Source organism: Tachypleus tridentatus, chromosome 10 (assembly GCF_004210375.1).
Source record: "Tachypleus tridentatus isolate NWPU-2018 chromosome 10, ASM421037v1, whole genome shotgun sequence".
NCBI classification, from domain to species: domain Eukaryota; kingdom Metazoa; phylum Arthropoda; class Merostomata; order Xiphosura; family Limulidae; genus Tachypleus; species Tachypleus tridentatus.
In genome coordinates this window covers 26,435,999-26,503,601 of record NC_134834.1, presented here as the reverse complement: position 1 = coordinate 26,503,601, position 67,603 = coordinate 26,435,999, and the positions used below count along the sequence as shown (strand labels likewise).

At 33.4% G+C, this 67,603-nt stretch overlaps 1 protein-coding gene across 2 annotated transcripts; it reads left to right on the top strand.

Annotated features, from left to right (window-relative positions):
• Nucleotides 1–7,001: 7,001 nt before the first annotated feature.
• LOC143228917 (prolyl 4-hydroxylase subunit alpha-1-like) lies at nt 7,002–42,010 on the top strand. 2 transcript variants are annotated; one of them, XM_076460370.1, is made up of 14 exons: nt 7,002–7,316; nt 16,723–16,920; nt 17,661–17,827; nt 19,755–19,919; nt 21,170–21,330; nt 22,851–22,884; nt 25,079–25,236; nt 25,994–26,167; nt 29,774–29,956; nt 33,480–33,554; nt 34,825–34,887; nt 35,453–35,521; nt 39,743–39,839; nt 41,409–42,010. In XM_076460370.1, exons 2-14 carry the CDS (start codon nt 16,745–16,747, stop codon nt 41,477–41,479), a joined length of 1,593 nt encoding a protein of 530 aa, XP_076316485.1. In that variant the 5' UTR covers nt 7,002–7,316; nt 16,723–16,744; the 3' UTR covers nt 41,480–42,010. The 2 variants fall into 2 exon arrangements, with proteins under 2 accessions (XP_076316485.1, XP_076316484.1); XM_076460369.1 differs by having other exon boundaries at nt 7,006–7,201.
• Nucleotides 42,011–67,603: the final 25,593 nt, after the last annotated feature.

Genomic DNA, 67,603 nt, shown 5'->3' with positions numbered 1-67,603 from the left:
AGATCTCAAGGCATGGTGTTATAAAGTTATTTTCTCATATTACAGATCTGAAGACATGGTGTTATAAAGTTATGTTCTCATATTACAGATCTCAAGACATGGTGTTATAAAGTTATGTTCTCATATTACAGATCTCAAGACAGGGATTTGATGATAAATTTTTTTAAATTTGAAATCAAGGATTGATTTTTTTATTTATTTTTCAGGATTCCAGGATATGATCTTATGGACGAATGTTTTCTTTATACGTGATCCTAAGAATGGAACTTGAAATTATATATTTTATTCATTTGAAATCCAAAAACTAGATCTGATAGAGACATGTTTCCTTCGTTTGTGATTCTAGGACAGTGGCTTCATGAAGCATTTTCATAGTTCGAGATCTCAGAACTTAGGCGTTCAAGTGTATATTTTCTCCATTCAGAATCTCAAAACTGATTATGATAACACGTAAAGATGTGAATACGCCAACAGACTATTCGACACTAGCTCTTAGAGATGAGAAAATGTGCAGTTATATGTTTTTTAAATTTCCTAATTCTACGACACAAAAAAGCTCTAAATATTGAACATTCTGTTTTCATAAATTGCCTAACTTGTAATGAATTATTGTCATTATTCAATAAATTATTTCTTCTGAATTATAATAAGAAACATAATATGTTCTTCCTCTAAATTACACAAAATATTTGATCTCTAATAGTAACAATTAAAGTTTAAGAAACATTTTTATTTAAAAAGTGTAAATGAAGAACTGCCATATTAGGCGTCAAACATTTGATTTTATAGCAGTTGTTGCTGAGAGTATGCAAAAGAAAAAATTAAGGATTTTTTTTATAGTGTTTAGAACGTTGGAAACAGAAACGCATAAACAGCTATGAATAAATGATCTCTAACACTAAAGTGTTAAACATATAGTACTTGTATGTTTACCAAGTTATCCTGTAGTTCTAGGCCACAATACCTTTATAGGCTTGAAGATACTAAATATATCGTGACCATATCACACATATAGCATTAATTAATTTGAAGAAATCTAACTTAAACCACTTAAGACATTTGTTTAAATTATTTTGCTAGTATAATAACATTTCTTCGAGGTTGACGGATTATTTTTTATATTATTTTAAACAATCATGTTCCACAAAGAAGAACACTCCTGTTCATGGAACGCCAATCCAACAGAAATAACCTCTTTCACCGCCAGATGGGGATGGTGTGCATTTCTTGAAGTCACTTTTGGCCAATTTATTTTCAGGTCAGGGTCAAAACGCTGTAGGTTATTTAATGGTTTGGTTTGAATTTCGCGCAAAGCTACACGAGGGCTGTCTGATTCAGTCGTCTCTAATTTTGCAGTGTAAGATTAGAGGGAAGGCAACTAGTCATCACCACCCACCGCCAACTCTTGGGCTACTCTTTTACCAACGAATAGTGAGATTGACCCTTACTTATAACGCCTCCACGGCTGAAAGGGCGAGCATGTTTAGTGTGACAGGGATTCGAACCCGCGACCCTCGGATTACGAGTTGAGTTCCTTAGCCACCTGGCCATGCCGGTCCGTTTACTTAATGACCGAAGTGTTTAGAGAATTATAAATTTCAAGTGTTATTGTTCAACTCTTGTTACTACAACACAATTTTTAGCCTACATTGGGACTTTCACACAAGGTTTGTAGGTGTTGTTTGTGATGGCGAGTTCAGCTAAAAGTAGTGATCTATCGGCTAAAAATATATATTGTAGTTTGAGGAAGGAATAACAAGATAGGAAATTTTAAAATTTAATCAGCGTTTAGAATATTGGAAAATATTATAATACGACAGGTGGCGTTTCAGCCATATGCCCTTGTAAACACATAGCAAAAATGCATTCAATCGACTTCTTCAAAATGTTTTCTTATTTGGTTATGCATTTTTTATACGATCCTTCTCTTAAAAAATGCTGTGCAATATTTGTCCATCCATATGCCATCGTCTCCAGTCGTTATAAAGTTATTGATACATTTTATGAGTCTGGTCAGGTAAGATATACGGGGAACAAGTGTAACTCTAGAATCATCACGATAGGCACGAGGAACCGCTAGCTAGATTACGTTGACGTTTTCCGTTCCATTCAATATGAAATGATAAAGATGATCAAAACTATTGTTACTGAAAATTAGAAGCTGTTGAGCAGTCGAACACTTATAGTATATTTAAATTTGTTGTTACTGTGAACATGTAACTCACAATGTAACATAAACGAGATGTGAACACAAGTGCGGCAGTGATTAAAATATAACAAACAAATGGACATGAAATCATGCGGAACTGGAGTGTGTAAGTACAAGTAAGCTGCTAAGAACAAGAGGCATGAAGTCATTTATTAAAAGTGAGGACTTTATGTTGTTTCTAAGGTGTAACCATGACGAAAGTTATGTTTATTAAAACTGTAAAAAACAACAATTTGTTTTCCTCTCGTTCATAGAACATCAGGTCAAGTGGTTAGGGCTCTCGACTCGTAAATTGAGGGTCGTGGATTCCAATCCCCGTCACACCAAACATGCTTGTCTTTTCAGCCGTGGGAGCGTTATAACGTGACGGTCAATCCCATTATTCGTTAGATAAAGAGTAGTCCAAGAGTTGGCGGTGGATGTTGATGACTAACTGACTTTTCTCTAGCCTTACACTGTTAAATTAGGGACAGCTAATGCAGATAGCCCTCGCGTAGATTTTTCGCGAAATTAAAAAACAAACAAACATTGAACAACGCTGACGGCTTTACAATTTCAAATGAAGGAAACTGGAAACAAAACAAACAAGCTAGCACTGTCCCAAATCGTTAAAGACCAGTTCTGACCTAGTAACTGTTTGTGTCTTTAACAGCGAGAAAATTCTTCACCACTACTTGGGAACTGTGAATGGCTTTACAAATATTTTTGGAACGTAGTTGTTATTCTAAAAGAGAAGAAAATGAAAATACATGTTGAGGATGGCTAAGGTATAATCAAGAAAGGTTATGAACAGGGTAAAGGTTTTTTAGTTCCTATCACCTTCTGGATAGTGGTTTAAACAAGTATACGTACATCTAACTGGGGTGTACCGTCGTGGAATTCAATAAGTTTCTTTACCTTTATCATTGATAAATATATCTGGAACTTTCTCTTCCGGACGTCTCCTATGGTACAATGGTATGTCCTAGCGGTTGGTAGATACAACAGATAGTTCGGTGTGGCTATAAAACACAAACATAAGTCTCTGGTCACATGTATTTCGATAGAAAAATTAAATTTTCATATTTTGAGTGTAGTGATAAATGCCTTGAGTGGGTAAAGCTACCAGTGTCTATTAAATCAAACATGGTCAGACACAGTAATCTCTACTTTCTAAGCTGAAAAGAAAAAAAAAACAACACTTAATAAGTGTTCATTCAAGGTACACGTAACCGGATATGTGGCGCCATCTTTCAGATAGTTTATGTTCTACGAACAATGTAGATGAAATATTTCTTCTGACGTCATATTTATATATCACATAAAAACCTGTGAGGATGTAATTTGTATTTCCATTTATTAAGAGTTACTCCATAGTACAATAATTTTGCGACGTCAATTTCAAATCGCTAAATCTATTTATTGCTCCATTATTAACATTTTTTATACTTGAGCAATTTGTTTTAAAAAGCCTTGATCAAAACTTGTTTACGGTTTATATACCATGCATATATTTCATGTTGTTCCTCGGCTTGTCAGTGTAATACGTCAAAGACTCAGTGAATATCCAAGAACACGCGTTGTCCCTGTGTTACGGCCCGGCATGGCCAGGTGGTTAAGGTACTCGACTCGTAATGCTACGGTCGCGGGTTCGAATCTCCGTCACACCAACATTCTCGCCCTTTCAGCCGTGGGGGCATTATAATATGTCGTTCAATCGCACTATTCATTGGTAAAAGATTAACCCAAGAATAGATCTTCCCACTAGTCTTGCACTATTAAATTAGGGACAGCTAGCACAGGTAGCCCTTGTGTAGGTTTGCGCGAAATTCAAACCAAACCAAACCCTGTGTTATAGTTCTGAATTTTATAGCTGGCGATTCGGGTTCGAATCTGTGTGATACTAAAAAATGTTCCCGCACTTTAAGTCGCGAGTCCTTTAAAAAGCGGGTGATAGGGTGCTGCAGACTGGTTGTTTTTTTTCTGGTCAGTAGTTCAGAAACAAAAATTAGCGTATCACCTCAGTATCCTTGCCATACATATAAAAACACGATCTATAAAATAAAATGAAAAGTATATGAACCAAAAATAAAATATGTGGACCGAAATATAAAGGCATTGAGGGAACGTATTCATAAAGTGTTTATATTGTCTGTAAAATATCTCAGGTGTGAAAGCTCACGCTGGTAAAAACAGGGTTTCGAAACTCATATTGGATACAGCATGCACAGCCCATTGTGGATCTTTTAGCTTAACAAGAAATAAATTGTGGGTTTATGTTAATCGCCATTGTTGTGGCAGTTATCTCTGAATGACATTAGATATTTTTTAAATCGAATTTTCAACTAAAACGGTGAAAGTTTGTTTGTTGTTTAGAATAAAGCTACCCAATGGGCTTTATATGCTTTGTCCACGTAAGGTGTCGAAATCCAGCTTTAATATGTGTGCGCCCGTGGACACATACTTTCGTGCCTATAACCATAATGGAACATACCATTATCATGCTATTTTTAATTCACCGCCGGGCAGGAAGATGTTGGTACTCTAAACAGATATAAATTGAAAGAAAAATACAAAAAAACTGACATATTCATCACGTTTGTTATAACACTAAATTATAAAATCCCTGCATTACTCTAGCGTTTTCACAAAACCCGCCCCCTAGTGGTACAGTGGTATGCCTGCGAAATTACCAGAGTACAGGTAGCCCTTTGTGCAGTTTCGTGCTGTATATCAAATGGCAATAACAATCCTCAAAACCTCTCGTCACGAGAAATTTATCATCTAAACCACGTTTGCCTTCTGAAGCAAATTCTCTTTATCGGGATTCGGAGGTCAGGCGTGATGTTTCACCTCTTACCTCATGGTGTTTATCACATGGAAGAGTGTGTGTGTGTTTTTCTTATAGCAAAGCCACATCGGGCTACCTGCTGAGCCCACCGAGGGGAATCGAACCCCTGATTTTAGCGTTGTAAACCCGTAGACTTACCGCTGTACTAGCGAGGGGGCCCACATGGAATAGGTCACTGTTATGATTTCAACGCCCCTACCAGGATCGAGTCTATTCATGTTCGACGTTCATCATTTGCACTGGTTTATATCTGGACGCTTCCGACATCCGTTTCCTCAATGGGACTCAGTTAGTATTTTGGATCAGGGAGGATCAGGTTGAACGTAGGCCTCCCGACTGAAAACTGAGAGCCAGATTCAAATATTGCGCTTGAAAGCAACGTAAAAAATATTGCTTTTGATGTAAATCTACCAACACAAACTGCTATTGGTTCTTCTTAATTGTTTAGTAAAAGAAAAACAGTTAATGTCACTTCCTTGAAAAAAAATACTATAGAATACAAACTTTACGCCCAACTGACGGATGGCTCTGCATCGTTTCGACATAAATCATAATTAAAAACAGCATATTTCAAATGTTAAGCAAACATAAGTTATTAAATTTTAACAAAACAAATTAGTCCTAAAAGTAAACACATCGTACACTAAAGATAATGAGTCAAAGTAAGCTGGCTCTTGTTTTTTATTCTTCACAACGTTTTACAAAAAGAGCAGTAAATAATTATTATTTTTCTTTCAGATTACGTGAGCTAGCAACTGTGATCACTAAACCTGCAGAATTCAATACTTACGCAATGAAACTGTTTCTCAAGTATCAAGTTACTAACCGATGATTAGCGAAGAAATAAAACGTTAGGGTTAACACAGATAGGAAATTAAAATCGACTCATGTCTTCCGAATAAAATATCGATAGTTTAAGTATCGGTTTTCATAATGACTCTGTAATAAACATCCCTGCATCCGTAAATTTCATTTAAAGATAGGATTAAACTGAAGCTAATTATGAGTGAAGAATATAAATTACAGTTTTGCTCTTACGAATATCAATACTTGATGGCTCAAAATAATAGAGAGAGGTCCCAAGATGTTTCTTAGCTTTTAAAAACTTTATGTTTGTCTTAATAATTTGCTTATAATATTTTCTTAAATTACGTAGGATTTTGTTTATTTGCTTCTTGGATTTATCACTAAATTACATGAGGGCTATCTTTGTTAGCTCCGCCTAATTTTGAAATGGTCTCCAATTATTTTCCGTTTTGGATAACTTCAAGGAGCTATTATGACGTCAAGGGGTGAGCCTGGATGTGTTAGAGAGTACAACACCCTCAACTCCAGTTTTTTTTTTATCTTGTATATGACAATGATTAGCAGTGCAATAACTGATCAGAGTAGGGCCATGAGTGAAACTTTCGAGAGTCGGACGTGGCCCATTTGCAGCCTATTAGAAACCAACAGACTAGGATAGAAGATAGTCAACAGATTCCATCGCCAACTCTTGGACTACTCTTGACAGACCGAATTATGAAATATTAACTGTTACTCTTATAACGACTCACAGCTCAAGTGTGAAGAGCGATTGTTTTTGTAATAACGGGACATGAACCACGTAACCTCAGGTTTATAGTTAGTTTAACACGCACTCAGCACGTAGCTTGGGAAAGCAACAAACACATCTTTCTTTAACCCACACATTTGGATGTTGTTCCAGTTGTCGGGTTCACAATTTTGTAAAGCAAAATCCAAAACATTATTAATAATCGAAATCAAACTAACTCTTGTATCTCTAGTTTTCACCTACTCATGTAGTTTTCTCGACTACATTTTATGAACCTGACTATACTTTGTAGAAGTGACCCGCGTGTCAAAGAAGAGAATTCTAATGCAGCTTGAAGAAGTTTGCTTATGTAGGTTAAATACCTTTTTACCTACTTGTTCTTTCACACAGGGTGTCCATGCTTTCATCTTATTGGTTAAGTTTAAAAAAGATAAATCGTCACGAGGACATCTTCTGTAACCCTTGGGGCTTTCTCAGGTTATTCTCTTCCCGGCTGTTTTCAGTAAAGTACGTGTTTGTGTAGCAACAGCATATTTCTCATACTCAGTGCTACCAAGAGTTGCAGTTTATTTACTGGTTTGATATTAGTGACATCTGTCTACAGTTGGTAAGTCACAAGTTTTAAGTTATTCTGAAGGCTCCTTTTATTTAAGAGTGAATGTTCGCCGGTCAACTGAACTGCCTTAGTTGTAATACACGAAAATAGAAAGATCTACAGTCAGGTTTGTTTATTTATATCCACCTATCGACAATGTTAATTATGCGATCGAGTAGAACAAGGTTACAAGTGTGAAAGTTCAGGAACTCAAATTTTAATGTGTTAAAGTGTTTGGGTTTTAGTGGAGTTTACACGTTCGTGATGAGGAAAGTTGCTTATATTTTGTCTTGGCTGTGTCAATTGTGTGATTTATATGGGCCAGTTCGTGGTAATGTTGAATAAACTAATAACTCTGGAAAATGAAACGTTCAGGTTTACGTTAACGTACAAAACAAGAATTATGAAAACTATACATAATTTGTTTAAGCCTATTTTTTTCCTTGTATAACGGCTTACAAACTGCCTGACGAAGGGCTTTTGCCAGAGAGTTTGCACATTAATATAATGTTTTGTTTTAAACGTGTGGTTTTAGTTATTTTGAACCTTTTTTTCATTATTTCAAAATTTATTTCTGTCATGATCATTTATAAAATCAGTTTTCATAATATCTCTAATGACGATTGTAAAAACAAGTGGGAAAATTGTCAATGTTATACATTTTAGATTAAATACATTGTGTTTATTACAAGCTTTAATGGCGGACATTTTTTGTTATGAAAAAAATTATTTAAAAATATGTGTTAATGCTCCCTCTATAAAATATTCTATACTGCAATAAATTCTAGTAAATACAGTTGTGCTTGTTATATACTTGTGTGTGTGTGTTTTTTTCTTATAGCACAGCCACATCGGGCTATCTGCAGAGCCCACCGAGAGGAATCGAACCACTAATTGTAGCATAGTAAATCCGTAGACTTACCGCTGAACTGGAGGGGGGCCGTTATATACTTATTTTACTTGTAATGTTTGTGTCAGGAAATAAGTAGAATACAATTATTAAATCAAAACTTCTGTACTGTCGTAAATCTCGAAGTGCCTGATTAATAACCAATTGTTAAATCAATTTGCTTTTGTTGAAGTTTTTTCAAGTACCATGTATGTTTAACTGCTAGGATTGTGATTACGTTTCATGCAAAAATATTTTATTATTTTGTGATGAAGTATAGAACGAAACTTTTTTTTTTTCCAAAACCATCGTGAAAAATTACTTTAAAATGTTTCTTCACTTCAGTTTGATCAAAAAGTTTAAGCGAATTCATCAAAACTCATTTTAAATTAAGTTTGCTTGTTTTAAGTTTCGCGCAAAATTGCATCAGGACTCTCTGTTCTAGCCGTCCTTAATTTAGTGGTGATTTACTAGAGAGAATTTATTATTTTATTTTGAACTTCGCGCAAAGCTACACGAGAGCTATCTGCGCTAGCCGTCCCTAATTTAGTAGTGTGAGACTAGAGGGAAGGCAGCTAGTCATCACCACCCACCACCAACTCTTGGGCTACTCTTTTACCAACGAATAGGGGATTGACCGTCACATTATAACGCCCCCACATCTGAGAGGGCGAGCAGGTTTGATGTGAGGGGGATTCGAACCTCCGATCTACGGATTGCGTGTCAAGTGCCTTAACCATCTGGCCATGCCGGGCAACAAGGGAAAGAAGGAAGGAGAACATTATCTAACGTCTTTGAGCGGTTGTTTCTTACTTAACAGGTATTCCCAGCTAATATATCTTAAAGTAACGCATTTGTTGGTTACGCCTCATATAACATGCTCAATAAACTAGATCACAAATCATGCATGCATCATACAAATGTTTTATGAGCATCTAATGAAATTAGACGTGTTGAGATAAGACCACAATTATTATATTATTAAGATCTTCTAGTAATACATTTTTGTAAAGTTACAAAATATATGTGTGGGGTAATTTTAATTATATGCTACTGCACTCGTTCTGTGTTCTAGAATCCCTGGTTTCTAATCCAAACCGAGGTAATAATAAACTTATCACGTATTATTACTAATACTTAGAATTCAGCGTTTAGGGCTCGAAAGAAATAAAATCGGTGAAACTTTAGTTTTTATTATTTGTATAACGTTCGACAGATTCTAAGACTTTGTTAGCAAACGATCTAAGATGCCCTCTTTAGGTTCATTTCAAGTGAAACAAATTAATTCTGGTTCGTATTAGTTGCTCCCCGCGAGTACAGCGGAATGTCTCCGGATTTACAACGCTAAAATCATGGGTTCGATTCCCCTCGGTGGGCTGAGCAGATAGCCCTTTGTGGCTGTGCTATACGAAAAACACACACACACACACTCGTACTAGTTGTCCTACAATTTCTCGGGGGTAAGCTTGAGAGCTTATAACCCTAACGTTATTGGTTCGATGTCTGTTACAAATAAAATGTTAAAAGTAATTAAAAAAATCTTAATAATTACTTTTTGCCCGGAATGTTCAGGTGGTTAGGGAACTCGACTCGCAATCTGAAGGTCGTGGGTTCGAATCTTATCCTCACCAAACCAAACATGCTATCCCTTTCAGCCACTGAAGTACAATAATGTGACTTTCAATCCCACTAGTAATTGGTGAAAGAGTAGCCCAAGAGTTGGCGGGTGGTAATGATGACTAGCCGCCTTCCCTCTAGTCTTACACTGCTAAACTGGTATGGCCAGCGCAGATAGCCCTCTTGTATCTTTGCGCAAGAAATTCAAAAAACAAACAATCAAAATGAGAGTTACTTTTAATATTTGTTTTTTATATGCAATAAATATTTTCCATTAAATTAAAGTGAAACACATCTAATGTAACAGTAGTTGTTTTTTTAAGTTCCGAAATCGAAACAAAGTAACGACAGCACTTATTTCCATAACGATCGTGAACTTCTTTAGATCTGTCTACAAAATGAGCCCATGTTTTACCTCTTTTTATATCATTACCTTTACGCCACCTACGCTCTCAGGTAAAAAAAAAATAATAACAACTGAGAAACAACTACCCGCTCGTGAGTGACCTACATTTTCGAAAAGCAGACAGAAACACGTTGGCCGGTCGAGTCCTGTTCTTCCGGGATTCTAACGTTCTGACCTCTATTTAGTTGAAGGAAAAATGTCACTTTTTAACAACCTTTACTTAGACGCTAGCAGCAACAGGTCCTATATCGCTCACCACAGTAACCTGACTACAGGCCTGAAACTTGTTAAAACATATTAATCTTAGCATCACCTGTTCAACATACTGTATTCCTAGCCTAAACTAGATCCTACTCGTTGCTTAGAAGCTGAACGTTTCAGTCTTTTTCTATTTCTAACCTCCTGTTTGTATCTTTATACCGGACAACCAGGGTTAGGTCCGTAATCGCCTAACTTTAAAAAAACAAAGAAACTTATCTGTACTGATCATTAAGAATTATGTGAATCAAGTTGTTTGTTTTTCTTAGCTCCAAGCTATGTAATGGGCTATGTCTACGCTCTTTCTACAACGGGATTGTAATGCTGTAATCCACCGTGAGGCTATTTGAATGAATGAGAGTACATAAGAAGCGATCTTATGTTGCTGGAATACATAAAACCAGTGTGTATTTATACAAATTTCAAACAAAACTTACTCACAGGAACAATGTTCGTCGAGGACCGGCATGGCCAGATGGTTATGGGCGCTCGACTCGCAATCTGAGGCTCGAATCCCTGTCCCACCAAACGTGATAGCCCTTTCAACAGTGAGAGCGTTATTATGTCACGATCAATCCCATTATTTGTTGATAAAAGAGTGGCCCAAGAGTTTGCAGTGGGTTTTGATGACCAGCTGCCTTCTCTGTAGTCTTTCAGTTTTAAGTTAGGAACGGCTAGAACATATAGTCCTCTTGTAGCTTTGCGTGAAATTCAAACCAATCAGTCGACGATAGTCGAAATAAAATTTAGTTTGAAACAGTTTATACCCATCATAATAAAAAACTCAGTATACGTGAATGGGAAACAATGTCTTTTTATTTGTATCAATGTCTGTATATTTACGATAGACCATAAACAAACATGCGTGTTGTTATAATTTCCCAAAATTCTAATCCATAAAATCGAATTAGCCCCTCTTCCAAAAAAACATTTCAATCCGCTGTCGCGTATGCCTGATAACATACATACGACCTGACTGTCTGAGAATATGGCAAATGCTATTCTAGTACTTAAGGAAATACATTTTTACAGTGCTAAATAAAAACTGTATCACAGTTTGTACATACAATTCTAGCTAAATAAGTACTACTAAACGGATAACCTCATCCCGACCAGACTGAACTTACGGCACAAGGATGACGTCAGTTGCTAACCCGGATGATAGTTAAAAGATTTGTTGTTTTTCTTCTAATATGTTTTGTTTATATACATAATTGAAAAGTTTCCTGGTTTGAGAGCATGAAAACTTCCTGAACGAAACAAAAACTTTATCAATAAGAAAGAAAATTAGGACGAATAGATGAACAGACAACCAGACCAGAAAAATAAACAGATGTATATACAGAAATACAGAGAAACAAATAGTCATATATATATATTTGTATATATATATATCCATAAAGTTATATGGACAGACATATATCTAATTATATAGATAGTGTTTACACTTAGTTAAATATTTGCAAATGTTAGCTTTGGAAATAAATACAGTAAAATACAAATTGTTGAGTGTTTTAAATTTAAAAACGTAGTTCCAAACTTTATCTTTCATAGTATTATATATCGATGCTACAAACGTAGCCGTAGACTCTATGGCAGATGCCCAAATATTCACCTGACGTAATATTATGTTCCTGGTACTGTAATCGAACCATGTTATCACAGCCACGGCTTTCTGGTCTAACAGCGTAATCACAACCACAAACTCTAATCCAACAGTGTGATGGTAGAAATTGTCCGACATGCTGTAAAATGTCCTGTGTAGCTTCTCTCGATGCGCTGGCGGCACGTTTCCAACCCTAAAATCCGGGGTTCGGTTCCCAGCCGTAAAGAGAGGGCAAATAATCCGTTTTGTGGATTTATAGCAAAAGGAAAACAAGGTTGTTTACATCAACGACGCTAATTCAATAATATAAACACAGAAATTGTTACAGCAGGTTAATCAGAAACATCTAACAAAAGGGAAGATTGAAAACAAAATCTCAGTCTTTATAAAAGCACAGAACTTATCAATCTGGAATCCATTACTCAGAGTAAATCTCTGCAATAGACACTACTTGCAGCGTGTAATATTTAATTTCCCAGACTTACGTTACACATTACAAAACCCACCGCAATCATAACATCAGTAACAACTAATCGGATTTTCTTTATTCACCCATTCAACATGTCGTTATTGAAAACCTTAGCCTTGTGTGAAATCAGTAGCTAAGGCTTTTCGTGAGTGAGGGGCCTTATTTCGTGAATATCCGACACTTATCTGCACACCTAGTATGGACTAGTGGTGAGGGCGCTCGACTCACTATGTGGGTGCCACAGTTTCCATTTCCTGTTGCATTAAACCTGCTCATTCTTTCGGCCGTTGGAGCGTTATAATGTTTTAATGAATCCCACTTCAATCATTTGTTGTGTATAAGTGTTATAATATAACAAAAAGGTTTCATTTAAACTTATTACGAGAGTTACGAATTAGACAGTTATAAAGCATAATTGTTAAAGTTTGTATTGTTAGAAGCGTTAATTTATTGTAGGTTTGCTTACGTAATTATATACAAATCGTTTGTTATGTAGTTCAACTGTAGTGAATTGACATCATGTAATTTGAACCTTGTAAGTTTTTCTCGTTGTTCAATTGAGTGTTGTTACATCATAACATTTCGTATTGTATAGAAAGTATTAAGTCTCAATTTTGCACCATATAAATGTATGTATGTATATATTTATATATATATGCATATGCGACAAAGTTATGATGTCATAATTCAGTGAAAATAAAAGTGAAGTTAGACTGCGTATCATTTTCGACTTAACAGACGATTTCTAAAGTGAGCATCACAGCTTGTGTCGTAATAACAGAGAAAGAGAAGAATAACTTGTGTTATCAAAGAGTTTTCTAAAGTAATTTAATCCACTTCTGTGAACTTGGCCGGAAAAATATACAATTACTTAAAGCACTAGATAAAACTATGATAACCAATAGTGTAACGTTTGACTTATTTTGAATATATTATTTTAATGCAAGAGAATATTAAATATCTGTCCGTTTGTTGTTGAAATTTATCGCCAACGAGTCACAGACACTTACCGTTGGGGCCGTTATAATGTGATAGTCAATTCCACTATTCGTTGATAAAAGAGTAGCTCAAAAGTTGGTGGTGAGTGATGAAGAATAGCTGCCTTTCCTCTAGTCTTACACTGTTAAATTAGGGACGTCATCACCACCCACCGAAAACTCTTGGGCTACTTTTCTACCAACGAATAGTGAGATTGACCGTCACATTATAACGCCCCCACGGCTGGGAGTGCGAGCATGTTTGGTGCGATCGGGATTTGAACCCGCGACCCTCGAATTACGAGTCGAACGCCTTAACACCCTTGGCCATGCCGGGCCCCAACGAGATAAAATGCGCACTTTCGAATAAATTAAACGGTATTGATGTAGGTCGTGTTGTAACCAGTTTTAATCTAACCCTGTTTGGGTTTGTTAATTCACTTGGACGGTGTGGATGTGTTTATAATTACTTTGGTTAGTCTTCGCTTAATTAGTAGGAAGCACAAGTATCCTGAATTAACGTATCTTCTTAAATACTTATAGATAAATAAAACCAGTTTTAAAACACTGTTTATAGGGCTAGATTTCCGTATGTGAATAAAGTGTAATGTGATAACAAAGTCTCGTACCCTGAGATGACATATCGATAAGTAAAGCTGATTAATGACATTGCAGTAGGTAAATGAAGCAGCGTACTGTCTCTTATTAACCGTTATTCTATTGGCACAGTTTACTCTGTCCAGCTATCTTCAAGTTAGAGAGTTGTTTGTTTTATAACCATATATGAACATAGTCGTATATCAAGTACAACATTATAGGTTCCATTCCCAAGAAAGGAAAAGGAAGGCAAATGAAATTCCATAAGATATGCATTTTTTCTATCCGTTTTTGTTCCGTGATAGTATGTGTTATTTCTTAATTGCTTATGTTGTAAAAGTACAGAAAATGGCCATTATTCCCTTCAAACTTGCTTTTGTGACCTGGATAATGAAATTTAGAAATTAACCTATTTTCTATGTAAAAACAGGGAAGTTTGCACATTTTCATTTACGTAAGGTCTGAATAAAACAACATATGAATCAAGATTTACATGTATTTATACTAAAGTTATACAAAAATGTTTAGAAGTGAGTAGCTTCTCATGATTTGCGACTGTAATGTAAATCACTTTCACGTATCAGACCCCAAATATAGTCTCTCATCGTGTTTCCGTTAAACGTTCTCAGGTCACAAAAGCAAAGTTTGAAGAGAAAAATAAGTCTTTTCCATTTACTTTAGGCATAAGCAATTGGGAAATAATACTTTCTGTCCAGGAACAAGAAAAAGTAAAAATTCTGTTACATAGTGTTATTTAGAAGATACATGACAATACTATGATTTTGATCTATCGATCCAATCAACCCTATATTATTAGACTTTTTATGTGTGTGTCTCTGTTATATCGTATAAAATCAAACATTCAGAAACGATTCTTGGGCTTTTGTATTATGATCCGTTTATGTGGCGATATTTTAAACATTACATGTACTTGGTTACTAGGCGGGAATATATAGTCACACTTTTCACTGGTTATGATTGGATGTTTTAATGCATTTTTGTTTGTTTGTTTATTTTTTAATTTCGCGCAAAGCTACACGAGGGCTATCTGTGCTAGCCTCCATAATTTAGCAGTGTAAGACAACAGGGAAGTCAGCTAGTCATCACCACCCACAGCCAACTCTTAGGCTACTCTTTTACCAACGAAAAGTGGGACTGACTGTCACGTTATAATGCCCTCTCGGCCTCTAGTCTTACACTGCTAAATTAGGGACGGCTAGCACAGATAGTCCTCGTGTGGCTTTAGGCAAAATTCAAAACAAACCAAACAAATCAATTTACAATACAAATGTATTACTCCGTACGTCACAAATATGGAGGTAACAGTTTCATATTATTACTTTTTTCTAACAAGTATTATATTTACTTAAGAAAACTCACAACAATGTTGTCATGATATAAAATTATGTTTAATGTAGATATATTTAATTAATTAATTTTACCAGTGAATACTGTATGATTGCTTATTTTTTTATTACAAGAGAGTTTAAAACAGACGATTATTGGGAGTTGTGTTTGTAACTCAATGATGTGGAGAATATATAGAGCAGACGATTTATTAATAAACGTATAAATAGTGTGGGATGAGCAGGAAAAGTAGATAAAGACAGAGCAGACGAGAAAGATAATAAAGGTACGTTAAAGAAACCTTCGGACAGAGAATGAAGGCCTAACGGTTGATATGTATTAGAGTGAGATTAACAGTGTTGAAATAAATAAGAAGTATAGTTGGTTTCGTCAAGTTCTAAAGTAATTGAACTTGTCTACGTGGACTTTGACAAAAGTAGACTTTTATTGGCAGTAGGCCTAAATACGGAAAAAACAGCACACAATTTTAGAAGTATATGATACAACCGTAGCAACTCGACGAAACGTAAGCTCAGATAGTTTGGCGATAGTAATAGAGAAAAACAGTTCGATTTGTCAAATGAAATTCTAATTTGGTTTGGTTTGTTTGGAGTTTCGCGCAAAGCTACACGAGGGCTCTCTGCACTAGCAGTTTCTAATTTAGTAGTGTAAGACTAAGAGGAAGGCAGCTTGTCATCACCACCAAGCGCTAACACTTGGGCTACTCTTTTACCAACCAATAGTGGGATTGGCCGTAACATTATAATGCTTCCCCCCACAGCTGAAAGGGCCAGCATATTTGGTGTGATACGAATTCAAACCCGCAACCCTCAACTCGCGAATCGAGCGCCCTAACCACCTGGCCATGTCGGGCCTTAAAATTCTAAATCAACTAAACACGCCTAAGTGGATTTTTGATAAGAAAAGGAGAATCAGATAGTGTTTATTATGCGTCTGTGATAATCCATTGTGTTAAGAATTTGTTTTGATACGTTTAACTAATTCCAAATACATGTACCATTTTGTAAACAAGTGAGTGAATGCTGTTCATTTAATTTTATCGAATTTATCGCCAACAAGTCAAAGACACCAACAACAGAAGTATCCTAAGCCTAATAATGAAGTATATATTTACATAATAGAGAAGTATAAGTCATTTATCAACGCTTCTCTAACTATTATGTATTTGTAATGCAAAATTACTACCCAATACGTCAGGGAAATGGATCTAATAGTTTCATATTACCACATTTTTCTAACAAACATTACATTTATTTAGAACCTTTTTTTTTTTTCCAATTTACTAGACTCGTAAATAATCAAATAAATTCCACATTTTTCTTATTTTTCTTTTTTGTTTCTTACAGCATTGCGGATGTATTAAACGAGATGAAATTCCACCTGGTGACAATTCTGATCTTCGTTGGTAGTGTTGCTAGGATACAGGCCGACTTATTTGCCTCTACTGAAAACTTACAACATGTACTCCTGCTCGAACGTCAGATGGCGCGAGTGTTGGATGAAGTTTTGAAAACAATGGAGACGAAGTTAGATTATTTAAAAACGTAAAAATAATTGCATAATTATTATTACTTACTAAACTGTTTGATACTGTTTTCTAACAGATAAATAAATGGCTATTTTCTGAATTTTCTAAACAACGTAATTTAGTTACATATATATTATACTTGTTCCATGTATAGGTAACGAAATTCGATCTTCCATTTCTGTAATTTACAACTTATAAGCTACTTAGATAACTTATCACGTAAATGTTAAAAAAATCACATAAAAGTCCAACAAGTCCTGACTTTATAATTTAAGCTGATGTCAGGTTAATCTTCTCGTTGGTTTAGCCTAGCACAGCATACAAACCCTAAAATAAGCAAAAACTGTTACTTTATAGTGTATTGCGAGGACACACAGAACTATCATGTGACAGTTAGTAGGGGTGTGATCACGTGATATTAACTGCAGACATGAGCGTTTCAGAACCTATGAAGGAATTCTTGATATGCCTAAATTAATCCATAAACAAATAATCATATATTCAGTATCAATGGCCGAAAACGTCCGTAATTTATCTTAAAAGTTTTGAGTTCATAAACTTCATTTCTGTTTAAGTTTAAATATTTCTCATATCTAGCAATAAGTAGATTTTAATTAATGTATACATAAGTATAAAACGGAGTGTTACAAAGTAAGCTAACTGGCCGTTCACTACAAGATAATAAGTAGTTGTTCTTTATAAGAAAAAAATCGTCTATTTATTTGGGGTGTTTTTCTTCTTGTATCTTTTGGGCAGCTATTTGAAGGAATACTACAGGTTATCATATGCAATATCAAACATGAGAAGTCATGATGACTACAGCGAGTTCATAGAAAATCCTTTACATGTGTTCCACATGATCAAGAGATTGGCTATTGAGTGGAGCGGTATTCGTCGAATGATGCTTGAGAACGAATGGAATCGTAAGTTAATACAGAACACCCATTTGCTCGGTTTGGTTTGTTTTGAATTTCGCGCAAAGCCACACAAGGGCTATCTGCACTAGCCGCCCCTAATTTACCAGTGTAAGTCTAGAGGGAAGGCAGCTAGTCATCACCACTCACTACTAACTCTTGGGCTATTTTTTTACCCAAGAATAGTGGGATTGACCGAACATTATAACGCTCCCACGGTTGAAAGGTTGAGCATGTTTGATGTGACGGGGATTCGAACGCGCGACCCTCAGATTGCGAATCAAGCATCCTAAGCACGTGACTACGGCGCGAGTTTGTTTTTGTTTGTTTTGTTTTTCAAGTACAAACTTTTAGTTCATTAACTCCGCCATCTCTCGACCAATTTTAGATATAATTGCAGTTTTGAACCTAAGAATCAAACACTTTTTACTGATGTATTTGATCACGCCCAAGTTCTCACAGGTTAATTTACTTTAATCCTGCCTAAAAAAATCTCAATTTGAGGGTCGAGGCCCTGATACGTAATAAAACTGAATCGGGAATAAGCGAGCCCTAATGCTTGGTATTTCTGGGATACAAAAATATAGCTAATAAAAAAGGGGGGGGAAGATCTCATAGATAAATTTACTCTAATCCTGCCTAAAAAAAAAGTCCTGCAGTTATTAAGGATTTCCTTTTGTTGTTATTAACATTGATTGATTGATTATTTGTAATGAAGCGCAAAGCTATACAATGAGCTATCTGTGCTCTGCCCACCACGAGTATCGAAACCCAGTTTTTAGCAGTGTGAATCCCGCAGACATGCTGTTGTGCCACTATTATTACTATTATTATTATTACTAGGAACCTTTTAGCCAACAAAGTTTGGGGCTCCCAAGCATAAATAAATTAGAAAAATTTGTAGGCAGGACGCTCGAATTATAAGTTGAGGGTCACTGGTTCGAATTCCTCTCACACTAATAAACATGCTCGCCCTTTCAACCGTTCAACTTGACAGTCAATCCCGCTATTTGTTGGTAAAAGAGTAGCCCAAAAGTTGGCAGTGGGTTTTACACTGCTAAATTAGGGGCGTCTAGTACAGATAGGTCTCGTGTGGCTTTGTGCAAAATTCAAAGCAAACAAATAAACAAGACAAAATTATTTGAAGAAAAGAAAACAATTTATTATGGAAATTTAAAACTAAATTTTGCGTTATAGAATAAATAAGTAGTGATGCAGCTACAGAAACATCCACTAGTATATTGAATGACTTGTCTTATTTTAACCAATAAAGCGGCCTCGTGGGGAAACAAGCTAGTTTAGTGAAAAGAGTTAGATGATCGAATTATCCGCGAATTTAGAATTAAGAAATTAAAACTAGAATGAAATTCGTGTAATATTAGTGTAGCAAGTGAAGACACTTTAGTGCAATCTAATAAAATGACCAAGGTGGTCAGATTATCAACTCTACAATTTAAAAGTACGAAAATAAATCTAGGGTTAGTTTCATGTATTGTTATTTATATGGCAGGTGATCGGTTTGAATTTCACGAGGGCTATGTACGCTAACCATCTCTATTATTGCAGTGAGAGACTAGAAGAGAGACAACTAGTCAATGCTCATTCTTGGGCTATTCTTTAACCAAAAATTGTGCGAGTTACCATCATATTATAACTTCCCCACGCCTGTAAAAGCTAGCATGTTCTGTGGGACGATGTACTCGGACTCACGAACCCTAAGTTGTGAGTCGAGCTCCCTAATTACATGACCATGTTTCTATGGTTAACTTAATATTACATTTATTCCCTGAATATCTGAAACATTCTCAAATCTACAGCATGTAGTCAGGAATTATGACAATCAAGAGTTGTCCCTGGTAAAAAGCACATTCATGTTATGTTTATACGAAAATCAAAAACATATTGTAGTCTTAGTTTGTTTTCTGTGTCTCTCTAGATGCGGAGGATATTATTCATTCGGAAGAGAATTTAATGCCACATGATGAAGACCTGCAGGGGGCAGCACTTGCACTGATTCGGCTTCAATATACTTACAACCTTAATGCGTCTGATATGGCACAGGGTAGATTATTAGGTATAAATTCAGTCAGTAGACTAACAGGTAAGTACTGATCATTCAAACTTCCATTAATATTAAAATCCATTATTTATATTAATAATTCGTATGATAACAGTAGTAAAACGAAAGAGAAAATTTTAGAAATTAAAAACTATGTAAATTGAAAAAAAAAGATTTAAAGAATTTGTTCACAATTTTTAATTATTTCTTTGCAATTGGTAGTAAATGTGTTATTTATGAAGCACACTATTTTGTTACCATTATTCCAAAAGCTATAACACTAAATGCACTTAAGTACTTTTTCACATGGTGACTGGAAGTTAAAAGAACTTCTTTACTTTTAATTAAGACGTATAAACAGCTTACCAGTTGTGACATCATACGTTTACCTGTGATACTAATGTGTGTGTGTGTATACCATATCCATATAGCACAATGTTGATCACGGTCTTCTACAGATCTCTCCCTCTCTATGTACCTTTTCCATAGAGGACATTGGGAACCATGGTTTCCCGCAGATCACTCCCCCTGTATGTATCATATCCATATAGCACAATGTTGACAACTGTCTCCTACAGGTCTCTCTCTCTCTATGTATCATATCCATTGAGGACATTGGGGACCATGGTCTTTTCTCTGTATGCATGTACCATATCCATAAAAGATAGTGGTGACCGTGGTCTTCCACAGATCTCTTCTCCTTGAGGAACAAAGAATTTCCGAGTTCGATGCGTTTATACATTCAGATAAATTCTTGACGCAAGTCATTCTCTGTCTTCCACAATCTCTTCTTCCTTCACTATTTACAGTTATGATAAAACTTTCAATATCTTCTTTCCTAATAACGTGTTCTAGAAACTCCAACTGTCATTTTCTGATGCTGTTCGGTAACTTCCTTCCGTAATCATCTCTTGACAAAATATCTTCATCTAAGGTTTGACTTTCCAACGTACCTTCAAGACATCCTTTAAGAACCACAACAGAACTGCTTCAGTTCTCTGTTTCACAGTTGATGACATTGTAAAAAAATGTTGATGCATACGTTAAAATTGCTATAACATAACAAACCAAAACTCTTAATTCTGTTACTATAGATACGTTAGTATTTGCTGGTATCTTTGCGGTACTGATACGGATGATTTTAAAATATTTCACAACGTGCATTCACATCTTTGAAATATAAACTTGCTACAAAATATGTCCTAGTTAGTTGTTTCTGTCTATAATACCCCTAGAATTTCTAGTCTAGTTTACAGTATTTTTAAATGTGTGGTACGTATTTCTCAACGTAGCAAGAGATTGCTTGTATCTCGGAAAGCAAGCGTTCAACAATGGCTACTATGGGCATGCCATAGAGTGGTTTGAAGAAGCGATGTCTCGAGCGAAGTTGGAAAACAATCAGACGGCTCCAGTAGAAGAAATTACACCATTTCTAGACATTGCCATTAAAATAGTGGGTTTTAACACTGTTTCTTTTGTTTTCTCACAATTTCAGATTTATAATAAAATACTACATTACATTTTTTTAAATTTTGTTACATCTTAAATTAAAGTTGTTTTACTTGTTACCTATATTTACCGCTTAACAAATCCTACGAATCCAATATATAATTAAGACACATTTATCGATCTTAGTAGCCTAAAATATTTTTCGGGTTCTAATAATCTAACATAAATTACGAAAGTAGCTTGTTTCTCACTGGTGACTTCACTTACAGAGCGTTATAAAATTATAATTATTGTGTTTATTTTTTATTTTGGAAAGTTATTAAACTATCGAATTTTTCACCGAAATAGTTGAAAACTGTTAGCATTCTACAAGCCGGATGTGCTTGTTTTAGCACAAAGCAATACAATACGCTATCCATGCACGTATAATTAACATATCTACGTTAAAACATCTGGTGATCCTTATGGCACCTGTAATTAACATAACACTCAAGTTAAAACATTAAGAGAAACACAGAATGAACGTACTTACACAAACAATTCAAGGTATAAACAGAACAGCTTTAAACATGAATGTCTTTAGTCCACTGTCGCGTCACTCTAAGATCGAGACTAAGCATTCTTACAGAACATAAAGAAACATGGCTGCTTTGGGTTTGTTATTATTTTTGTACAAAACGTATGTACTTAAAGTTTCAAACTAATGTGTGCTAATTATTTTGCTATTCAACTCAACAAAATCCTTGTTTCTTATTGTTAAAGGACTGGCCACTCATACTAATATTAAAATTATATATTTTTATTAAGTTAAAGGTAACTCGTACAACTTAAAAAAATCCATTTTTAACTTGAAAATATAGTTTTCTAACTATTTCAAATACAATCGATAAATGTGATTGGATATTTACCTAAGAACATTCTTATTGTTTTTACCTTGTTAAAAGTTAGGTTTTTAAATTATTTTGTATGTGTGTTTTTATAGCAAAGCCACATCGGGCTATCTGCTGAACCTTCCGAGGGTAATCGAACCCCTGGTTTAAGCGTTGTGTACTAGCGGGGGGCAAATTATTTTGTTAAAAAAATAAAAGTTTCTCTATTGTATTATATAAAAATTCAACATTATTTTATAAAACAAGAGATTACGCCTTTTTAATATTTTATAAAAACACCTTAAGTGTCTGTAATATTTTATGAGAAAGTCTTTGTAGTATTTTATAAGAAAGATATTAAGTGTCTGTAACATTTTATAAGAAAGATATTAAGTGTCTGTAACATTTTATAAGAAAGATATTAAGTGTCTGTAACATTTTATATGAAAGATATTAAGTGTCTGTAATATTTTATAAGAAAGAACTTAAGTTTTTAATATTTTATCCAAACAATAACAAGTTTATGTGAACTTTACATTCACCAAATATTAACTTTGTTCGTTATTTTTGTGAAGTGTTAAAAATTGTCTAATTAATGAAGTATTTAATAAGGATAGAAGAAAAGGTTAAAAAGGTCATTTTTATTATAATTTAGCACGATGATGTCCTAGAAGGAAATCATATGAAAAGTAAGAAAGTATTTTGTTTTCTTTAAACCTAAACACAGAAATCTATTCTTATAGTTGCTTGTCAGTATTGGAAGTTAGATATTTGTGAACCTTCTTGACCTCTCCCCTGAATGTTCTTTTAATTATAAGATAAAGGTCGGAGGTTGTATTCTGACCTCTTTCAAGGTCATGTTCCTTTAGAGTAATCTAGCAAATGTTCGATACGCGGAAAACACTTTCTCTTTGTTTGTTATTGGGCCCGGCATGGCCAGGTGGTTAAGGCACTCGACTCGTAATCCGAGGGACGCGGGTTCGAATTCCCATCACACCAAACATGCTCTTCCTTTCAGCCGTAGGGGCGTTATAATGTGACGAGTAATTCCACTATTCGTTGGTAAAAGAGTAGCCCAAGAGTTGGCGGTGAGTGGTGATGACTAGCTTGCCTTAACTCTTGTCTTATGCTAAATTAAGGACGGCTAGCGCAGATAGCTCTCGAGTAGCTTTGAGCCAAATTCAAAACAGACCAAACCAATTAACACCTTATCAAAGTTTTTAGGGCCCGGCATGGCCGAGCGCGTAAGGAGTGCGACTCGTAATCCGAGGGTCGCGGGTTCGCGCCCGCGTCGCGCTAAACATGCTCGCCCTCCCAGCCGTGGGGGTGTATAATGTGACGGTCAATCCCACTATTCGTTGGTAAAAGAGTAGCCCAAGAGTTGGCGGTGGGTGGTGATGACTAGCTGCCTTCCCTCTAGTCTTACATTGCTAAATTAGGGACGGCTAGCACAGATAGCCCTCGAGTAGCTTTGTGCGAAATTCCAAAACAAACAAACAATCAAAGTTTTTAATAAAGGTACCTCTAAGGTTAGGTCGTAAAATAACATTATAAGTTTGTTTCTTGGCAGTATTTTAAGCACGGTAAAGTTTAGTTCTAACTAAACTAAAGTAAATAACGTACTCAAGTTACAGTGTTTGTTTATCTTTTTTTTTTTTTTTTTAAGCAGGCCTCGCTTAATTAAAACTTAATTAATGTTAGGCCTCAGACCAGCGAACATACATATTTTGGTTTCTGCAATCAGAATTATTTGCATTATTCTAAAACTCCTGTCTTTGAAAAAATACTATTGCAAAAAACGTAGTTATTTAAACACAAATGTTCTGCATGTATTTGCTTGTGTTAAACAGTTATCAATAAACATAGTGATTTAACCACAGATGTTCTGCATGTATTTGCTTGTGTTAAACAGTTATATGCTCAACTATCGTTCTTTCTTGTCTCTTTGTGTTCATGTAGTATTTTATGTAACGTATAGAACTAATCGTATTGGGCAGGTGGGTTAAGGCGTTCGACTCGTAACCCCCGTCGCACTAAATATATTCGCCCTTTCAACCGTGGGGAAGTTATAAAGTTAAAGTCAATCCCTCTAGTTGTTAGGAAAAGGGTATCTCAAGAGTTGGCGATAAGTAGTGATGACTAGCTGCCTTCCGCCTAGTCTTCCACTGCTAAATCAGGGACGGCTAGCGCAGATAGCCTTTAAGTAGCTTTGTGCGAAATTCAAAAACAAACAAACTAATCGTATTTTATAGCTATGCATATTTGATATAATTGTATTACTTATTTCTTTATGTGTAAAGATGTTACGCTTAGTATCAGGATTTAGTAATTAACCTAAGCAGCTGGTTCAATTTTCCTGTTTCGTTCTTTGCTTATTTGGCACCTTACGACTCGTACTCAGAATAAAATAAGTTGCATAATCTTTTGATAACTTTGATATTCTCAGCTCGCGGGTTTGAATATCTGTCCTACCAAACATGCTCACCCTTTCATCTACGAGGGTGTTATAATCCATGGTCAATCCCACTATTCGTTTGTAAAAGAGTAGCCCAAGAGAGGGCAGTATGTGGTGATGACTAGCTGCCTTCCCTCTTGTCTTACACTACTAAATTAGGGACGGCTAGCACAGATAGCCCTTGTGTAACTTTGCGCAAAATAAAAAAAAACAACTCAAATCGCGAAATAGTCTTATTGTACTTAACCCTATCAGGTCTTCGAGATCTAAATCCAGATCCGGAAATTCGCGAAATGGTTATTTTAACTGGTCAATTACCGATTGCTGAAACTGAGAGTAATATGTGTATTATATTTGGTATATTTTTCATGGAGACCATTCGAGATTTAAATTGATCGATTTTCTTTTTCCTCTTTACTGTTCTATAGATTTCGCTTACGAGACACTTGGCCATCTAGTGCGAGACACGGGAAACACCAGACGGCTAAGACAAAATTTGTCGACGGAAATGAAACTTCGACGAACAGATACAGGAAACTTTGATTACGAAAATTATGCAGCTTTGTGTCGGGGAGAAAAACTCCAAGTAAGAAATAAATTAATAAATTAAATTGGGGTCTTCGAGGGGGACTTTAATTACATGAAAAATTTGTGTGTTTTGTGTTTTTCTTATAGAAAAGCCACATCGGGCTATCTGTTGAGCTCACCGAGGGGAATCGAACCACTGACTCCAGCATTGCAAATATGTAGACTTATTTGCCTATCGGAACTGTTCAGTCTTCGTTATGTTACCGCCATTATCAGGTTTTCTTTGTTGCCGGAATTACCTCTGTTCAGTAACCGAAACTAAAACCTACTATAGGAAGGCCTAATAAATTAATTTGAGCAAATAAAACTAAAGGAAAATATTCACATTGTTTTCTTGAGTAGAATAAAAGAAACAGCCTAAAACTTCAAAAGCTCACATCTGCGTACACGATGTTCACAAGTTTTACTAAAAAACTGCACTAATTCTACTGCACGTATTGCAAACAAGTGAGAGTTCGCGTTCCTGTTTATAACTGCGTGCAAACAACGTGTTGCGATGTCGCAAGTACAACTAATGAATTTATTATTAGAAATAAGAAGTTAAATATTCGCCATGGCTTTCCAAAGTAAAGAAGCATAGCACATATTTAAGTATAATAATTTGTTAAAGAAGATATTTGTAGTATGGTGACTATAAATTAGTTAAATAATTGGCCTACTGGTATGCTTCAACCCTTAGCTTACTGGTATGCTTCAACCCTAGCCTACTGGTATGCTTCAACCCTAAATAAAATTTATAATTTTCTGATCCACAGACTCCGAGAGATGAGGTTCATCTACGTTGTCGCTATACCTCACGTGGTCATCCCTACCTCATTTTGCAACCAGTTAAAGTGGAAGAACAAAGTCTGGACCCCTATATTGTTCAGTTCCACGATTTAATGACCAGTCAAGAGGCTGACACTTTTCAAGAAGTAGCTACTCCAATGGTAAGACAGAGAGGTGCCCTGATAGTAAAATCTATTTTGATGTTTATCCCGATAAGACCAACAAAGTGAAACCTCTTCGTTGGTCTACGTACAACATCTTAAGAAAAGTAGATTTAAAATATTTTGTTCAGGAAGGCAAGAAAGGCACGAACACGTGTATATCAAGTTAAATAAACAGTTCCCATGAACCAAAACATTCATTGTTCTTTGGTTTGAATTTCATGCAAAGCTATACGACGGCTATCTGCGCTAGCCGTCCCTAATTTAGCAGTGTAAGACTAGAGGTAAGGCAGCTTGTCATCACCACCTACCGCCAACTCTTGGGTTACTCTTTTATCAACGAATAGTGGGATTGACCGTCACATTATAACGCACCCACGGCTGAAAGGGCAAGCATGTTTGGTGTGACGGAGATTCGAACACGTGACCCTCAGATTGCGAGTCGAGTGCCTTAACCACCTGGCCATGCTGGGCCATTGTACTATGATCTTGTGTTTCTTTGAACGCTTCAGATAATTATGGTTCTTTGATGTTGTGTTTTTGCGAACGAATAACAACTATTATACTTGTCATAATACATTAGTATTAGGTCTATTGCATTTTTAAACGCTTCATTATTAAACTAAACCTTCAGGGTTTTTGTAAGAATTAAAAGAGTGCATTATAATAATAGTATTCATGCCACCTTATAAATGTCACATTTAAGATCCCTTATGGTCTAGATTAAGAATATAGTATTTAAATTTGCAACAAGCCTAATACTAATATCTTATGACAAGTATAATTGTAGCACCCAATTTATGCAAAAATAAATCGCGTATATAAAAAAACAGAAAGAATAATTTGACATTAGGTTTTGTATGTTTAATTTTAAACTCAAAGCTACACAATGGGCTACCTGATCTATGATCATAGTGGTTATCGAACTATGAATTTTAGTGTTATAAGGCCTCCAACTTAATGATAAGCAGCAGTTAGTGACACATTGCTATACAATTTGATCAAGTCAGGCGCTAAAGAAAACTGTGTGCAGTTACATTACAGGTTACGTCACGCCTTTAGAGTAATTAAAAAACCATATATTTAACAACGATACTTCGTCAACATCAATAAGTTTCCTCCACAAACTGTAGAAAACATTATACACACACACCTAGACAGAAAGCAAAATCAACCAACAAAAGTAAATATATCTCACAATTTAAAAAATCACGAAACCATATACTGCTACATACCATATATTCTCGACATCAGCAGAAAAATAACCAACATTTGGCAAAAACAAGTAACAAAATATGACATTCCAGTTAATACCAAATTTATTCAAAAACCAGGCACAAAACTGAGGTCTATACTATATAAAAACTACACTGACAAACACCACACCAACATTATTTACAAAATACAATGTGATAACTGCCACGACTTCTATATTGGAGAAACAAGTAGAAAAATGGAAACCAGATTCAAAGAACACAAAAAGTCACCTTCACACGTTTTCGAACACTGTAAATCAAATAAACACAACATAACCATAGAAAACACTCAAATACTAAATAAAGAAACAAACATAAACAAACGCAAAATTAAAGAATCCTTACTTATACAACAACTCAAGCCAAAAATAAACCAATATAAAGGAACGCCTTTATACCCATATTAATAAATATAATCCAACATCAAATATGTGGTCAGCTGACAGTCAGTTACCTCTTTCTATCTTTGTGAACCTGACGATGACTGAAGAAGGTCGAAACGTTGTTCGCTCCTCTACATAGTGTTTTCTTTATCCATACCAGCCGTTTTTAAACATATAATTTTCTCTACAAGTGGGTTTTCTCATCATCACGGATAATTAAAAACCAGCTATAATAGTTATCTTCAAGGGCGTCACTTGTTGTGGAGCAAATAAGATAGTTGTCCACCTCTGTACTTTTATTCATGGTAAAATAAAATCGCATATAATATGAGCGAAGTTTTCTTTACAAAAAAGTTACACAACGGAAAAGATTGCACCTAATGACGTAACTTTTCTTTAACCTCCTAGAATCCTTCCTTATTAACTTCTATCTAATGGCAACTACTGTTTGTTTCAACTTGCTCTTACCTACAACTCAGATTCAAACACCACACATGAACTACACAGTCACCACTACTAAAGAAGTTTAGTCTTGTTTTAAACTTGCTCTTACCTACAACTCAGATTCAAACACCACACATGGACTACACAGTCACCACTACTAAAGAAGTTTAGTCTTGTTTTAAACTTACTCTTACCTACAACTCAGATTCAAACATCACACATGGACTACACAGTCACCACTACTAAAGAAGTTTAGTCTTGTTTTAAACTTACTCTTCCCTACAACTCAGATTCAAACACCACAAATGGACTACACAGTCACCACTACTAAAGAAGTTTAGTCTTGTTTTAAACTTACTCTTCCCTACAACTCAGATTCAAACACCACAAATGGACTACACAGTCACCACTACTAAAGAAGTTTAGTCTTCTTTTAAACTTACTCTTCCCTACAAGTCAGATTCAAACACCACACATGAACTACACAGTCACAACTACTAAAGAAGTTTAGTCTTGTTTTAAACTTACTCTTCCCTACAACTCAGATTCAAACACCACACATGGACTACAAAGTCACCACTACTAAAGTTCAGTCTTGTTTTAAACTTGCTCTTGTTTAGATTACTGATGAGGGATTATATTTCTCGAAACTGATCTAAATCAGTGACGAGTGACAGATCCAATAATAGACTGGGCCCCACGTTTCTTCCTCTCTGAAAGTTGTTAAATTTAATATAAATAGAAACAAAACAGTTTAACTCGTAACGCTTTGCACTGACGAGTTCAAAACAATAAACTAGTAGTGTTAACGCTGTAGATAGGATTGAAACAGTAGGTTTAAAAACTTTAGCGGACTGCAACTGTCTGTTAAAACACTGTTCTATATTGAGACCTTGAGTATAGAAACCGAAAAGATGTCCTCTTTTCTTTCACCAGGCAGTTGTAGTCCGTTAAATTTTCAAACATAGTAGCATTAAAGCTACATATTATTCAAATATATAAATATACTTTACTTGTTTTTTGTTTTTTTTTTTTTAATTTTGCACAAAGCTGGTTTGGTTTTTTTGGAATTTCGCACAAAGCTACTCGAGGGCTATCTGTGCTAGCCGTCCCTAATTTAGCAGTGTAAGACTAGAGGGAGGGCAGCTAGTCATCACCACCCACCGCCAACTCTTGGGCTACTCTTTTACCAACGAATAGTGGGATTGACCGTCACATATAACGCCCCCACGGTTGAAATGGCGAGCATGTTTGGTGCGACCGGGATTCGAACCCGCGACCCTCGGATTACGAGTCGAACGCCTTAATACGCTTGGTCATGCCGGACCAGGCAACTACTGTTACCAGTTATACCTTGGTCACTAAAAACGGTGATTATTAACCCCTGGAGATGCTAAACTCTTCAATGACGTGTGCTTGGAGTTGGGGTGGAAAAAGACAATAGTTTCCTGTTTCTTTGTATCTTTAACGTTATATGTTATTTTTTTATTAACCATTAAACTAATGTGATTTTTTTAATCCAGTTGATAAGATCACGTGTTCAAGGTCAGAATAACCTTGAGGATGAGGTGTCCACCGTACGAACCAGTAAGACGGCATGGTTAACTTCAAAGGATCACCCCATTGTTGATCGGATCAGTCGAAGGGTCCAGTACGTAACAGGCCTGTCCACGGATGTCAATAATGGTCACTGTGAAACTGTTCAGGTAAAAAATAATGATAACTTATGTCTCAACTGACGAAGTTTTCAGATACTGAACATTCTGAAGGACATATTTTATATATTCTATGTTGTGTATATTTTGTATCCTGAAGGGTTTATTTTTTGTACCCCTGATTCTACAGTATTGTTCACCAAATCTGCTCCTTAACAATGATCAAAATAAAAAAATAGGTAAAATAATATTTATGATGTATGAAACACAAGTTAGAAAAAACTTTTCAAAAAAAGGTTTGTTTGTTTTCATAGGTATCTGCTCAATCGAACCCCTATTTTAGCGTTGTAAATCTGAACATACCGCTGTAATATACTGGAAACTTATTCAGAATCAGTATGTATAAGATATCTGGATAAAATCTGGTATTTGGTTTGCTTTCTTTTGAATTTCGTACAAATCTACACAAGGACTATCTACACTAGCAGTCCCTAATTTAACAATGACAGACTACAAGGAAGGCTTCTTGTCATCACCACCCATCGCCAACTCTTCAGCTACTCTTTTACCAACGAATAGTGGGATTGACCGTAAATTATAACGTCTCCATGACTGAAAGGGTGAGAATATTTGGTGGAATGGAGATTTGAGCCCACGATCTTTAGATTACGATTCAACTGTAACCACATGGCCAGGCCAGGCCAAAGTCTAGAAATAAAATAATTGCTTAGCTTAGGAAATAACAAAATGTGAAATAGAATTCAAAATAACGGTGAAAAACTCACCAAATTAAAAAAATTTTACTGATAAAACACGAAAAACACGTATCTTATAAATCAAGTTATTTTACTTTAGCGACTTTTTAAAAATAAAAAATCTTTTTAGCATTTAATATGGAAAATGTGAACACTACAAAATTAGCCTAAATGCCAGCTAGTCAAAAGTTTAAGACCATACAGAAACGAAGCGTTAATCGATAAGCACGTAACAAAATTTAATCATTTATGCTCAAGCATTAGCGTTCTTAACATCTCCTGTGTTACATTGGGTTAAAACATAGCAAAGGCTAAAAAGTTGACAGAGTTTGAACGTGGCAGAATTGTCGAGCTGCAAAAGCAAGGTCTCTCAACATGTTATTGCTGGTGAGATTGGGCGTAGTAAAACTGTTGTTGTAAATTTCTTAAAAGACCCCAATGGATACGGAAGGAGAATTTCAAGTGGTCAGCCCAAGCAAATTTCGCCGGCGTTGAGCAGGAGGATTCGACGAGTTGTCCGGCAAGACACCAGTCGATTGTCGAACCAGATTAAAGCTCTTACGGACGCAGAATGCAGCCCAAGAACAATAAGACAGCATATATAAGAGAAGAGCTTTAAAAACCGTAAACGTCTTCAAAGGCCACGCCTCCTTCACACCACGAAACAGCTCGGTTAAACTTTGCTGAGAAGCATCAAACATGGGACGTAGAAAAGTGGAAGAAGGTTTTGTTCTCTGATGAGAAAACATTTAACCTGGATAGTCCAGATGACTTCCAACGTTACTGGCACGATAAAATTATCCCACCGGAGACATTTTCTACACGACACAGTTGAGGAGGTTGCATCATGATCTGGGGTGCTTTCTCCTTCCATGAAACAATGGAGCTTCAGGTTATGCAGGAGCGTCAAACAGCAGCTGGCTACATTGGCACGTTGGAAAGAGCATCCTTATTAACTGAAGGCCCTCGTTTGTGTGGAAATGACTGGATCTTTTAGCAGAACAACACTGCAATCCATAATGCCCGCAGGACAAAGGACTTTTTCATGGCGAATAACGTGGTTCTTTTGGACAATCCAGCGTGTTCGCCCAAACTGAACTCATTGAAAATGTTTGAGGATGGATGGCAAGGGAAGTCTATAGAAATGGACGTCAATTCCAAACAGTGCATGATCTTCGTGAAGTCATCCTCACCACTTGGAATAATATTCCAACCACACTTCTGCAATCACTTATATCGATCATGCCAAAGCGAATGTTTTCAGTTATTCACAATAACGGCCGTGCAACTCACTACTGAGACCTCTTGTTGGGCATTTCCTACCCTGTTTGGGACTTCTTTTTGGTTCGGTTTTAAACATTTGACCAGCTAGTATTTAGGCTAATTTTATAGTGTTCACATTTTCCCTCATAAATGCTCAGAAAGTTTTTTATTTTTATTTTCCCTTTTCTTATTTTCATCTTTCGAAGCTCTGCTCAAATAAGTGCTTGTGTCTAACAAAGCAAAATGCATATTTTTTTTTATGTTCATTGGCCTTAAGATTTTGGCCAGCAGTGTATATATTACTATGAAAAGTCCTGGAAAATTCTAAAAGGTTCTCGAAAATTCTCGTAAGTTCTATAAGATTCTTAAAAAATTCTTGGAAGTTCTACAACATTCTAGAAAGTTCTTGAAAATTCTTGGAAGTTCGAGAAAAATTCTCTATCAGCTACTCAGCACTGAATCTACCTGGATTGTTCTGGAAATTGGGTAAATTTAAAATATTCATTACCCAGGTCACAAAAGCAAAGTTTTAAGAGATAAATAAATCTTTTCCATTTGCTTGAGACATAAGCAATTGGGAAATAACATTTTCTACCCAGGAACAATAAAAAGTAAAGATATTTTTACATTGTGTAGTCTATGAGAAAGCTAACTTCAAGGGGTAATGATAATATTGTTTATACTAGAATTATGATTCTAAAAAAACAGCTGATATGAGTTATTATTAATATTTTAAAAGTGGATACCCCGTTTGAAACTATGTCATCATTGAACTTGGTTGAAACTATTGTTTTGGGTTTGTAGTTTTCATGTAATAAACAAAGAAGCAGGAGAAAGAACACAAATAAATTCAGGTTTTTTATGATATTTACAGACGTTCTCAGGACTCAGGACTCAGTCTTTATATGGATATCTTTATAACATGAAACACTGTTTAGTTTTGTATAGTTCTGATGACTTGTTGAAGAGATATTTAAAATAACATTTCAATAAACAATCCGAGCCACAACAAAGGGAACTCCTGACATTTTTATAATTTCTTTTTGAGATTTATCACCATAATAAATATCAAAGTAAAGTATTGGAAGGTAAGAAAGCGTCAAAAGAAGCGATCATTTTTTAATAACTCATGCAATTTTGTCTTGTTTAAAAATTATACAGTTTTAAATACAAACTGTAAATTTTCTATGCATTTCACGGCCGAGAAATCTGTTTATAAATTGCCACATTTATAGCTGAGAATCTTTTAAGAAGGCATCACATTTAGCACATAAGACGTCAGTTGTAGGCTTAGATGTTCCTTGTTACCAGCAAAGTACAGTATGTTAAGTTTATAGAGTAGATTTATATTTAGATCATCTTGCCTAGAAACACCGTGGTCTGACAAATGAAACGTTTTTGTTTGAATTTGTTTTTTAGCTTTGTCGGTCTACGTTCGTAATGTATACTAAAGTAATACGTGTACTCATATGGTGTTTTCATATAAAATGTTTAATTGAAGAAAAGAATGGCCACGTAAATTATATTTATATCTTATTCCTTTTCGTATTTTATAGACTTCAAACTACGGTGTTGGAGGACATTACGAACCTCATTATGATTATTTATACTTCGGCAAAACAGAAGAGCAGGTTTGTAAACGTTCACTATGTTCAAAACATTTTTGTATCCTACAGAGTGCATAATTCTTCTCATGATTCATGGTATGCTGACGTTTTACTGACATCAAAACATTACAAAGTGAAACGTTAAGCATGTATTATGTAACGCCATTTTAATGTCTACTAACTGCCTGACAAACAAACAAAAAACACTATTGTAGAGTGGTGTGAGTCGTTAAAGTAGACGACCCTCTCAAGGCGACCTTTTGCTCCCTTTCTGAGAAACTAAACTAAATTACAGTTAATAGTTATTCAACACTACGTTTTCTTCAGATCTACCCTCTGTTATAGTCGATTTTCACTCTTTCCTAAGGAAGGATTCTGAGTATTAGTTTGTAATTTTAAAATTCAACGCTGGTTTTCGAATCCTAAATGCTATTCCTGTACCTGTCGCTCTCCCCCCCAAAAAAAAAACATGGTGCCTAACCAGTAAGGTTGTAATTCTAAAATTCAACGCTCGATCCTTGCAGCGGGCTCAGAAAGGGTAGCCCATCGTCAACAAGCAAATCTGTCTTCAAAACTTTTCAATTCAAATGAAAAAATTACAATCTAGTCCTGGTTTAGTTTAGTACATACATAATTTGTTCAGTAATGGAGAGCAGACCACGTCTCAGGATACTAACATTACTATCCTGTAAGACCAGAAGTACACCAACAAGTAGAGTAACGTGATCCACGTTAGTACGAAAACTCTTGTTTTGGTTTTCTTTTAATTTCGCGCAAAGATACACGAGGGCTATCTGCGTTAGCCGTTCCTAATTCTGCAGTGTAAGACTAGAGGGAAAGCAGCTAGTCATCACCACCCGCCGCGAACTCTTGAGCTACTCTTTTACCAACGAAGAGGGGGATTGAACATCACATTATAACACCCTCACGGCTGAATAGGCGAGCATGTTTGTTGTGACGGGGACTCGAACCTGTGACCCTCGGATTACGAGTTGAGTGCCTTAACTACCTGGCTATGCCAGGTCACGAAAACTCTTTGACATTTTAAACATAATGGCCCTTAGAAAAGATATGATGTGTATATTTTAAGTTCATCTAGGAATACTGGGGAGACTATAGATAACACAACATAAAAATCTAATACAAAATGTTCATCTGTGTCTTGTATGGTAGCCTGTACCGAGAAGAAAATATGAGAAAATAGAACAGGCAAAAATCGATCATGTTTTATAGACTGAATTTTGTTGGCTGACATGACATAAAGAATTTAAGATTTTTCTTTTTTGGGTTTTAGAGAAAATTTATACCGCCAAACGAATTAGAAGTGGGAGACAGGATAGCAACTCTCATGTTCTACGTAAGTACCAAATAATATGTGTTCGCTAATGATTTTAAATATTTACAAATATAATGAAAAAAATCATTTTGCCATCTCAGTAAACAAAGGTCTCTATATATACTTTCTGTATGTTTTAGATATAATAACACCATCTATTGCTTCTTTAGAACTAAGTAAGTTTACAAACAATTCAGTGTATCATAATCGAGAAGTTACAGTTTTGGATCAAAGTGGAATGTATTATAACAAAGTTTAGAAATACGGCAGTATCAAAGTCCATTTCTTTTTCATGGACCTTTTGGAACTGCTCAGCCATTAACATTTACATCTGCGTTATTTCTGAACTTATGGTTTTATATAAAAGCATTCCGCTTAATAGTTATGTGGTCTTTTGTGGTTAAAATATTGTTAGTTGATTTTTGAGGTTTTAACGCCAGAGGGAGAATTTGAAATAAAGTTCTATAACTAAAAAAATATTTGATATTATTGTATTTTTAATATTTAGTATAAAACTTTGTTTTCTACATCATAAATGTGCTGGAGCGTAATGAAGATTTTGGTCTATTTTTAACATCATTCTCAGTTAACCGATGTGACAAGAGGTGGCGCTACCGTTTTCCCGAAAGTTGGAGCAAGTGTTTGGCCTTCAAAGGTAAGCATACCATCTGTTTTATTTCAGGATAAGGTTTTTATTACTACAGAAATGCGTTTTTTAGCCGTTACAATAGTTCGCATTCATTAAGCCTAATAGGTTTGAGTTTATTGGCAATTCTGTATGTAAACTATATGTTTGTTTCAACGCAATTTATATCCATCACGGGGAATTGATCCACGGAGTTTAGTTGTAGGTCTGTAAGAACTACTACCGACTCCATGGAAAACATCCTTGTAATTAATTTGAATGCATCATTTATCGAAACGTGACACCTGAGTTTCAATTTGCATGAGAATGTTTTTCTATGTGTAATAAATTTATATTATATTAATTATTTATTTTATTGACCCCTGCTGGTACAGCGCTAAGTCTACGGATTTACAACTCTAAAATCAAGAGTTCGATTCCTCTCGGTGGGCTCAGCAGCTAACTCGATGTGGCTTTGCTATAAGAAAAACACACATACACTCTTCCATGTTTATTTTATTTGTCAAACTCCTGGTGGCCTGATGCTATGATAAATAAAAACAAAAGTCAAAAACTGTTAGATTTTTACATTTAAAAAACTTGAACGTAATTCACTCTAGAGAATACGTCGTAAAATGCCAACTATAAATTATTGTCACATGCATGAACTCACCATAGCAACTGTGAAATAACATTGCGATAAACGTCATGCTTCTATAAGTTTCTGTATTGAGCCGCGGGAAGATTCTTGAAGTTTAGGTGTTATTAAAAAGAAAAAAAAAAGTTGAAAAATATAAAAAGTTGAGAAATTTCTCCATTGTAAATACAGGACACACTGGCGTATTTTATTACCAAACACTGACTTAAATATGTAGTTTTTGGGATCGTTATGATAATAGATTTTCTAATCAACCAATGCTCACTTTTCTTCACATAAAATCTAATACGTATAAAATAATCTAATAAAATATTATTTTTGTCTCGAGCTTTATTTCCGAGCCATTTCACGCACACATAAATTCTACCTTGTGTTAGTAGGACACTAAAGTATTTTTCTACCTTGTGTTAGTAGGACACTAAAGTATTTGTGAGACAATGTTTACAAGAATCTTCCAACAACAAAAATGTACAGTTAACATATACTCTAATGCTCAGGTAGATATTTTAAAGACTGGAAAAGTTATAAGTGCTTTGGAAGTGTTAGAAGTGGTTGACACTTTTACTATTCTGAAAGAAACATCTCGTGTCACTTCAACAGTATAAACAATTGTATTCAATTTACAATAGAAATAGAATCTTATTGGAAACAATCCATTCTAGGTATTTTGTTTCATAGACAACAAAGTGAAAATTTAAGTTCGTCTACTGAAACACCAGAATGTACAAAAATATTTTTTTTTGTAATTTCCATCGTCCTAGTTCCTACAAAACTAAAATGATACTCACGAGATCTGAACGTCTTTGCCCAAATTAACCAGATTTGATTAATGAAAGAAAACCAGCTTCTGATAAAGGTAGCCCAACCGTTTTATTGAACTAAACAAAAAATATCGTTTTAAAGCTACTACAGGCACCTGATGGTTTGTGTGAAAGACAAACTAATAAATGCCGGAACTGTTTGTCGACCTTGCACAGGTTTGTTCTTGTTTCTTATTACTCACAAAGCTACAAAGGGCTAACTATGCTCTGCCCACTACGGGTATCGAAACCCGATTTCTAGCTCCGCAGGTATACCACTCTGCCACTGGAGGCTGGGCTAACTTTAAGTCTGAGAGCTTATAAAGTTAAAAGACCGGCTTCGATACCAGCGATGGGTGTAGCACAGTGTATGCCACTGGGTCATTCTGAAGTATGCTGAGAAATACTTTATGGTGAGACATTACATACAATAATGAACAAAACCATTATGTTACATTCTTTCAGATCTACATTTTAGGCTTAAGGCAGCACATATTCTTACGAAAAATCCTCCCTTCAAGTCGAAAAAATAGTAAAGTTATGGAAAACGAGTAACAAACTTAACGCATTTTCATGAGTCACGACACACTCTATAAAACCAAAATATCAGATCATCCGATAAGTAATTCCCGATAATTTAATACAGAAAGTGCATCATCATTTCTGTCTTTGTATTTAGCTTTAATAACTAAAATATGTGTATAAAAAAATGTTCAGACAAATAAAAGAAACTAACCCAACTCCACTGTTTCAGATCATTAATCAAATAAACCCTTATGAAGATGGATGTGTCTGAGGAGCACATTAGGCATATAATGAGTTTTAAAAAGGCAATAGGTATATATAATGCTTTACGAGATTAAAACAGGCAATACTGCAGCAGAAACTACACAAAACATTCAAAGTGTTCATGGTGTGGAGTCTCTCAATGCAAGAAAATGTTGAAGGTGGTTTCAGGAGTTTAGATCAAGTGACTGCAGCTTAAGTGATGCGCCACGTTCAGGTCGTCCTGTTTAATTTAATGATGACTTGCTGTTGGCTGCACTTGATGAAGATTGTGTTGTAACAGTTGAAGAACTAGCACAGAAGCTTAATTCAACCCATTCAACAGTTCACCGTCATCTACAACAGATTGGAAAGGTGTCAAAACTTGGAAAATGAGTCCCCTATAATTTGACAGCAGCCAATCTAAGAACATGAGAGGACATTTGCACTTCTCTGCACTCTCGTGAACGTAACTCACTTTTTTGTACAGGTTAGCGAATGGAGATAAAAATGAATATATTATAAAAATGTTAAGCATTGCAGACAATGGCTCAGTGCGGGTAAACTGGCTAAATCACAGCCCAAAATGGACCTTCACCCTAGGAAAGTCTTGTTAAACGTTTTGTGGGATATTGTTGGTAGGATCCACTTTGAGTTGTTGCTACTTAAATATTACGATTACATAAGAATTCTATTGTCAACAGTTAGAGCGCTTAAATGTTGCACTGAAAGAAAAGAGGCCTGCTTTGATCAGTCGTAAAGGTGTTGTGTTACACCAGGATAATGCATGGCCCCATACAGCAAGGATCACATCTTCAAAGATTGAAGAGCTAGACTGGGAAAAACTTTCACATCCTCCTTATTCTCCAGACCTTGTCCCATAGTTTGCAGAACTATCTTGTTGGAAAAGAGCTTGGAACATGAAGATGTCAAAACTACCCTCTCTACGTTCATTTTCTACAAACCACAATAATTTTACAGAAGTTACATTCAGAAGTTTGTGAATCGTTGGCAGGAGGTAATTTATAATATTGAAACATACATTATTGATTAAATGGCATTAAAAGCGTTTGAAATCCTTTCTCTTGTTCTGAACTTAAGGGATGACCTGATAGTGTAAACAGATAAATATATTTGGGTGGAAGAATTGGTGCGTGTATGGATTCAACGTCATCAACAAGCCAGATATAACCCAGTACTGTTTATAAACTACACACACACACATATACCCACGTATATTTGTATGTGTATACATCTGATTTAAAAACAGCAAAGATCTAAATCTCTAACTGTTGATCCAAAATAAATCGTTCTCAACATGTTCCCTGGTGAGAGAGCTGTAAGTCTTCGGATTTACATTCTAAAATCAGAAGTTTGATACTCCTTTGTAGACACTGCAGATGTGACGTTGCCTTTAGAAATCACATACACGTTCTCAGCATTTCACTTCCAATCGACAGCATAGGTAAAACAATCAACCAGTCGTTTGTTTGTTTCTTAAATTATGCGCATTGTCCCACGAGGGTTATCTACGCTAGCCGTCCGTAATTTAGCAACGTAAGGCTAGAGGGAAGGCAGTTAGTCATCACCACCTACCGCCAACTCTTGGGCTACACTCTTAATAATGAATATTGAGATTGATCGTCTCATATAACACATCCACGCCCAAAAGGGCGACCATGTTTGGTGTGAAGGGGATTCGAATCAGCGACCCTCAGATTACGAGTAGAGCGCCTTAACCATCTGGCCATGCCGGGCCCACCCAGACCAATTGCACTAATTTATCCTCCCCTTAGGTGAGCTCCAGACAGAGGTACAAGTGTAGCTGTACCATCAAAGTACCGACTGTTATCACCGTAATCGTATTTAAGCTCCTACGGTGAATTAGATCAAATAGAAGCCACACACTGAGAAAAGAAACTGCCGAAAACCGTGTGAGAGGTTTTAATAATCCGTTTTTAATGAAGCTGTTGTAAAGTTAACCTTGTCTGTTGTGTTACTGAGAACGTTTTTAATAATGTATCGTAGGGTTCTGCAGCTTTCTGGTATAACCTGAAAAAGAATGGTTCAGAAAACAGTTTGACTCTTCATGGAGCTTGTCCCGTTCTTTATGGGAGAAAGTGGGGTAAGTAGCAGGACACCACCAGGTGGAGTAACGAAGCATTGAAATAAACCGTTACTAAATCAATAGAAAATCTATGTATTGGAGTATGATATTATTAACGTCTATGTACTTCTTCGTAAAAAATCTGACAAAAGTAACATTTTTAACTCTAGACCATCTGGGTGATTTTTGTGCACTCTGTTTTAAAACTCTAGAAATAAACAGTTTATGTATTTGGACTTAAGCTCAGTAATATATATATATGTGAAAATGAAAAGTTTTGGATACATTTATGCACTTTTAATGACAAAAAAGAGTCGTTTAGAATATTTTAATATAAAACTGTAAGTTTTTAAACATAATTGTAATAATTAGAGACTACTTCAAACACAGAAAATATGATTTTAAGCTGCAACATAATGGCTCAATGAACGGCTCGAGTTTTTTTAATACAAACTTTTTAAATTGATAACTCCGTCATCTCTTGATCCATTTGAGATCTAATTACAGTTTTGGACTCAAAAGGTCAAACCCTTTTTGATTGATTGACCAAACCTAAGGTCTCATAGATTAACTTACTCCAGCCCTGGATTAAATAATTTAAAGTTCCACGTGTATTGGAAACTCTCTTTTATTCTATTATTATAGGTCCGAAAGATTTATGACAAGAAATAAAAAATTTAATACCAGAGTTCTGGGTTTAAGTCGACAGGTTGATATTTAACAATCGTTTCACTTTACGTTTTTGTAGAATCAAAGTTTAACTTTTAAACTGTCTGGTAAGCCACATGACAGCAAAATCCAATAAAACGTATCTACATTCAATTTTTAGTTTGAGCGTTATTAATTAAATAAGAAAAATAATTTATGATTTACGTGCATTAGATATCTCGTGTATCGTTTAACAACGGTAGCTAATCACAACGTGAAGGAACGATGGTTAATTTTATTTTGTGATGGTTATCTTTTAACCTGTTCAGTGCCGTTAACGAGATAACTCGTCCAAGCCGATCGGTAACACAGTGCCACGGACGTGTTAATCCATTTTCAATAATATATAACTTCAACGCCAGATGTCAGCACCATTCATGCATTTGAACTACTTACAAATTGTTTCACTTTCGATCCAAAATGGCGTCACGAAAAAAGTTGCAGAATGAAGAAGCATTAGAGTTGTATTGTAGCAGCTGAAATACTTGGCAGTCAACAGGGTAAAGTACATAAAGAGATTGAAACTTAACAACAATACTTCTCAGATCAGCTTCTGCATGAAAGCAATGAATCATTTTATATTCGCATAAGAATTGTTGCCCGAACAATTTTAATCATAATATATTCCAGCAAACTTATTTTTTAAAAAGTAAATAATAATGATTTGTCTTCTTCCAATATTTTTAATTGGATATCTCACTGTATTAGTTCATAGCAAAGTGATTTTGCACATTTATGAGCATTGAACTTTATCGATTTTCTATTGAAAGTTTCAAACAGAAACTCTCACAATGGTACATACCAACCAATTTATTGTAAAGATTTATAATTTGACTCACGAGTCATTAATATATCATTTCATTCCTTTTTTTTTTACAGTGGCTAATTACTGGATCCGAGAAAAGGGTCAGATGCTTCGAAGACCATGTAGCCTGAACCAGGAGGAATAATTTGGGTCTTTATTCAACCCGTTAACTAACCCACTGTAACACTGACGATCAATCAATATACATCAGTTTATATTGGACTACTGAAACATGTTTAAACTTATATATTGTGTAAATCTGTGTCAGCCCCAGATTTTCAAATTTATAATTTATCATCCGACTGACCTAGTAGTTTACCAATGAATGATATTATCGTATACCTAGTTTTTTGTTTACTGATGAATGGTATTATCATATGCTTAGTTTTTCGTTTACCAGCCTGAACTTATTTTCTCCGTCAGTTATAGCTTCAGTTGGTACTTTACGATATAAGTGCATTTATTTGAATTAGCTAAACGATTTGAACGTTTATATAAAATTCACGTGTATTTCTGATTGCCACTCTAAAGTTACATACTCTCTTTACAAATGTTCGCTTTTCTTTGGCTGTCCGTGTCCGTCCTGAACATTTCTCATCAACGTGCCCATTTTCATAATTCAGTTTCTTATTTTTCTGTGTACAAAAATGGTAATAATAAAGTTACAATACGTGAATTCAAAGGTTGAGGGTGAGCGCTTTGATATTTCATACTATTATGTTTATGTTATGAACAATCATAACACTATAAAAATAGTACAGTTTACCAATTCAGATTTATATTAACCACAAATATGATCGTGAAAGTTTTTCAGATAACTTTAAAAGTGCACCAAGTAAACCCAAAGAAAGAGTGGTCATAATACTCGGGGCGACCTATAGTTAGTTAGTTAGTTTGATTTTGAATTTCGCACAAAGCTACACGAGGGCTATCTGCGCTAGCCGTTGCTAATTTAGCAGTGTAAGATTAGAGGAAAGGCAACTAGTCATCACCACCAATCGTCAACTCTTGGGCTACTCTTTTACCAACGAATAGTGGGATTGACCGTCACATTATAACTCCCCAACGGCCGAAAGGGCGAACATGTTTGGCGTGACGGTTATTCGAACCCGCGACCCTTAGATTGCGAGTCAAACGCCTTAACCCACCTGGCCATGCCGGGCTTTCAGATAACTTAAGAAGTGCATAAGTGCATCAAGTAAACCCAAAAAAGAAAGGGGGTCATAATACTCGGGGCGTACAATAGTTAGTAGCATTAATAACTGTTGTACGCCCCGAGTACAAAACTTCGATATACGATAAGAATGACTGTAAATGGAAAGAGAATAAAAGACGAATTGTTTTTTCTGTAAAACTAAGAATTATTGAAGTGAAAGTGAGGACTATACAACAGCCATGTTAAAAATATTTTTTCATCTATATTTTTTGCATTATTCATCTAAACTGTTAAGTTGCTTCTGTAAGTTCATCACGCCTTATGCCTCTGAAACATTAAACAAGTTGTAACGTTGTTGTTGCCAGCTAATTAGAATTACTGCGCCATTTTTATCGAACGAAATGACATCAGATTCTGACCTTTAACGAAAAATATGTTTTATAGAGATCTATCAATATCGGGCTGTTTTCTCTAAAATTAAACTCCATTTCCCCTCGTGGTTTAGTTTGATATTTCGAGTAGAATTGACTCCAACCACACTGAATTATTTTATCACAGTATTTTCCTATAATAGAAAAAAGCTGAAAATCGTGATTAATATACACAAATAAACTTCTAGCTCAAAATTAAATACAGTGTAATGTCTTTCCGAAGAATGACAGGGAATGTAATATTTTAAAATATCAAATATGTTAGCTCGGCTCAGGAAAGTAATCCATTTGTACAGTACTTCGATATTTTAAAGGTGTTTAATTTTTTATTAACTTCAATAAAAAATATTTGCTTTGAGAAGAGTATCTAACATTGTCATTCCGATTACAAAGTATCTAACATTGTCATTCCGATTACATCTTACCTTATCTCTATCTCTTTGTTTCCAGTAGTTTATAAACATTTAACAAGAGGTCAAAATTTAACACACTTATAAAATTATCACCATCAATACAGTTTATTCAGAGTAGCTTCACCCGAAATTCAAAATCAAATAGGCCCGGTATGGCCAGATGGGCTAAGGCGTTCGACTCGTAATCTGAGGGTCGGAGGTTCGAATCCCCGTCGCATCAAACATGCTCGCCCTTTCAGCCGTAGGGGTGTTATAATGTGACGGTCAATCCCACTATTCATTGGTAAAAGAGTAGCCCAAGAGTTCGCGGTAGGTGGTGATGACTAGCTGCCTTCCTTCTTACACTGCCCCCTCTTGTCTTCACATACAAACAAACAGAACGTTAAGTTTACTCCGTTATCACCTGTGAATTAAAAGTGATTATTTATGGTATATATTTTCTGCAAAATTAGCGTTAGCCGTCCCTACGGCTAGCTCCCACAGCTGAAGCACACTTGATCTTGATCTTTAATGTGATGAATGTACCGTTGTATCATGCTCTTTTACCAACGAATAGTGAGATTGACCGCAACATATGGAGAACCTATTTTTCATGTATTATGCATATTTTTCTAAGGTTTGGTTTGGTTTGTTTTGAATTTCGCGCAAAGCTACACGAAGACTATCTGCACTAGCCATCCCTAATTTAGCAGTGTAAGACTAGGGAGAAGGCAACTAGTCCTCACCACCTACCGCCAACTCTTGGGCTACTCTTTTACCAACGAATAGTGGGATTGACCGTCACATTATAACGCCCCATGGCTGAAAAGGCGAGTGTGTTTGACGGACGGGGATTCGAACCCCCGACCCTCAGATTACGAGTCGAGCGCCTTAATTACCTTTAACGAGCCTTCTTTGCCTATTACGTAAAGTATACAGTATAAACTAAATGCTCGAGATATCCTGTTAACAAGTATATTAGAAATTACATCTCTCGTCCTTATTAATTAAATGGCTTCCATTATTCAATTTGCATATTTTTCAATATCGCGGGCCTGGCTATGTTTAACACTAAGAGACACAACTCACACTTCTGAGAACGATTTTGAAGGCTTATTTTTCTAACCTGGCGCCTCCCAGTGGCACGGTGATATGTCTGCGGATTTACAACGCTAAAAACCGGTTTTCGATACCCATGGTGGGTAGATCACAGATAGCCCATTCTGTAACTCTGTGCTTAATTTCAAACAAATAAAGAAAAAAACAAAATTAGAATCTGCTGTTTTTTAAAAATATTTCTACATTTGATAAAGCAAGTTTCACTCAAAGCAGTAATTATTCAATACTTTATAGTGTATTTTTCTGCTGAGCCCACCGAGGGGAATCAAACCCCTGATTTTAGCGTTGAAAATTCGTAGACTTACCGCTGTACTAGCGGGGAGCAATACTTTATAGAGTACTCACAGCTGGATCGGAATTTACCGGATAATTTGATATTCAGTAGGTTCCGGATATAGGGGCTAATATCCGTGCATCCGTAATGTAGAAGATCAAAGCTGATAGTGTGTGGGGAGAGGGGGTACATAACCCTCATAAGTATTACATTAACACATCTTTGTATATTGACACATACAATGTGTAAGTGTTAAAATATCTAATTAACACATATTACATTAACACATCTTTGTATATTGACACACTCAATGTGTAAGTATTAAAATATCTAATTAACACATATTACATTAACACATCTTTGTATATTGACACATGCAATGTGTAAGTATTAAAATACCTAATTAACACATATAAGTATTATTAAAATATCTAATTAACACACATCTTTGTATATCTTTGTATATTGACACATACAATGTGTAAGTATTAAAATATCTAATTAACACATATTACATTAACACATCTTTGTATATTGACACATACAATGTGTAAGTATTAAAATATCTAATTAACACATTAATACATATCACATGCAAATATTAACACATTCAACAATAAATATCCATAGTATAACATAATAACATCATTTACATTAACACATTTTTGTGGGAGGGCTATTAATGTCAAGGTCAATTCACATATTATTAACATTGGTATAACACATGCAATGTGTAAGTATTAAAATATCTAATTAACACATATTACATTAACACATCTTTGAATATTGACACATACAATGTGTAAGTATTAAAACATCTTATTAATACATATCACATGCAAATATTAACACCAACAATAAATATCCATAGTATAGCATAATAACATCATTTCACGTGGGAGGGCTATAATGTCAAGGTCAATTCTATTATTCATTGGTAAAAGAGTGGCCCAGTAGTTGGCGGTAGGCAGTGATCATTAGTTGCCTAAAGACAGTTATAGCGGGATGCCATTTGTTATGGTCAGAAGTCTTTGTGTCGACCAACTGATGCCGATATTGGGCCTTTTACTTTTAAGCTTCAAAGTAGTTAATACCTGAGGTAGTTGAACAAGTTTGTCTTCGTTATGCGAATTCAAACTATATATGTCATTAGGTGACTATTTGTAAATGTTTGTGCCTCACGTGACTTTCTTTTATTTGAGTATTTTCTTCCTATACTGATTATGTGTATTGTTAATAAGAATTAAAAGGTTTCAAACCGAAAAGTTACAAAATAAATAAGTTTCCTTGTAGAACCAGCAGTACATCTAACAACTCACCACGCTTAAATTAGAAGTATGATTCCATGCGGAGGACGCGATAAATAATGCAATGTGGCTTTGCTTTAAAACAGATAAATACAATTAAAGATGTTATTGTACAATATGCACATACTAGTCTGTTCTTTTCAGTGTATTTAAGATGTCTGTCATTATCAGTACAAAAAAACTGCTCTCTTTTTAACGGGGAGTTTTTCAAAATTGGACAAGGTTTACTAATAACTCAGATGTATTTAAAAAAACTAACGCCTACGTTTAGTAGTGCACAATAAATATTTAAAACTGAGACTGTCCAAGTTTCAAAAAATAAAACTTTGCTTTACTTAACAATTTAGTGTATAACGAACGATAAGCTGCTGTGGAACTGGAAACAATCTCATACATTCGCCATGTTTTGACGTCATCAAGAATTCCTGATCTGACTGAACTAACGAAAGAGACTGAACATAAAAACGGCAATGGAACATAAATAATATTTTAGTTATGAAATCTATTAAACAAAACCAAACAACGTGAATTCAGTAAAATATGTATGGTAGATAAAAGAAAATCCTTCTCTCTAGAAAATGAATATAAGTTTTCACTAGAAGTTCTGAGGAGAAATTGTTTGAAGACATATTACAATAGTATCATATATTCTAACAAGCATGCATATCTCACAATACCCTTGGTCGTCCGATAAGTGAACAGAGGGAAGAGAATTGCCCCAGATAGTTCGAGACGTCAACGCAGCTGACCTCTCTATAGAAATCACATAATATAGAAACACACGAAGTTTTACAGTGAGATATTTCATGGGAGAATTCCGTGATATCAGAGTGGAACAACCCAGAACAATGTGTAACTAGGACGACGGAAGCTTATAGACATTCCAGAACTCTGTTATTAAATACAGACTCACTGCCGTTCATGAATGTGTGAGAAAAGCTCTGGCTTAACTCTATTGCTTTATTTTGGTGTGTAATATTAAGAAGAAGACATTTTTAAATCACATTCCTCTAACACTGCATCAAGAATTCGTGACATCACTTCAGAAAGAATGGTAGCGACCACGGTTCGATCTTGATTTGTGTGCTACCATTTGTCTCCATAATTAGTACTTGAATCAACTAATATAGTTTAATACTTTCAAGAATGGTATATAGCTTTTTCTGACTTCTGTGATATCAGCTAAATGGATATAGAAGGTTTCTTTCACCTCTCTTTATTTTGTGTCTGGCTTACATCCCACTTACTTATTGCAATTCCAATTCATCGTATGAGCTTATTCTATGACAGAGTGGGTTATTGGAGATAAGTGGATATTACAAAGACTTCTACTGACAGAGTGGGTTATTGGAGATAAGTGGGTATTACAAAGACTTCTACTGACAGAGTGGGTTATTGGAGATAAGTGGGTATTACAAAGACTTCTACTGACAGAGTGGGTTATTGGAGATAAGTGGGTATTACAAAGACTTCTACTGACAGAGTGGGTTATTGGAGATAAGTGGGTATTACAAAGACTTCTACGTCTATTAAGCTCCTAAATTCTACTTTTATGGCAGTCCTTGTGTCTGTACATGTTATACACTGTTTGTTTGTTTGTAAAGTGATAATGTCCACCGAAGTACAGGGACTTAAACAAAATTGTCCTTGTTGACTTAAAGCTACACAACAGCTTAACCTGATCTCTGTCCACATGAGGAATCGAATTCCAGGATTGTTTCGCAAATCTCCTGATTCTACAGGGCAGTAAATAAAAGTGATAAACAAATTACACTTCACCAACGTAATCTTGTGAATTCCAAAACAGTTGTTATTCAACTAATATAAGCCTGGCAATGCCAGGCGTTATAATGTGACGGTCAATCCCATTATTCTTTAAGTAAAAGAGTAGCCCAAGAGTTGGCAGTGGGTGGTGATGACTAGCTGCCTTTCCTCTAGCCTTACACTGCTAAATTAGAGACAGCTAGCGCAGATAGCTCTCGTGTAGCTTTCGCGAAATTAAAAACAAGCCAAACAAATCGACTAATATAATATATAAACAGGTTCTCAACGACTATTACATCTGTAGTGTCCCAAACGACCTGATAAGCCCTGATATTTTGCGAAAGGCTTCGTCAGCACTAAATATACCAGATAAATAAAGTATGATTGACGTGTTGTTACAATCTTCTTTACCTTATTTAATTTACGAAACATGTGTCAACATGTGCTAATCGTAGTGAACTGATTTTTCTTCTTCTTTTTTTTTTAAATCCATATTACAAAACTTGTTACTTTGTTTTTTAACTTGAATTCCTTTAACGTACGTCCTTCTATTGTCGTGTTGGATTGATCTATATTCCAGGAACTTACTAGTGTTTGTGGATTTTGTGTGTTTCATAGTAACCATCATGTTAAAAAAAAGATTTTTAAATTCCTTTGTTTCCACTGTAGTCTGTACTGAATGGTAAAGTCTCTTTAGATGGTTCATAGATTATAAGAGTCTTGTCTGTAGCGTATAGTCATTTTACAACTGTCTCGTCAGTACACGTGAGCCAAATTGAATGATTTCTTTGAATGATAATTTTTTTAGATGTTCCTATGAGAGGTTGATGGACGAGCCAATCAATGGCTTGGTAGTGATTATTTTTATTTGAAAGTAGGTTGTGTTTATACAAAATGTCGCGAATTATACATTCGCACATTGTTTAAAGCTATTGGCGAAGTGTGTTTAATTTGTTCAGAGATTGGCACGTTAGAAAAAAAAATCGCTACCTCAGGGTTGATCATTGTGTTTGGGGAAATTATAGTGGTTTCTTTCATAATCTCAACAAAGTGACTTAGTTTTTAATATAAGATTATGTTTTAAACTTTAATGTATCTATTAAATACATAGCTGAGAAGTGGCATGGTGATTATTTGTAGATAGCTATGAGATGGGAATATAGACGAACAGTAAGGGTAGTACTAGAGAGTACTGTTATCCCTGGCACCACCACAACCATAGCAATAATCCTTTTCAGAACTTACCTGAAGATGGCAGCAGAGTAGCAGCCGAAACGTAGGAATAAACTAGTTAATAAGTGGTATCTAGTAAAGAAAAAACAGATAAATAATAATTAATTTATGATTATATTAGATGAACGTGTGGGCAACTGCCTGTAACAGCGAAATTTTTATTTGGTTTAAATATTATAGGAAATTATGGAATATCACTTTCAGTATTTACTGAATTTTATTCACAACTTTATAAACTTGCAAATATTTTTTCTTATATTTTGTAATGAATATTTACCACATATACTTCAGTTTATATGGAGCTGTTCTTAAAACATTTTCGATGTTACTTTCATACTTTCACTCCTTGTTAGTGCTGCCATCTATGATGTGTGTTATAATTCAAAGGTTCAGTAAAAAAAATGTATTTTTCAGGAATTACACAATTTAATACAATTAATAAAAATAAAAATACACCTTTTCTTTCTAAATACAACATTATTACACGACCATCCAACTATCCACTTATTAAGTAAAGTTTTTCTCTAAGAGTGGCTGATATTCCGTAGAGGATGCACAATTAAAAACAGTGGTGTGCTTCTGCCTAAGATCTCTTTTTTAGGGTAAAATACATATATAGTTTAAACGACATTTTAATTTGACGTTTAGCTTAACGTGCTAAAAATTGGAATTATTACCTTGTTCATGTTACGTGGTTGTAGGATGACTTGCAGGCAGGCCGAGTGGGTTGTTTTGGCTTAACTGTTGGAGTTTCGACTAATACTACCTACTGTCACATGAAATATTTATTTGAAGTGAGGATGCGATGGGCAAATGGAGCACACGGATACTAACTCGAGGATTTACAGTTAAAACAAAGAGACTCGAGGCTAAGACTTCCAATAACACTTTTATTTAAGTCATCAAACAATTTATATTTACACATACATATATGTATATATATATATATACATAATTTATCTTTATTCATGTTTATCATAAGCAATCATTTCAATTTTACTAACATAATGACTGATGTTTATGAAAGAATGGTATTATAATACTTACAAAGAGGTTGGACTAGAAATGATGTTTCTACTAAAGGTAAGAGACATTTTTCCTCTTTCCTCTTGAATGATCAGTTCGGAGCGCTTTGTAGAGTTTGAAGACATTGCCTATTGTAGAGTCTGTTCCAGAACCTTTTATAAAAGCTGAGTTGGGAATTGTTGGCCTAAGTACAGTACCATGGTGTCAGCTGACTTCCTGTTTGTGGTTTCTCACGTTCATTAATTACCAATAGTTCATACTGATGCATTACCCAAAGATCAAGTCTTCTCTCTCGTTTACGAACTTCTAAGTTTGTTAGTGAATTATCCTCTTCGAAACAATAACCCCATACTGTAGTGTTGCCATCCAAGGGTTTCTTGGTTTTAATGTCCAAATTTACTTAACTCCTTTTAACCTCGATAGCGTCAATTCACTTTCACCCAAACATACAGTTTCTCATCTTTAGTTTACAACCCGTTTTAACGTTGATAGTTTCTGTCTGTTCCAATCTCAGGAATTAACGGATGTTGTTTCGCGGGTTTCTCTGAATCTCTGTCTTAAATAACTCATCTTTTGTCCATGTTGGCGTCAGTTCATCTTAAACTAGATATTATTTGATCTACGGCAACAACTTTCTTTGTGTGTTCTTGGGAGTTGTCATTGTTCTACAAACATCAATGGTTCATACACAAAGTTTATTATATTTCATTACTTTCTGTTTATTAAAATAATTACACAATGTAACACAAATTTTGTTCCTGGATAGTATGTGTTATTTCTCAATTGCTTATGTTGTAAAAGTAGAGAAAATGACCATTATTCCCTTCAAACTTTGCTTTTGTGACGTGGATAATGAAATTTAGAAATTAACCTATTTTCTATGTAAAAACGGACAAATTTGCACATTTTCATTCACATAAAGTCTGAATAAAACAATATATGTATCAAGATTTACATGTATTTATACTAAAGTTGTACAAAAATGTTTAGAAGTGAGTAGTTTTTCGAGATTTGCGACTGTAATGTAAATCACTTTCACGTATCAGGCCCCAAATATAGTCTCCCATCATGTTTTCATTATACGCTCCCAGGTCACAAAAGCAAAGTTTGAAGAGAAAAATAGGTCTTTTTCATTTACTTTAGGCATAAGCAATTGGGAAATAACATTTTCTGTCCAGGAACAAGAAAAAGCGAAAATTTGTTACACAATGTTATTTGAAGCATCTAGATATCTAGCAATGCCTCACTCAAACTATTGATCCAATAAGCTTGGGCGTATCACGTTCTACACTGTTTACATGAGGTTTCACGGTTAGAGTTCTTTTATAAATAAAAACCAACGATTTTCCTGACAAATAATTCAGAACTACGCAAATGTTCTCCATACTTGCGTTTTTGGTTAGAAATTACCTGACTCAAATTTGGAAACTTGAACTCGCATCGATTGCATTTTGTTTTTGTTGCAGAACTAAATTAGAGAATAAGACATGAATGGTAACATCGTGAAGTCAAATTAAATCAACATGGAGTACACTGACGCCTTGGGTTTTCCTAACGTTTGATTATCAAGCTAAATGATCTAAGTGTTATTTCTCTTGGCTATAAGTATTTTTCATTAAAATTGTTCTATAATTTTAGTGTAATATAATGTAACATAATTTTGGTGTAACATAATGTAACATAATTTTAGTGTCACATAATGTAAAATAACTTTAGTGTAACATAATTAACATAATTTTAGTGTAACATAATGTAACATAATTTTAGTGTAACATAATGTAAAATAACTTTAGTGTAACATAATTAACATAATTTTAGTGTAACATAATGTAACATAATTTTGGTGTAACATAATGTAAAATAACTTTAGTGTAACATAATTAACATAATTTTAGTGTAACATTGTTTCCAATACAAATACAAGAAATATGTATTTAGAATGATAATCTTCACCCCTGTTTCCAATACAAATACAAGAAATATGTATTTAGAATGATAATCTTCACCTCTGTTTCCAATACAAATACATGAAATATGTATTTAGAATGATAATCTTCACCTCTGTTTCCAATACAAACACATGAAATATGTATTTAGAATGATAATCTTCACCTCTGTTTCCAATACAAACACATGAAATATGTATTTAGAATGATAATCTTCACCTCTGTTTCCAATACAAACACATGAAATATGTATTTAGAATGATAATCTTCACCTCTGTTTCCAATACAAACACATGAAATATGTATTTAGAATGATAATCTTCACCTCTGTTTCCAATACAAACACATGAAATATGTATTTAGAATGATAATCTTCACCTCTGTTTCCAATACAAACACATGAAATATGTATTTAGAATGATAATCTTCACCTCTGTTTCCAATACAAACACATGAAATATGTATTTAGAATGATAATCTTCACCTCTGTTTCCAATACAAACACATGAAATATGTATTTAGAATGATAATCTTCACCTCTGTTTCCAATACAAATACATGAAATATGTATTTAGAATGATAATCTTCACCTCTGTTTCCAATACAAATACATGAAATATGTATTTAGAATGATAATCTTCACCTCTGTTTCCAATACAAATACATGAAATATGTATTTAGAATGATAATCTTCACCTCTGTTTCCAATACAAATACATGAAATATGTATTTAGAATGATAATCTTCACCTCTGTTTCCAATACAAACACATGAAATATGTATTTAGAATGATAATCTTCACCTCTGTTTCCAATACAAATACATGAAATATGTATTTAGAATGATAATCTTCACCTCTGTTTCCAATACAAACACATGAAATATGTATTTAGAATGATAATCTTCACCTCTGTTTCCAATACAAACACATGAAATATGTATTTAGAATGATAATCTTCACCTCTGTTTCCAATACAAACACATGAAATATGTATTTAGAATGATAATCTTCACCTCTGTTTCCAATACAAACACATGAAATATGTATTTAGAATGATAATCTTCACCTCTGTTTCCAATACAAACACATGAAATATGTATTTAGAATGATAATCTTCACCTCTGTTTCCAATACAAATACATGAAATATGTATTTAGAATGATAATCTTCACCTCTGTTTCCAATACAAATACATGAAATATGTATTTAGAATGATAATCTTCACCTCTGTTTCCAATACAAACACATGAAATATGTATTTAGAATGATAATCTTCACCTCTGTTTCCAATACAAACACATGAAATATGTATTTAGAATGATAATCTTCACCTCTGTTTCCAATACAAACACATGAAATATGTATTTAGAATGATAATCTTCACCTCTGTTTCCAATACAAACACATGAAATATGTATTTAGAATGATAATCTTCACCTCTGTTTCCAATACAAACACATGAAATATGTATTTAGAATGATAATCTTCACCTCTGTTTCCAATACAAATTTAGACATGAAATATGTATTTAGAATGATAATCTTCACCTCTGTTTCCAATACAAACACATGAAATATGTATTTAGAATGATAATCTTCACCTCTGTTTCCAATACAAACACATGAAATATGTATTTAGAATGATAATCTTCACCTCTGTTTCCAATACAAACACATGAAATATGTATTTAGAATGATAATCTTCACCTCTGTTTCCAATACAAACACATGAAATATGTATTTAGAATGATAATCTTCACCTCTGTTTCCAATACAAACACATGAAATATGTATTTAGAATGATAATCTTCACCTCTGTTTCCAATACAAACACATGAAATATGTATTTAGAATGATAATCTTCACCTCTGTTTCCAATACAAACACATGAAATATGTATTTAGAATGATAATCTTCACCTCTGTTTCCAATACAAACACATGAAATATGTATTTAGAATGATAATCTTCACCTCTGTTTCCAATACAAACACATGAAATATGTATTTAGAATGATAATCTTCACCTCTGTTTCCAATACAAACACATGAAATATGTATTTAGAATGATAATCTTCACCTCTGTTTCCAATACAAACACATGAAATATGTATTTAGAATGATAATCTTCACCTCTGTTTCCAATACAAACACATGAAATATGTATTTAGAATGATAATCTTCACCTCTGTTTCCAATACAAACACATGAAATATGTATTTAGAATGATAATCTTCACCTCTGTTTCCAATACAAACACATGAAATATGTATTTAGAATGATAATCTTCACCTCTGTTTCCAATACAAACACATGAAATATGTATTTAGAATGATAATCTTCACCTCTGTTTCCAATACAAACACATGAAATATGTATTTAGAATGATAATCTTCACCTCTGTTTCCAATACAAACACATGAAATATGTATTTAGAATGATAATCTTCACCTCTGTTTCCAATACAAACACATGAAATATGTATTTAGAATGATAATCTTCACCTCTGTTTCCAATACAAACACATGAAATATGTATTTAGAATGATAATCTTCACCTCTGTTTCCAATACAAACACATGAAATATGTATTTAGAATGATAATCTTCACCTCTGTTTCCAATACAAATACATGAAATATGTATTTAGAATGATAATCTTCACCTCTGTTTCCAATACAAACACATGAAATATGTATTTAGAATGATAATCTTCACCTCTGTTTCCAATACAAACACATGAAATATGTATTTAGAATGATAATCTTCACCTCTGTTTCCAATACAAACACATGAAATATGTATTTAGAATGATAATCTTCACCTCTGTTTCCAATACAAACACATGAAATATGTATTTAGAATGATAATCTTCACCTCTGTTTCCAATACAAATACATGAAATATGTATTTAGAATGATAATCTTCACCTCTGTTTCCAATACAAACACATGAAATATGTATTTAGAATGATAATCTTCACCTCTGTTTCCAATACAAACACATGAAATATGTATTTAGAATGATAATCTTCACCTCTGTTTCCAATACAAACACATGAAATATGTATTTAGAATGATAATCTTCACCTCTGTTTCCAATACAAACACATGAATACAAACACATGAAATATGTATTTAGAATGATAATCTTCACCTCTGTTTCCAATACAAACACATGAAATATGTATTTAGAATGATAATCTTCACCTCTGTTTCCAATACAAACACATGAAATATGTATTTAGAATGATAATCTTCACCTCTGTTTCCAATACAAACACATGAAATATGTATTTAGAATGATAATCTTCACCTCTGTTTCCAATACAAACACATGAAATATGTATTTAGAATGATAATCTTCACCTCTGTTTCCAATACAAACACATGAAATATGTATTTAGAATGATAATCTTCACCTCTGTTTCCAATACAAACACATGAAATATGTATTTAGAATGATAATCTTCACCTCTGTTTCCAATACAAACACATGAAATATGTATTTAGAATGATAATCTTCACCTCTGTTTCCAATACAAACACATGAAATATGTATTTAGAATGATAATCTTCACCTCTGTTTCCAATACAAACACATGAAATATGTATTTAGAATGATAATCTTCACCTCTGTTTCCAATACAAATACATGAAATATGTATTTAGAATGATAATCTTCACCTCTGTTTCCAATACAAACACAATACAAATACATGAAATATGTATTTAGAATGATAATCTTCACCTCTGTTTCCAATACAAATACATGAAATATGTATTTAGAATGATAATCTTCACCTCTGTTTCCAATACAAACACATGAAATATGTATTTAGAATGATAATCTTCACCTCTGTTTCCAATACAAACACATGAAATATGTATTTAGAATGATAATCTTCACCTCTGTTTCCAATACAAACACATGAAATATGTATTTAGAATGATAATCTTCACCTCTGTTTCCAATACAAACACATGAAATATGTATTTAGAATGATAATCTTCACCTCTGTTTCCAATACAAACACATGAAATATGTATTTAGAATGATAATCTTCACCTCTGTTTCCAATACAAACACATGAAATATGTATTTAGAATGATAATCTTCACCTCTGTTTCCAATACAAATACATGAAATATGTATTTAGAATGATAATCTTCACCTCTGTTTCCAATACAAATACATGAAATATGTATTTAGAATGATAATCTTCACCTCTGTTTCCAATACAAACACATGAAATATGTATTTAGAATGATAATCTTCACCTCTGTTTCCAATACAAATACATGAAATATGTATTTAGAATGATAATCTTCACCTCTGTTTCCAATACAAACACATGAAATATGTATTTAGAATGATAATCTTCACCTCTGTTTCCAATACAAACACATGAAATATGTATTTAGAATGATAATCTTCACCTCTGTTTCCAATACAAACACATGAAATATGTATTTAGAATGATAATCTTCACCTCTGTTTCCAATACAAACACATGAAATATGTATTTAGAATGATAATCTTCACCTCTGTTTCCAATACAAACACATGAAATATGTATTTAGAATGATAATCTTCACCTCTGTTTCCAATACAAACATCAGAAATATGTATTTAGAATGATAATCTTCACCTCTGTTTCCAATACAAACACATGAAATATGTATTTAGAATGATAATCTTCACCTGAAATATGTATTTAGAATGATAATCTTCACCTCTGTTTCCAATACAAACACATGAAATATGTATTTAGAATGATAATCTTCACCTCTGTTTCCAATACAAACACATGAAATATGTATTTAGAATGATAATCTTCACCTCTGTTTCCAATACAAATACATGAAATATGTATTTAGAATGATAATCTTCACCTCTGTTTCCAATACAAACACATGAAATATGTATTTAGAATGATAATCTTCACCTCTGTTTCTCTGTTTCCAATACAAAATACACATGAAATATGTATTTAGAATGATATTTAGAATGATAATCTTCACCTCTGTTTCCAATACAAACACATGAAATATGTATTTAGAATGATAATCTTCACCTCTGTTTCCAATACAAACACATGAAATATGTATTTAGAATGATAATCTTCACCTCTGTTTCCAATACAAACACATGAAATATGTATTTAGAATGATAATCTTCACCTCTGTTTCCAATACAAACACATGAAATATGTATTTAGAATGATAATCTTCACCTCTGTTTCCAATACAAACACATGAAATATGTATTTAGAATGATAATCTTCACCTCTGTTTCCAATACAAACACATGAAATATGTATTTAGAATGATAATCTTCACCTCTGTTTCCAATACAAACACATGAAATATGTATTTAGAATGATAATCTTCACCTCTGTTTCCAATACAAACACATGAAATATGTATTTAGAATGATAATCTTCACCTCTGTTTCCAATACAAATACATGAAATATGTATTTAGAATGATAATCTTCACCTCTGTTTCCAATACAAACACATGAAATATGTATTTAGAATGATAATCTTCACCTCTGTTTCCAATACAAACACATGAAATATGTATTTAGAATGATAATCTTCACCTCTGTTTCCAATACAAACACATGAAATATGTATTTAGAATGATAATCTTCACCTCTGTTTCCAATACAAACACATGAAATATGTATTTAGAATGATAATCTTCACCTCTGTTTCCAATACAAATGAAATACATGAAATATGTATTTAGAATGATAATCTTCACCTCTGTTTCCAATACAAACACATGAAATATGTATTTAGAATGATAATCTTCACCTCTGTTTCCAATACAAACACATGAAATATGTATTTAGAATGATAATCTTCACCTCTGTTTCCAATACAAATACATGAAATATGTATTTAGAATGATAATCTTCACCTCTGTTTCCAATACAAATACATGAAATATGTATTTAGAATGATAATCTTCAATACAAATACATGAAATATGTATTTAGAATGATAATCTTCACCTCTGTTTCCAATACAAACACATGAAATATGTATTTAGAATGATAATCTTCACCTCTGTTTCCAATACAAATACATGAAATATGTATTTAGAATGATAATCTTCACCTCTGTTTCCAATACAAACACATGAAATATGTATTTAGAATGATAATCTTCACCTCTGTTTCCAATACAAATACATGAAATATGTATTTAGAATGATAATCTTCACCTCTGTTTCCAATAAAATGAAATATGTATTTAGAATGATAATCTCACCTGTTTCCAATACAAACACATGAAATATGTATTTAGAATGATCTTCATTTAGAATGAAACACAATCTTCACCTCTGTTTCCAATACAAACCTGAAATATGTATTTAGAATGATAATCTTCACCTCTGTTTCCAATACAAACACATGAAATATGTATTTAGAATGATAATCTTCACCTCTGTTTCCAATACAAACACATGAAATATGTATTTAGAATGATAATCTTCACCTCTGTTTCCAATACAAACACATGAAATATGTATTTAGAATGATAATCTTCACCTCTGTTTCCAATACAAACACATGAAATATGTATTTAGAATGATAATCTTCACCTCTGTTTCCAATACAAACACATGAAATATGTATTTAGAATGATAATCTTCACCTCTGTTTCCAATACAAATACATGAAATATGTATTTAGAATGATAATCTTCACCTCTGTTTCCAATACAAACACATGAAATATGTATTTAGAATGATAATCTTCACCTCTGTTTCCAATACAAATACATGAAATATGTATTTAGAATGATAATCTTCACCTCTGTTTCCAATACAAACACATGAAATATGTATTTAGAATGATAATCTTCACCTCTGTTTCCAATACAAACACATGAAATATGTATTTAGAATGATAATCTTCACCTCTGTTTCCAATACAAATACATGAAATATGTATTTAGAATGATAATCTTCACCTCTGTTTCCAATACAAACACATGAAATATGTATTTAGAATGATAATCTTCACCTCTGTTTCCAATACAAACACATGAAATATGTATTTAGAATGATAATCTTCACCTCTGTTTCCAATACAAACACATGAAATATGTATTTAGAATGATAATCTTCACCTCTGTTTCCAATACAAACACATGAAATATGTATTTAGAATGATAATCTTCACCTCTGTTTCCAATACAAACACATGAAATATGTATTTAGAATGATAATCTTCACCTCTGTTTCCAATACAAACACATGAAATATGTATTTAGAATGATAATCTTCACCTCTGTTTCCAATACAAACACATGAAATATGTATTTAGAATGATAATCTTCACCTCTGTTTCCAATACAAACACATGAAATATGTATTTAGAATGATAATCTTCACCTCTGTTTCCAATACAAACACATGAAATATGTATTTAGAATGATAATCTTCACCTCTGTTTCCAATACAAATACATGAAATATGTATTTAGAATGATAATCTTCACCTCTGTTTCCAATACAAACACATGAAATATGTATTTAGAATGATAATCTTCACCTCTGTTTCCAATACAAACACATGAAATATGTATTTAGAATGATAATCTTCACCTCTGTTTCCAATACAAATACATGAAATATGTATTTAGAATGATAATCTTCACCTCTGTTTCCAATACAAATACATGAAATATGTATTTAGAATGATAATCTTCACCTCTGTTTCCAATACAAATACATGAAATATGTATTTAGAATGATAATCTTCACCTCTGTTTCCAATACAAACACATGAAATATGTATTTAGAATGATAATCTTCACCTCTGTTTCCAATACAAACACATGAAATATGTATTTAGAATGATAATCTTCACCTCTGTTTCCAATACAAACACATGAAATATGTATTTAGAATGATAATCTTCACCTCTGTTTCCAATACAAACACATGAAATATGTATTTAGAATGATAATCTTCACCTCTGTTTCCAATACAAACACATGAAATATGTATTTAGAATGATAATCTTCACCTCTGTTTCCAATACAAACACATGAAATATGTATTTAGAATGATAATCTTCACCTCTGTTTCCAATACAAACACATGAAATATGTATTTAGAATGATAATCTTCACCTCTGTTTCCAATACAAACACATGAAATATGTATTTAGAATGATAATCTTCACCTCTGTTTCCAATACAAACACATGAAATATGTATTTAGAATGATAATCTTCACCTCTGTTTCCAATACAAACACATGAAATATGTATTTAGAATGATAATCTTCACCTCTGTTTCCAATACAAACACATGAAATATGTATTTAGAATGATAATCTTCACCTCTGTTTCCAATACAAACACATGAAATATGTATTTAGAATGATAATCTTCACCTCTGTTTCCAATACAAACACATGAAATATGTATTTAGAATGATAATCTTCACCTCTGTTTCCAATACAAACACATGAAATATGTATTTAGAATGATAATCTTCACCTCTGTTTCCAATACAAACACATGAAATATGTATTTAGAATGATAATCTTCACCTCTGTTTCCAATACAAACACACCTGAAATATGTATTTAGAATGATAATCTTCACCTCTGTTTCCAATACAAACACATGAAATATGTATTTAGAATGATAATCTTCACCTCTGTTTCCAATACAAACACATGAAATATGTATTTAGAATGATAATCTTCACCTCTGTTTCCAATACAAACACATGAAATATGTATTTAGAATGATAATCTTCACCTCTGTTTCCAATACAAACACATGAAATATGTATTTAGAATGATAATCTTCACCTCTGTTTCCAATACAAACACATGAAATATGTATTTAGAATGATAATCTTCACCTCTGTTTCCAATACAAACACATGAAATATGTATTTAGAATGATAATCTTCACCTCTGTTTCCAATACAAATACATGAAATATGTATTTAGAATGATAATCTTCACCTCTGTTTCCAATACAAATACATGAAATATGTATTTAGAATGATAATCTTCACCTCTGTTTCCAATACAAATACATGAAATATGTATTTAGAATGATAATCTTCACCTCTGTTTCCAATACAAACACATGAAATATGTATTTAGAATGATAATCTTCACCTCTGTTTCCAATACAAACACATGAAATATGTATTTAGAATGATAATCTTCACCTCTGTTTCCAATACAAACACATGAAATATGTATTTAGAATGATAATCTTCACCTCTGTTTCCAATACAAACACATGAAATATGTATTTAGAATGATAATCTTCACCTCTGTTTCCAATACAAACACATGAAATATGTATTTAGAATGATAATCTTCACCTCTGTTTCCAATACAAACACATGAAATATGTATTTAGAATGATAATCTTCACCTCTGTTTCCAATGAAATATGTATTTAGAATGATAATCTTCACCTCTGTTTCCAATACAAACACATGAAATATGTATTTAGAATGATAATCTTCACCTCTGTTTCCAATACAAACACATGAAAATGATTTAGAATGAATCTTCACCTCTGTTTCCAATACAAATACATGAAATATGTATTTAGAATGATAATCTTCACCTCTGTTTCCAATACAAATACATGAAATATGTATTTAGAATGATAATCTTCACCTCTGTTTCCAATACAAATACATGAAATATGTATTTAGAATGATAATCTTCACCTCTGTTTCCAATACAAATACATGAAATATGTATTTAGAATGATAATCTTCACCTCTGTTTCCAATACAAATACATGAAATATGTATTTAGAATGATAATCTTCACCTCTGTTTCCAATACAAATACATGAAATATGTATTTAGAATGATAATCTTCACCTCTGTTTCCAATACAAACACATGAAATATGTATTTAGAATGATAATCTTCACCTCTGTTTCCAATACAAACACATGAAATATGTATTTAGAATGATAATCTTCACCTCTGTTTCCAATACAAACACATGAAATATGTATTTAGAATGATAATCTTCACCTCTGTTTCCAATACAAACACATGAAATATGTATTTAGAATGATAATCTTCACCTCTGTTTCCAATACAAACACATGAAATATGTATTTAGAATGATAATCTTCACCTCTGTTTCCAATACAAACACATGAAATATGTATTTAGAATGATAATCTTCACCTCTGTTTCCAATACAAACACATGAAATATGTATTTAGAATGATAATCTTCACCTCTGTTTCCAATACAAACACATGAAATATGTATTTAGAATGATAATCTTCACCTCTGTTTCCAATACAAACACATGAAATATGTATTTAGAATGATAATCTTCACCTCTGTTTCCAATACAAACACATGAAATATGTATTTAGAATGATAATCTTCACCTCTGTTTCCAATACAAACACATGAAATATGTATTTAGAATGATAATCTTCACCTCTGTTTCCAATACAAACACATGAAATATGTATTTAGAATGATAATCTTCACCTCTGTTTCCAATACAAACACATGAAATATGTATTTAGAATGATAATCTTCACCTCTGTTTCCAATACAAACACATGAAATATGTATTTAGAATGATAATCTTCACCTCTGTTTCCAATACAAATACATGAAATATGTATTTAGAATGATAATCTTCACCTCTGTTTCCAATACAAACACATGAAATATGTATTTAGAATGATAATCTTCACCTCTGTTTCCAATACAAATACATGAAATATGTATTTAGAATGATAATCTTCACCTCTGTTTCCAATACAAATACATGAAATATGTATTTAGAATGATAATCTTCACCTCTGTTTCCAATACAAATACATGAAATATGTATTTAGAATGATAATCTTCACCTCTGTTTCCAATACAAATACATGAAATATGTATTTAGAATGATAATCTTCACCTCTGTTTCCAATACAAACACATGAAATATGTATTTAGAATGATAATCTTCACCTCTGTTTCCAATACAAACACATGAAATATGTATTTAGAATGATAATCTTCACCTCTGTTTCCAATACAAACACATGAAATATGTATTTAGAATGATAATCTTCACCTCTGTTTCCAATACAAACACATGAAATATGTATTTAGAATGATAATCTTCACCTCTGTTTCCAATACAAACACATGAAATATGTATTTAGAATGATCTTCAATCTTCACCTCTGTTTCCAATACAAACACATGAAATATGTATTTAGAATGATAATCTTCACCTCTGTTTCCAATACAAACACATGAAATATGTATTTAGAATGATAATCTTCACCTCTGTTTCCAATACAAACACATGAAATATGTATTTAGAATGATAATCTTCACCTCTGTTTCCAATACAAACACATGAAATATGTATTTAGAATGATAATCTTCACCTCTGTTTCCAATACAAATACATGAAATATGTATTTAGAATGATAATCTTCACCTCTGTTTCCAATACAAATACATGAAATATGTATTTAGAATGATAATCTTCACCTCTGTTTCCAATACAAATACATGAAATATGTATTTAGAATGATAATCTTCACCTCTGTTTCCAATACAAACACATGAAATATGTATTTAGAATGATAATCTTCACCTCTGTTTCCAATACAAACACATGAAATATGTATTTAGAATGATAATCTTCACCTCTGTTTCCAATACAAACACATGAAATATGTATTTAGAATGATAATCTTCACCTCTGTTTCCAATACAAACACATGAAATATGTATTTAGAATGATAATCTTCACCTCTGTTTCCAATACAAACACATGAAATATGTATTTAGAATGATAATCTTCACCTCTGTTTCCAATACAAACACATGAAATATGTATTTAGAATGATAATCTTCACCTCTGTTTCCAATACAAACACATGAAATATGTATTTAGAATGATAATCTTCACCTCTGTTTCCAATACAAACACATGAAATATGTATTTAGAATGATAATCTTCACCTCTGTTTCCAATACAAACACATGAAATATGTATTTAGAATGATAATCTTCACCTCTGTTTCCAATACAAACACATGAAATATGTATTTAGAATGATAATCTTCACCTCTGTTTCCAATACAAACACATGAAATATGTATTTAGAATGATAATCTTCACCTCTGTTTCCAATACAAATACATGAAATATGTATTTAGAATGATAATCTTCACCTCTGTTTCCAATACAAACACATGAAATATGTATTTAGAATGATAATCTTCACCTCTGTTTCCAATACAAACACATGAAATATGTATTTAGAATGATAATCTTCACCTCTGTTTCCAATACAAACACATGAAATATGTATTTAGAATGATAATCTTCACCTCTGTTTCCAATACAAACACATGAAATATGTATTTAGAATGATAATCTTCACCTCTGTTTCCAATACAAACACATGAAATATGTATTTAGAATGATAATCTTCACCTCTGTTTCCAATACAAACACATGAAATATGTATTTAGAATGATAATCTTCACCTCTGTTTCCAATACAAACACATGAAATATGTATTTAGAATGATAATCTTCACCTCTGTTTCCAATACAAATACATGAAATATGTATTTAGAATGATAATCTTCACCTCTGTTTCCAATACAAATACATGAAATATGTATTTAGAATGATAATCTTCACCTCTGTTTCCAATACAAATACATGAAATATGTATTTAGAATGATAATCTTCACCTCTGTTTCCAATACAAACACATGAAATATGTATTTAGAATGATAATCTTCACCTCTGTTTCCAATACAAACACATGAAATATGTATTTAGAATGATAATCTTCACCTCTGTTTCCAATACAAACACATGAAATATGTATTTAGAATGATAATCTTCACCTCTGTTTCCAATACAAACACATGAAATATGTATTTAGAATGATAATCTTCACCTCTGTTTCCAATACAAACACATGAAATATGTATTTAGAATGATAATCTTCACCTCTGTTTCCAATACAAACACATGAAATATGTATTTAGAATGATAATCTTCACCTCTGTTTCCAATACAAACACATGAAATATGTATTTAGAATGATAATCTTCACCTCTGTTTCCAATACAAACACATGAAATATGTATTTAGAATGATAATCTTCACCTCTGTTTCCAATACAAACACATGAAATATGTATTTAGAATGATAATCTTCACCTCTGTTTCCAATACAAACACATGAAATATGTATTTAGAATGATAATCTTCACCTCTGTTTCCAATACAAACACATGAAATATGTATTTAGAATGATAATCTTCACCTCTGTTTCCAATACAAACACATGAAATATGTATTTAGAATGATAATCTTCACCTCTGTTTCCAATACAAATACATGAAATATGTATTTAGAATGATAATCTTCACCTCTGTTTCCAATACAAATACATGAAATATGTATTTAGAATGATAATCTTCACCTCTGTTTCCAATACAAACACATGAAATATGTATTTAGAATGATAATCTTCACCTCTGTTTCCAATACAAACACATGAAATATGTATTTAGAATGATAATCTTCACCTCTGTTTCCAATACAAACACATGAAATATGTATTTAGAATGATAATCTTCACCTCTGTTTCCAATACAAACACATGAAATATGTATTTAGAATGATAATCTTCACCTCTGTTTCCAATACAAATACATGAAATATGTATTTAGAATGATAATCTTCACCTCTGTTTCCAATACAAATACATGAAATATGTATTTAGAATGATAATCTTCACCTCTGTTTCCAATACAAATACATGAAATATGTATTTAGAATGATAATCTTCACCTCTGTTTCCAATACAAACACATGAAATATGTATTTAGAATGATAATCTTCACCTCTGTTTCCAATACAAACACATGAAATATGTATTTAGAATGATAATCTTCACCTCTGTTTCCAATACAAACACATGAAATATGTATTTAGAATGATAATCTTCACCTCTGTTTCCAATACAAACACATGAAATATGTATTTAGAATGATAATCTTCACCTCTGTTTCCAATACAAACACATGAAATATGTATTTAGAATGATAATCTTCACCTCTGTTTCCAATACAAACACATGAAATATGTATTTAGAATGATAATCTTCACCTCTGTTTCCAATACAAACACATGAAATATGTATTTAGAATGATAATCTTCACCTCTGTTTCCAATACAAACACATGAAATATGTATTTAGAATGATAATCTTCACCTCTGTTTCCAATACAAACACATGAAATATGTATTTAGAATGATAATCTTCACCTCTGTTTCCAATACAAACACATGAAATATGTATTTAGAATGATAATCTTCACCTCTGTTTCCAATACAAACACATGAAATATGTATTTAGAATGATAATCTTCACCTCTGTTTCCAATACAAACACATGAAATATGTATTTAGAATGATAATCTTCACCTCTGTTTCCAATACAAACACATGAAATATGTATTTAGAATGATAATCTTCACCTCTGTTTCCAATACAAATACATGAAATATGTATTTAGAATGATAATCTTCACCTCTGTTTCCAATACAAATACATGAAATATGTATTTAGAATGATAATCTTCACCTCTGTTTCCAATACAAACACATGAAATATGTATTTAGAATGATAATCTTCACCTCTGTTTCCAATACAAACACATGAAATATGTATTTAGAATGATAATCTTCACCTCTGTTTCCAATACAAATACATGAAATATGTATTTAGAATGATAATCTTCACCTCTGTTTCCAATACAAACACATGAAATATGTATTTAGAATGATAATCTTCACCTCTGTTTCCAATACAAACACATGAAATATGTATTTAGAATGATAATCTTCACCTCTGTTTCCAATACAAACACATGAAATATGTATTTAGAATGATAATCTTCACCTCTGTTTCCAATACAAACACATGAAATATGTATTTAGAATGATAATCTTCACCTCTGTTTCCAATACAAACACATGAAATATGTATTTAGAATGATAATCTTCACCTCTGTTTCCAATACAAACACATGAAATATGTATTTAGAATGATAATCTTCACCTCTGTTTCCAATACAAACACATGAAATATGTATTTAGAATGATAATCTTCACCTCTGTTTCCAATACAAACACATGAAATATGTATTTAGAATGATAATCTTCACCTCTGTTTCCAATACAAACACATGAAATATGTATTTAGAATGATAATCTTCACCTCTGTTTCCAATACAAACACATGAAATATGTATTTAGAATGATAATCTTCACCTCTGTTTCCAATACAAATACATGAAATATGTATTTAGAATGATAATCTTCACCTCTGTTTCCAATACAAACACATGAAATATGTATTTAGAATGATAATCTTCACCTCTGTTTCCAATACAAACACATGAAATATGTATTTAGAATGATAATCTTCACCTCTGTTTCCAATACAAACACATGAAATATGTATTTAGAATGATAATCTTCACCTCTGTTTCCAATACAAACACATGAAATATGTATTTAGAATGATAATCTTCACCTCTGT

Excerpts from the sequence above, each read along its gene's own strand:
- LOC143228917 (XM_076460370.1), top strand. The coding sequence starts at position 16,745 with ATGAAATTCCACCTGGTGACAATTCTGATCTTCGTTGGTAGTGTTGCT. Across the intron at positions 22,885-25,078 it reads AGAAGGAAATCATATGAAAA|ATTTCGCTTACGAGACACTT; the intron begins GTAAGAAAGTAT and ends ACTGTTCTATAG. Across the intron at positions 35,522-39,742 it reads CAAGTGTTTGGCCTTCAAAG|GGTTCTGCAGCTTTCTGGTA; the intron begins GTAAGCATACCA and ends AATGTATCGTAG.